This window comes from Trichosurus vulpecula, chromosome 2 (assembly GCF_011100635.1).
Source record: "Trichosurus vulpecula isolate mTriVul1 chromosome 2, mTriVul1.pri, whole genome shotgun sequence".
NCBI classification, from domain to species: domain Eukaryota; kingdom Metazoa; phylum Chordata; class Mammalia; order Diprotodontia; family Phalangeridae; genus Trichosurus; species Trichosurus vulpecula.
Genome location: NC_050574.1, coordinates 69,200,181 through 69,272,269, shown reverse-complemented (window position 1 = coordinate 69,272,269; position 72,089 = coordinate 69,200,181). Strand labels below are relative to the sequence as shown.

The following is a 72,089-nucleotide window of genomic DNA, read 5'->3' as shown; positions in this document are numbered from 1 at the left end:
GTTTCTGTTAATATAATCTAAGGTCAAATTGGCTTTTTCAGTTGCCATGGCACATAATTGACTAATACTGAGTTTAGAGTCCACTAAACCCTCCCAGAACTTTTCATATTTACTTTTATCTAGTCATACTTTCCCATTTTGTAATTGTGTAATTGACTATTTGAACCCAGGTATGGAACTTTACATTTATCCCTATTCAAGTTTATCTTATTAGTTGCCACCCATCATTCCAGCACTTTGTTCTTTTTGAATCATGACCCTGTCATTGAATGTATTAACTATCCTTCCCAGTTATATGTATTATGTAAATCTGATAAGTCAATAGCTTCATTGAGTCATTGATAAAAATGCCCCCACACCCTAAAATCAAAGGTCCATTCCTTCTTCTTATCTTTAAGGTCCTTACTGCCGCCTATTTGTTTCAGCTGTGTCTTACTCCTTATGGCTCCTTTTTTTCAGGGGGGTTTTCTTGGCAGAGATACTGGGGTGGTTTACCATTTCCTTCTCTACCTCATTTTGAAGATGTAGAAACTAAGGCAAACAGGAAGAAAAGATTGCCCAGGGTCACACAGATGGTAAGTATCTGAGACCAGATTTGAACTCGATCCTCTTGACTCCAGGCCTGGCACTCTATCCAATGTACCACCTAGAACCTAGATGCTTCCCATTAAGGTCTCCTACAGTTTTGAAGTTTTATGCACTAGCATCCCTTGTTCTAAGGTCCTTTTCAGCTCTGAATTCTATGTACTTCCAACATTTTATGTTTGATCCAGTTCTGACATTTTATATTCTGTGTTCTAGAGTCTAGACTTTCCTGATCTTGACTTTTGTTATGTCACAATTTTGTGACTTTGGGGAGCAGTGGGGATCCATGAAGGGTTTGAGATCAGGGAAGAGACAAAGTTAGAACTGGATTTTTAAGGAGGGTAAATACAACAACAACAATATTTATGTAAGTGCTTGAAATAGGAGAAAACCCCCCCTGAAGATACTAGGTTTTGATTAGGGCCACGTGAGTGGTACAGGCAGTAAATGTATAGATGTCACGAAAGGAGCGTATCCCTCTGGCTTACAGTAGTTAGGAAAGAGTAGAGGAGGACAGACTTGAGCAGGGCTTGAAGAAAGGTAGTATTTGGACAAGTTTAAGGAGAAGGAACTGCTGTAGGGGCAAAGGTATGGAGGCTGGAATAGAGCTGCTGGGAAAAGAAGACTGAGTAGACGGGGCAAGTTGGATCATTTTGTAAAGGGCTTCGAATGCTAAACACTTGTATTAAGCAATCAATCAGCAAATATTTATTAAATTACAACCATGTGAAAGACACCATGTGAGGCACTTGGCCACAAGTACGAAGAATCAAATGATCCCTCCTTGTGATGTGCTTACCTTGTAGTGGATTGACAGCTGACTTTGGATTCAAGAAGAGCTGGGTTCAGGTCCTGCCTCTGATACATTTCAGATGAGTGATTTAAATGTTAAAGAATTAAAAATAAAACAAAACAAAAAAGTGGGCTGGTTCTTAGACAAGAAGTACAGTCCAATATTGGACCTCAACTTGAAGCTTTTCCAGCTAGAAACTGACAGGGATTATGCTCTGTTGGCAAAATTATGGAAAAGCCAGTCACATCTATGACAGGCTGGTTAGTATAGAAAATGACTTTAATGGAAAATATTCATTGCACTTATTAAAAATCAGCATGTTCTTCATTTCACTTAGTTTTTACTTAGAAGGAATAAACATGGCTTGTACAATAAATATGGCTTATACTTTGCAGTTGAAAAAAAAAGAATGTAAGTTTATAGTGAAGACTCTCTGGGCTCACTCTCCCAGAACTGGGCAGGCCATACCTGGCCCCTGGGGCTCTAGGGGAACCCTGAGGGATTTGGAGTATTTCATCTCTTCTCCCATTGACTCAAGCCCCATCTGGTTGTGTTCCCCCTACTGTTATGCATAAGTAGTTAGCACCCCCATTTTGTTTAACCACTTAATGTCAATTAACTTTTATAAAGTGATATTTACTGTAATGATAGACCTAATTACAAAAGTACAAATGTTTTCCCCAATACCTCAAAGATACATTCTCTCTTATCCTATCTCAGTCTCGGGGGAGAGTGGGCTCACTCTTAGTATGATTTCTACATAACACTGGTCCCACCATGTTCACCTCTGAATGCAGCATGACTTCTGGATTAGTCTTTGTTGTAGCTGTTGCTAGGCTGGGTCCCAAGGGACTCCTTGCTCTATAAAGGTATCGATGCATGGCTGCAAAACCTGGGTACTGGTATACCAGGATACTAGGACACCTGGAGGCTTGTTTTTCTGATCTTTCCAAACTTACAAGATTGTAGTCTGTAATCCCTTCACTTAAGATAGAAAAGAAAAAATTCAGAGACAAAGAACTAAAGAGGCCACTTTCACGAGGCCACATGTTGGCCTTGGTGGGAAGAACCTAAGGCCTCTCCTTTTAGATTATTGTCTCTCATCAGATACTGATCTCAGAGTCAAACCAAGCGTCAATAGCCAAGATTGATTAAGGCCTCCAATTCTGCCTATGCTGCCAATCTGGGCTTTTCGTAACTACATGGTTGGCAGAGTGAAACCAGTGACATAAGATCAAGGTGTGCTGAAGTTTCCCCAAGGCCCTTTCATTACTGACTTTACTGGTAGCAGGCTGCTCAGATTCTTCTATATGGCAAGGAACATCAGAGATACTCTGTTCATGTGCCAGACTCTGTTGTATTAGTTACATATAAGTTGCTGATCTACATTTTTGGAAGACATTTCCATACTGGAAGCTCCCCCTAGACTGAAATCAAAGGTCCATCTCTCCCCTCAAAATATAACCTCTTTAAGGCCTCTTACTATTCTGAGTTTTCATGTTCTAACATTCCTTGTTCTAAGGTCACTTCTACCTCTGAATTCTATGCACTTTCAACATTTCTGACATTTTATGTTCTGTGTTCTACCAGGGGCAGGAAATCTGCAGCCTCTAGGCCACATGTGGCCCTCTAGGTCCTCAAATGTGGCTCTTTGACTGAATTCAAACTTCACAGAACAAACCCCCTTAATAAAAGGATTTGTTCTGTAAAGCTTTCCCCACTTTCCAGGTCTAGATTTGTATTATGCCATAACTTTGTGACTTCTATGGGCAGTAGGGATCCATGAAAGGTATGAGGTCAGGGAAGAGACAAAATCAGAACTACATTTTTAAGGAAGGTAAACATAATAATAATAATAATAATATTTATATAGCACTTGCTATGTGCCAGGCACTATGTTGAGCACCTTACAATTATTATCTCATTTGGTCCCCATGACAACCCTGAAAGCCAGTTGCTATTATCATCCCAATTTTACAAATGAGGAAATTGAGGCAAACAGATTTAATTGAACTTGCCTAGGGTCACACTGTTATTAACTGTCTGGGGCTGGATCTGAGCTCTGATTTCCCAGGCTCTATGCTCTATCCACAGCACAGCCTGGCTGCCTAATGCTATCATTGGACCTAAGATGTCACAGGGTGGCAGGCTCATGGCATATGAGAATTAGCTGAAGGAGACGGGAATATTTAGGCTAGAGGAAACTCAGGAGCAAATGAGACTGCCTGTCTCCAAGCATTTGAGGTGCTGTCCTGGGGAAAGGGAATTAGATTTACTCTGCTTAGCCCCAGAGGAAAGACCTAGGACCAGTGGGTAGAAATAACAGTGAAACTGATCAGAAGCAGAACAACTTAGACTAGGCTGGCACTTCCTTCTGTGCCAGTCGCTGTTCGAAGTGCTTTACAGTTACTTTCTTATTGGATCCCTTGGGCGACCATGGGAAGCAGGTGCTTTTGTTACCTCCATTTTACAGATGAGGAAACTGAGGCAGAGTCATTAAGTGGATTTTCCATGGTAATCACACACAGAAGTCTCTGAGGCTGAATTTGATCACAGGTCTTCCTGACTCCAGACCTAGCACTCTGTGCACTGAGCCATCTAACTGCCTGTAACAGCGATGAACAACGATTCCAGAGGGCCGGTGATGAAGAATACTCTCTACCTTCTAGAAGAGAGGAGATGGACCCAGGATACCAATGGCAGCATTGGGTTTTTGGATGTGACTAAAACAGGGACTTGTTTTGATTTTGAGTCGTTTCAGTCATGTCTGACTCTTACCGAGCTCATTTTGAGGTTTTCTTGGCAAAGATACCAGAGTGGGTTGCCATTTCCTTCCCCAGCTCATTTTACAGATGAGGAAACAGAGGCAAACAGGGTTAAGTGACTTGCCCAGGGTCACGCAGCTAGTAAAGTGTCGGAAGCTGGATTTGATCTCAGGAAGGTGAATCTGCTGGATTCCAAGCCTGGTGCTCTATCCACTGTGCCACTCAGCAGCAACCCTGTTTTGATTAACTATGCATATTTGTTACAAGGGCCTTCTCTTTTCTTGCCCCCCTCTTTTTTCATAGGGAGGAGTTATAGGTAAGAGAAATATCTTATTACTAATTAAAAATATATTACATTTTTTTAAAATTAAGAAATTCCTATAGGCAAATTTGGGCTTGATATGAGGAAGAGCTGAGTGTCTGGAGCCTATTCAGGGCTCATTTGGAGGTGACACTTTCCCTGTCACTGGAGTTCTTAGGGTGAAGGTTATTCCTGCTCTGTCCTGGGCTGGACCAGGTGGCTGCTCTGCCATTCTATACCAAAGATAATAGACCTCTGATAATCAATCATGAATTTGCCAGTGTACAGGGTGGCCTGGCAATAGAGGAGAGACCGGCCTCTCCCAGGCACAGCGGTTGGCTCTCCATCAGCCTTGCTACCTCCTTTCCCTTCCCCCCTCCTTCCCTCCTCTTCCCACTCTTTCCCTGAAGCCACAGACCCCCCCTGCAGAACTTGCCGCCCACCTCCTACTCCTGCTCCAGGCTTGGGGAAGGGGAGGGAGGGCTCAGAGACATCTCAGCTCCCCGATGGGCTGGGACATGTCAACCAGGTATTTGTTTCTTCAGGCCTTTGTTTTCTATTTACCAATTGATTTCTCTCTTGGCTCCAGCTGGGGGTGGGGGGTGGATGGGTTGGGGGAGTGTACGGAGAGATTGCGCAAGTCCAGCCGGGCCCAGCCCTGATCACTGCCTACAGGGCTCTACCAGGTGGGAGGCACAGGGCTCCCTGCCCCCCAACTTAACTGCTCCGCGCCCACTCCCACCCAGATGCCCCATGATAACAAAAAATATCATCATAGCAACTCTCATTTCTTGGCGACAAAATGCTTTCCCCACAACCTTGGGACGCGGACAGTACAGCATTATCATCCTCATTTTACAGATTAGAAAGCTGAATCTCAGAGAGGGCAAGTGAATTCCTTAGGATCACCTTGCTAGCAAGTGGAGCTCTAAGACTGTGAGTCCCTTGGTCAGAGGGAGGCTTGACGTGGGCTCAGCTCCTGGGAGATCATAATGGCCCAATAAGACCTGTCCCAAAGAGGGATAAGTGAATAATAGTAACAGTCATACAGCATTTCAAGGTTTGCAAAGAGCTTTACAAATTTTTATTTTACCTTCACAACAACTCAGGGATGTAGATGCCGTGATTATCCCTGTTTTACAGAAGAGGAAACAGTTAGATGACTGGCCCAGGGTCAAACAGCTAGTAAGATCTGAGGCTGGATTTGAACTCAGATCTCCCCATCTCCAGGCCCAGGTCTCTATCCATTGCCCCACCCAGCTACCTCAAGGTTACCTGCAGAAGTAGTGAGCTTACCCTCGAAGGAGGTATTCAAGTAAAAATTGGATGACCACATCTTGGGGCTTCTTGATGACTTTGGAGGTGCCACCCAGCTCTGAGTGTCTGTGACCCCCTGGGAGCTGGGGCTGACTTCTTCCTCCACTGTTTGGGAATGTTAATGATAACCTCACTCCCTTATATAACCATAATATAGCTTTTATATTTCCTTTTTGCTTTCAAGGACATTCTTTCATGGTTTCTCATAAAAACCCTAGGAGTGAGTCACAGCAGAGTTTATCATCCCCACTTTACAGATGAGGAAAGTGAGGTTTGCAGTGGACGGTCACTGGACTATAGCAGAAACAATGCTGGCTTTTGTGTCAGGAAAGACTCAGGTTCAATCCAGTCTCCTGCATCTGCCACCTAGGTGACCATGTGGCAAGTCCCTTTATCTCTCCAGTCCTCAGTTTTTCAGATCTATAAAATGGGGAAGGGAGGAAGATGGACTAAGTCGGTCATTAATCATTTCCTTCCTTTCTTGCTGGAAAATTCTATGATTTAACATAATGTATATAAAATGTATTGAAAACATTTTGTAAACCTTAAAGTGCTACATATAGATATCACATGAACTAATGCATGTCAAGAGACCTGCCCAAGGTCCAACCGCTAGGAATCCCTCATCTTTAAGGGCTTGAGAAACACTTTACCTAGATTATCTCATTTGAGAAACACAGTAATCCTATGAGCAAGGTACTGTTATAATAGTTGGAGAGATGAAAGCTGAGGCAGTGCCTTGTTTAGGGTCACATGATTACTAAGTGATGGAGGTGGGATGTGAACCCAAATTTTCTTGACTCTGTGTCCAATTTTCTATCCACCACACTTCAGAACCCTATGATTCAGATTCCTTTAGGCAGAGGAATAGCCTATACTCGGCCTGTGGGGAAGGTAGTGACTTGTTACCTGGGAGCCTAAAGCTATGGGTGATTTCTTGGCTTCTGTGTGCCTGTGTGCACTTGCCAAAGAGACAGCTAGACAGAGACAGAGAAATGGGACGACAGAGACAAAGACAGAGCGCTGACCTAGGATTCGCTTCATTAAACATGGTCTCAACTAAATAATTTAAAAATTTGAAAATAAATTTATTTGGGGGTGGGCAGGAGAGACAACTTCCCCCCTCCCCTGGGAACACAGTAAGACTGCTCTGCCAAGGGTGCCAGGGAAGGAATCCAGAGCCTGGCTGCTGGGCTGAGAACATGTCAGCCATTGGCTTCCCATTCTAACTTATCTTGCCAACTAGGTGCTAAGCTTATTTGTTTCTATCCTGATGAAGGGAAGGAAGTACTGCTGGTATCCTCTAAATTTCAGCACCCTGGGCCTGGGACCCAGTCACACCAGCCTAGTTATAGTGCTCCCTGCATTCGGTCATATTGGCTGTGGCATCTCACCTCTCACAGTGCTGCAGCAAGTGTTTGATCCTCCACTTAAGGTACTTCTAAAAGTCATTTTCTCATCTGATTCTCTGGGAGGGAGCAGGACAAGGCTTACTGATCAATAAATCTATTAAAAAACATTGATTAAGTATTTACTCTGGGGCAGACATTATGATAAGCACAGGAATACAAAGAAAGGGAAAAAACATGGTCCCTGCCCTCATAGAGCTCACATTCTAAGTGGGAAGACAATATACAAAAGACCAGGTACATGTTCTCTCTCTCTCTCTGTCTCTGTCTCTTTCTGTTTCTCCATTTCTGTCTTTCTGTCCCTCTATTTCTGTCTCTCTGGCTCTTTCTGTTCCTATCTTTCTATTTCTCTCTGTCTCTGTCTCTGCCTCTGTCTATCTCTATCTCTGTCTCTGTGTGTCTCTATCTCTCTATTTCTGTCTGTTTCTGTCTCTGTCTCTCTATTTCTGTCTCTCTGACTCTTTCTGCCCCTATCTTTCTATTTCTCTCTGTTTCTATCTCTGTCTCTCTGTGTGTCTCTATCTCTCTATTTCTGTCTCTCTGTATCTCTCTCTCTCTCTGCTTCTCTATTTTGTCTCTGTCCCTCTGTCTCTGTCTCTGTGTCTGTCTGTCTTTCTCTGTATACTGTGTCAGTCTATCTATCTATCTATCTATCTATCTATCTATCTATCTATCTATCTATCTATCTATCTGTGATAGAAGTTAATCTCAGAGGGGTGGAGGCCCAGAAAGGCAGGACTAGAAATATCCTCCTAGAGAAGGTGGATTGAAGGGAGCTGGAACCAAGAGACAGAAGTCAAAAGGGAGAGCAATCCAGGCATTGGGAGAGCCAGGGCAAAGGCACAGAGGCTGGAGATGGAGATGTTTTGTGTGAAGAACAGCAAAGAGGCTGGTGTAGCTGGATCATGGGGACCATGGAGAGGAGCAAGGTCTAAGAAGACTGGAAAGGTAGAGAGGAGCCAAGTTATAAAGAGTGTAAAATGTCTGACAAAGGCCTTTATATTCAGTTCTGGAGTTAATTGGGCATCTATGTGGCACCATAGTGCACAGAGCCCCAGGCCTGGAGTCAGGAAGACCTGAGTTCAAATATGGCCTCAGACACTTACCGGCTGTGTGTCCCTGGGCAAGCCACTTCAACATATTTGCCTCAGTTTCCTCATCTATACAAAATGAGCTGGAGAAGGAAATAGCAAAACACTCAAGTATCTCTGCCAAGAAAATCCGAAATGGGGTCACAAAGAGTCGGGCATGACTGAAATGACTGTGCAAGGGAATGACTTGGTTAGACCCAAACTTTAGGAAAATCATTTTGGCAGATGAATGAAGGGTTGATTAGACAGGGGAGAGGCTTGAGGCTGGGGGACCAATTAGAAGGTTATTGAAGTAGTCTAGCAGTGGTGGGGAATCAGCAGCCTTGAGACCATGTGTGACCCTCTAGGTCCTCAAGTGTGGCCTTTTGACTGAATCCAAACTTCACAGAACAAATCCCCTTAATAAAAGGATTTGTTCTATGAAACTTGGACTCAGTCAAAAGGCCGCACCCAAGGATCTAGAAAGCCACATGTGGCCTCGAGGCCACAAGTTCCCCACCTCTGGTAGACAAGAGGGAATGAGGGCCTGATTCAGGCTGGTGGCTTTGAGTGGAGAGAAGGGGACTTAGAAACACCAGGGTTTGACAACACATTGTATATGTGGGGCAAGTTCAAGTGAGGAGTCCAGAATGACACCAAGGTTTTGAGCTGAGGTGCCTGGAACAGTGGTGCCTTTGATTATTAATACAGAAGTTGGGAAGGGGGCGAAGGTTTGGGACAGTGGTGTCAAGCCCACATAGTAACCAGGACCACTAAATCATACATAAGGATCCCTGTGGGGTGCATGTTGAAATGTTCACATCTTTTTTTTTTAAATTAACACACCAATACATTATAATCAGATAGGAACTATATCTGCTTGGAACCACATTTGGGATGTGGGCCACATATGGCTCAGGGCCAAGTGTGTAACACCTTTGCTTTTGGGGAAGAGATAATGACATCCGTTTTGGACATGCTGAGTTTAGGATGCTTATGAGATGTCCAACAAGATGCTTAAGAAGCAGTTGGTGATGTGGGACTGGAGGTGAGAATAAAGAAAAGGGCTTGATATAGATCTTAGGGTCACATTCATAGAAATGATCATTGAACCCACGGGAGCTAATGAGATCACTAGGTGAGCTGATATAAAGGGAAAAAAGAAGAGAGCTTAGGATAGAGGCTCGGGGGACACACACAGTTATCAGGCTTAACTGAATGAAGAGCCAATAAAAGAGACTGAGGAGCTGGGTGGCAGGAGGAACCAAAGTCTAGTTGTCTTTTCTTTGTTCTGTTGGCAACCAGGTAGAGTGGAATCCTCCTGAGGGCAGGAAATTGACTTTGCCTAGCAAAAGTGCTCCTTCATTCTCCAAGAGGACCAAAATGACATCAGTATGCTAGAGTCAAGTTTCAATGTGTCCGACTGTGGCTGATCAGGCCAATATGAGCTTGGAATGCGCTACCACAGGTGGGGCACAAATAATCCATGTGAACATTTGGGGTGGATTCTCTAAATTTGTGCATCTTGCATTTCTTTTGAGATGTTTCAATTCTGCTTTGCTCATAGAGCACAGCACCTTCTCTGATGTGGGCTTGCCATGCTGATCAGTCCTGTGCCAATGTCTCCCATGTCACACAATCAATTCCAAAGTTCTTCAGAGAGACCTCGAGAGTGTCCTTGTGTTGCTTTTCCTGACCACCAGATGAGCACTTGCCTTGTGTGAGTTCTCCAGAGGGGTGATAATCTCTCCCTATCTTCACTCCTTGGTGAATCAATTCAATTCTACCTCATCCTCTTCTCTTGAATCCTTTGACCTCTTCTCTTTTCAATAATCATGCTTCACTAGCACTTTAAGGCTACAAAGTATTTCTCATATGTTATCTAGATAGTGTCTGAGTCAGAATTCAAACTCAAATCTTTCTGACTCCAAGTTCAACCTTCTGTTCATTGCAATGCCTAGATGCCTAGTAGAATGTTTACCTTGCTGCAGTGAGAGCCCAGTAGAGATTAGACAACATAAATTTGTTGTGGATCAAGTCAGCACAGTTTTGTAATTTCTTGCAGTTCCTGTAAATAATATTGAGGGAAGCAGATGGTAAAAGTAGTCTGGGGTTAGGGTTTAGTGAGGCATGATTATTGATTCACCAAGGGGTGAATATAGGGAGGGATTTTCACCCCTATTTCACAGAGCAAGATATGATGCCAGATCAAACTTGTAAAAGGTCCAGTCCTGCCTTTTTATTATGAGTCATCATGTTGGGTATTAGATTCTCTTTGGAGCTGATCCCTGGGACCTTCATCCTCACATTTGGAGCTTCCATCTTTTACTCCTTTTTAAACCTTTCCTCATCTCTGCTCCCCTTCCCAATCTAATAAGAGCACCCGTCCACACACAGACACAGACACAGACCACAGACACAAAGACACACATAGATAAACAGACATAGACACAGACAGACACATAGACATGGACACAGACACAGACACATTCAGACACAGACACATGTGCGCACGCGCACACACACACACACACATGCACACACACCCCTTCCCAACCCTTTAACCTCCTTAGTTCCTGAGTTCAGAACTTGACCATATTTGACCCTAAATTTTCTGTTCCCCTTCTTTTCTCCTAGACACTGTTTCCAATTCCTATTTTAATCATTCCCTCTTACCTCCACATTTTCTGGACCACAAGAGTCTTTTTCTAAAGTATCTTTGTAAGGGTGAGGTATTATGGCATAACTCTTAGAGAAATGGTCTAACCATGTCTCCCTCCCCCTTCCCCATACAATAACCTTTAGGACTTCCTATTACCCCAGGATCAAATATAAAATCCTCTTGGCTCTTAATGACCTTCATGACCTGGCCCCCTCCTCTCTTTCCAGGCTTCTTACAGCTTCCTCCCTGCTGCATACTTTATGATCTAGCTAACATGTGTCTCCTTGCTCTTCCTCAAATAAGATGCTCCAGGCATTTTCCCCGACTGTCCCCCATGTCTGGAATTTTCCCCCTTTTCCTCACTGCCTCCTGGCTTCACATCTCAGCTCTAACCCCATTTTCTACAAAAGTACTACATGCTAATGCCTTTACTCTGTTCATCCTCTCCATTTTACCTTGTATGAAGCTCGTTTGTCCATAGAGGTTTGCACAGGGGTCTCCCCGTGCGAACAATGGGGTCTCCCCCATTAGACTGTGAGCTCCATGTGAGGTCAGGGGCTGCTTTTTCCTTTCTTTGTATCACTAGCACTTAGCACAGGGCCTGGCACATAATAAACGCTTGTTGATTTGATGTGACTGTAGTGTGAGGAAGACCTGGCTTCGAGCCCCTCCTCTGTTCATAGGTGAGAATAACATTGTATTAGGGTGTGCACCCAGGAAATGTTTTGCACAAAGCAAACATTTAGCAAATACTTGGTCATAAACAATGTTATTTTTAGTGACCTAAATAAATAAACTGAAACCTAAAAAATTTAACAACTATACTTTGAAAATACACATTTTGTATAAAGGGTATGGTATTTCTTGCCTTCTCAGTGGGTTGGAGAGGGGCTAGAGGAAGGGAGAGAATTTGAAATTCAAAATAAAAATTAAAAAATATAAATTTTGCAAAGAGCTCCTTTTAATTAAACCCTCCTTCTTCCTCTAAAATGCAACACAACCTTTTGAGTCTTGCTTTCTTGGCTATGACAGCATCTTGCCAACTGGACCTTGCTTCTCTCACCCCAATGGTGGGGCTGGTAGGGAATGGACAGGCAAATGGTTGAATTTAAAGACTGGAGACTACAGCACATTCTTAGACTATTTAAAAATTTGATTTTATTTTCCTTTCATGCCTGAACCAACCAGAACCCAGGGCTATATACCATGATCCAAGCCAAAGAAAACAAAATGGCAGGAGGAACCAAAGTCTAGTTGACTTTTCTTTGTTCTGTTGGCAACCAGGTAGAGTAGAATCCTCCTGAGGGCAGGAAATTGACTTTGCCTAGCAAAAGTGCCCCTGGAGAGCTGAGGCAGTATCACAGAGATAGTCTGGAATAAGGTTATAGAGGGTCCTCAGTCACAAGATAGTCCCCCTTCCTCCTTGCAAATCAGAGCCTCCTGGAACGGAAAAGAAGCAAGAGGGAAAAAAAGCATGGAAGCAAGAGTGATGGGGGAGGCTGCGATAGGGGCTTCAGCAACAGAAACTGGGAAAGCAGACAGGAGTGGTGGCACACTGCAGTGTGCCTGGGCACACCTGGCACACTGCATAGGCATGCGTAGTCCTTTGCCAAATCCTGGCAGTGTGATTCTGGGCAAATCCCAAGAGCTTAAGACCTCTGTGCCCCCCCAGCAGTTTTCTAAAACCGCAGTTGACAGGACAATGGTAGAGTTTTCTTACTAGGGTTCTCTAGACTATACCAATCAAATCACAAGTCTTGAACAATTTAAAAGAATTTCAGACAAAGTTAAGGCTAGAACAGATTTCATTAAAAGAGAAAAATAGGGAAACTAAGTATAGTTTATATATAGTTTATATATAGTATATATATGTCAGCTTTATTAATCAATATTGTTTTAGACTATTTAAAATAAATGGAATCAGTCAAAGGGCCACACTTGAGGGCCTAGAGGGCTACATGCAGCCTCGAGGCTGCAGGTTCCCCACCCCTGAACTGTAAGGTTGGTGTATTGCTGTGGTGTAGGAAATGATAGGTTGGTGGACTTAGAAAAATATGGAAAAAAAAAATTTGGACCTATGAAGGAAGATGTTATCCATCTTCAGAGAAACAGAGAACAAACAAGTATAGTAGGGTCTTCCATAGATGCATATGAATATATATGTCTATATAAGAGTATGATTATAGATATCTAAGCACACGTATGTATACGTAAATATATTCATGTATGTACATATGTTCGCATATCTGTGTACGTACATATATGTGTGTGTATCTGTCTATCTATCTATCTACAGGTTGTCTCTAAACATAGGCAAATTGACGGCAATGTGGAGTTATTACATCAAGGTCATGTGAATCTTGCAAAGCGCATCAACCTTTGCATCACAAATGATGGAAATCGTATTGAAGATGTTATTTATTAATGTTCCAATTAAACAAAATGTGGTTGAAAATTTCATTCATTTCATTTCTCGAAAATATGCATTTTTGCCTATGTGTCCAGACTTGAGGAACACTTTGTAATCCGTACTTAATTGTATACTTCTTGAGGGAGAAGGAGGGAGAAGGGGGGAAAAGAACAAAGCAAAAAGTGCATAGCATAGAACAAAAGAAAACTTACAAGGAAGCAAAGAAAAGATGGACAACTCTGAACACAATGCATACTATTTATCATATAGACTTTCTTGAAAAGGAAATTTATTACTGTATATTTTGAATCCTCTCTTATGTTCTGGTGTGCACATGGCAATGCTTTTTTTCTTTTTTCTTATTTTGTATTTAAGATTAAAATAAATTAATAAAAAAGAATTACCAGGTCAAAAAGAATATACACATTCCAATATGCAAATTAATCCAGCAAATAGATATTAAATATTGACTGGGTGCAAAACAGTGGGCTAGGTCCTAGCAGAGCGGTAGGAGAGGTACCTGCTTTATAGCCTGGGCTGGTTTTCCTTTAAGGAAATGGGTCATTCTTGAAACTCTCATTTGGCTTTCTCTCTGCCTGAGTCATGAAAGGTCCAGCCTGTGGAGAACTGACATCTGAGGTTTTAGTGGAATTCCCATGGCCTTGCTAAAATGCCTTTCTTACTTAGGTGGAAGGGAACAGTCATTTCATCTGAATTTGCTATCTTTTTAACCTTAGAGATCACAGCCTTTTTATCTTTTCTTATTTGTAAAGTTATTTTTATTGCACTTTATTGTCCAGAAACGCCTCATATTCTGACCCTTGAATCACTGAATTGGCCTGAGTTAGGCCTGGAGCAGAATAAGCAAATACAAAGTTTAAATAAGTTGTGGATGACCCCTTCCGGAATGGAAGACATAGTCTGATAGGTAATAATGTAACTCATTTATAGAGGATGAAAGCTGCCTTCTAACTAATGCCTCCCCTTGCTGTGACTCTTTGAGGGGAGCCTAGCACTAGCATTAGCAGGGAAAATCTGTTGCATCTGGATGAGAGAGGAACACAGCCCAGCACAGGCCAGGCCAGGCCAGACCAGCCCTAGCCCCAGCCCCAGCCCCAGCAAACCAGGCGCAGACCTTGGGAGCCACTGAATTAGCAGCGGCAGTAGTTGCTCCCGGTGCAACAGATCAGTCATTAGTCATCTCAAGACCAGCCTCATTTAACAGAGAGGCTCATTACCGGCTTTAACTCTCAAAGGGCATCTCTGGAGGCATAAAAGTGTGGCAATCTAGGTCAGGGTCGGTAGAGAGGGCACCCACAGTTGCTTGACATATTATAGAGTAGTTTACAAAACCCATTGCATATTTTTTTTTATTTTAGTCCTCATAATAATTCCATGAGTTAGGCCCCGCAGGTATTTTTCCAGAGACAGAATGAGACCCAGAGAGTCAAGTGACTTGTCCAAGGTGGCACAACAAGGAAACAGCAGAGAGGGAGAAATGTCTCCACCCTGGTGCTCTTTGCCCTACCCTATCAAGCCTCTAATTGAAAAATAATAAAAGGGAAGGTCATTAGAAATGTGCATAAAATAAAATTTCCAGTCTCAGCCTGGGAAGTCCTTAACTTCCAAACTATTGTACCTCCTTATGGGCAGCTGAGTAACACAGTGGATAGAGTGCTTGGTCTGGAGTCAAGAAGACTCATCTTCCTGAGTTCTAATCTGGTCTCAGACACCTACTAGCTGTGTGATCTGGATAAGTCACTTAATTCTGTGTGCCTCAGTTTCCTCATCTGTAAAATGAGAAGGAAATGGCACTCTAGTACCTTTGCCAAGGCATATTTTGTATTTATACTTACAAATATAAATTTATGTTTATCATTCCTTTATACTTATCTTTATATGTATATGAATTTTATATTTATAAATATATATTTTATGTTTATATTTATCATTACACATTTTACATTTATATTTATCTTTATATTTATCATTCCCCACAGAGATGATGGAAAGTCAGGACTAGAACCTGGAACCAAATGCATGGCCCTATGCTGCAGGGGACACAGAGGTGAGTAAGCTAGGTGGCAGGTGCAGTGGCTAGGGTGCTGGAGTTGGACCTTACCAGGGTAACTCTGGGCAAGCCATTTCACCTCTCTTGGCCTCAGCTTCCTCATGTGTAAAACAAGAGCAGGGTTAGACTCCATGGCTTCTAGGGGCCTTCCAGTTTGGAATCTATGATTGCAAGCTGGCCCTTGCCCTTAAGGAATTCATTGTCTGAGGGGGGAGATAAGACACATCAACAAACCTTCACTATTCCAGGTGATAAAGAGCCATTAGAGTTGGGCTGGCCTCTTGACTGTTGACCTTGTGCTAGTTCCCCGTTCTGCCCTGCCTGCATTCAGTCTCAGAGTCAGAGCTCTCCACTTTTGTGCCTAGGACAAGAGGCATGAAACATCTTCAATTAAGTTGGGGCAGGGGGGAGGGGCAGTGGTGTTGGGGTGGGAACAGACTGGGAGGGGAGCTCACCTGGGGTGCAGGGTTGATCGGGGCCAGTCTAGACTGCCAACTGGGAGCTTCCTTTTACAAGTCATTCTTGCTAAGTGCTAAACTCAGCTGTATCATTGTTGCAGAACCTTTCAAGTTTACGAAGTTTCCATAGAACTTGGACTCTACATTTCAACACCCATTTATTTTTTTTCTCGAAAATTTTTATATTGCATTTTCCAATTGCATGTAAAAATAATTTTTAACATTTATTCTTTAAAAATTTGGAGCTCCAAATTCTCTCCCTTCCTCCTCTCCCCTCCTTGAGAAGGCAAGCAATTTGCTTATAGATTATACAAATCAGCACATACTTAATTTTTAATATATTTTATTTTTCCTAATTACATGTTAAAACAATTTTTAAACTATTTTTAAGTTTTGAGTCCCAAATTCTATCCCTCTCTCTTCTCTCCCCTACCTGAGACAGTAAGCAATCAGATCCAGGTTAAACATGTGCAATCATGTAAAACATTTCTGTATTAGTCATTTTGTACAAGAAGACTCAAATAAAAGAAAAAGAATGAGAGAAAGAAAGTGAAAAATTGCACATTTCAGTTTGTATTCCAACAATATCACGTTCTTTTTCTGGAGGCAGATAGTATACTTCATCATTAGTCCCTTGGGATTTTCTTGGAATATTGTATTGCTGCAAATAGCTAAGCCATTCACATTTCTTCATCAGAAAATATTGCTGTTACCTCGTACAATGTTCTCCTGGTTCTGCTCACTTCACTCTGCATCAGTTCATGTAAATCTTTCCAGGTTTTTCTGAAATCTTCCTGATTGTAATTTCTTAATAGTACAATAATATACCATCAAGATCATATACCACAACTTGTTCAGTCATTCTCCAATTGATGGGCATCCCTTCAATATCCAATTCTTAGCCACTACAAAAAGAGCTGCTGTAAATATTTTTGTACAAATAGGGTCCTCCCTCCCTTTTATGTCTTTTGGATATAAACCTAGCAGTGGTATTACTGGATCAAAGGGTATGCACAGTTTTACAACTTTTTGGGTATAGTTCCAAATTGCTTTCCAGAATGACTGGATCAGTTCACAACTCCACCAATAGTGCATTAGTGTCCCAGTTTTCCCACATCACCTCGAATATCCATCATTTTCCTTTTTTGTCATATTAGCCAATCTGATAGGTATGAGGTGGTACCTCAGAATTGCTTTAATTTGTGTTTCTCTAATCAATAATGATTTAGAGCACTTTTTTCATATAACTATAGATACCTTTGATTTCTTTGTCTGAAAACTACCTGTTCATATCTTTTGACCATTTATCAATTGGGGAATGACTTTATATTTAAGACTATATATTTAAGACTATGTATTTATAATGACTATATATTTAAGAAAAGTGGCCTTTATCAGAGATACTTATTGAAAAAGTTGTTTTTTCCAGTTTTCTACTTTCCTTATAGTTTTGGTTGCATTGGCTTCATTTGTCAGCATATATTTATTAAGGGCTTACCTGTGCAAAACACTGGGGACCCAGACCTAAACAATGAAACATCACCCTCAAATTGTGGCTCACCTTCTCCTGGGGACCTAGATACAGTGGATAAGCAGGAACTGTCAATCCAAAGGGAGACAAAGTAATTTCCAAAGGGAGATAGTGCCTCAGACACTTACCAGTTGTGTAACCATGAGCCAGCCATTTAACCTCTCTTGGCCTCAGTTTCCTCATGTGTAAAAAGAGAGGAGTTAGACTGGCTTCTAAGGTCTCTTCCAGTTTTAAGCTTCTGTTCTGTAGGACATGGCAGCTGAGCTGGGCTTTGAAGGAAGTGAGAAAGTAGGGATTCTATGAGGTAGAAGTGCATACTAGGCAGTCCGTTTCAGAAATGTGTGTGCGTATTGAGGGCGGGGTAGATGCAGAAAAGGGAGAGACATATGTGAAAAGGCCTGGAATGGTGAGCTATATATAGGGGAAAGCAAACGGGACTTTGGATTAGGACTCAGAGTGTGTGAAATGTGAAAAGGCATCAAGATGAAGTAAGCCAAGGGAGGTAAGTGGGAGCCAGAAAAATATACCAGCTGTGCTTTTAGGCTCCTCTAGAGAGAGGCAGAATGACTTTGGGAGCTGGTGAATCTGGTCTTTCATTCATTCTTTCCCATTTTTTCAAGACCATTATAAATGCTGTCTCTTATAGGAAGCCTTGTCTGATCCTCTCCAGTCTAACCTAGCACTTGGTCTGCACCTTCATAATGTAATTACTAAATCAAGATAAGACACCCCACAAGTCTTAGTCTTTAAGCTTTAACAGCTTAAAATCTGAAACACTTGAGGCTTAACAGCTTAAAGCTTCACAATGCACTAAGACTTATGGGACAGTTTGCATCTCCAGCCCTAGGCTTTTTTTCCAGAGCTCCAATTCCAAATTACCAACTGCCTACCAGACATTTCCAACTGCATGTTATATAGGCAGATTCAATATCTCCAAAATAGAACTCATTAGCTTTTTGCCCAAACCCATCCTTCTTCCTAGCCTAACCATTTCTCTTGAGGCCCCCACCATGCTCAGTCATCCAGATTCAGAACCCCTGTTTCGTCCTTGACTCTTCCCCCTCTCATTCCCCTTATCCAATCAATTGCCAAATCTGGTTGATCCTATCTGCACAACATCTACTACCTCAAGTCAAGCCTTTATCAGTTCTCACTTGAACTACCCCAGTCATCTCTAAAAAGGTCTCTGTATCTCAAGTCTCTCTCCTGTCCAATGTATTCTTCCCATAGCTGCCAAAATGATTTTCCTAAACTGTGAGTATAATTGTGTCACTCTCCTGGTCAAAGAGCTCCATGGCTCCCTATTACCTCTGGGATGAAACACCATCTCTTCTCTTTGGCATTTACAACATTTCTATTTTCTGGGCTTAGAATGCATTACTCTCTTGACAAACTCTGTGTTCTAGCCAAACTGGCTTAATTGCTGTTCCTCTTAAATACCATGTTATCTCCCATCTTTGTGCTTTTTAAACAGGCGGTCACTATTTAGAGAAACGAGTCTCTTACTCATGGAATTCCCACTTTCCTTCAAAGCTCACCTCAAGAGCCACCTCCTACATGAGGCCTTACCTTATTCCCTCTCCACTCCCAGCTGTAATGCCTTCTCCCCTCCTGAAATTTTACCTTTCATAAAAAATTTAAAGACTGGGTCTTACCATTTAACCCAGACTGGAAGTGAAGGGGCTACTTATGGGACCCTCCTCACTACTTAAAAGCACAGAAAGTCTTACCTGCTTCATTTCTGCTTTGGTCTCATTCATCCCTCCTCAGGGGATGGGACTGTGACTAATCTCAACTTTGAATCTCCCCCAGCATAGGTTGTGAATGTAGTCATTGATCAATCAATCAGTGAACTGACATTGATTAAGCACCTACTATGTGACAGGTACTATGCTAAGCCCTGAGGATACAAAGAAAGGCAAAAGTCAGGCTCTGCCCAATGGGAGAGAGAACATGCAAACAACCATGTACAAGCAAGACACATACAGTAAAGGGGACCATCTTCAGTCAACCTGATCTGTATCTGGCCACTGGACCCACATGGCTCTGGAGGAGAAAGTGAGGCTGGTGACTTTGCATAGCCCTCCCTAACTTAAATCCAATTCACTTGTAAGTCATGGCATCATCTTCCTGAGGTCATGGTCCTCTTCAGGAATGAAGGATGAACACCACAATCGTCATCAGCAGCAGTAGCAACAACAATGTACGGAATAAATTGGGAGAAGTCTCAGAAGGAAGGCACTAAGATTAAGAAGGGTCAAAAAAGTCTTCTTGTAGAAAGTCGGTTGTTATTTGAAACTTGAAAGGAATGAGGGAAGCCAGGAGACAGAGATGAGGAGGGAGAACAATTCAGGCATGGGGTCAGTCAAAGCTTGGAGTGGGAATATGAAGAGTCATGTGGGAGAAAACCAGTGCCACTGGACCGCAGAGTATGAGAGATGGGCATAAGGTGTAACAAGACTGGAAAGATTGGCGGGGGGAGCAGGGAGGAAAGTTATGAAGGGCTTTAAAAATCAAAGGGTCTTCTGTTTGATCCTGGAAGTAATAGGGAGCCACAGCAATTTATTGAATAGGAGAGTGATATGATCAGTCTTGAATTTTCAGATCAATTTGACAGCTGAGTGGAGGCTGCACTGGAGTGGGGAGAGATGAGGCAGGGAGACCAACCAGTATGTATGTAATAAATGTTGATTAAATGAATATTAGGTGTCCATTCATTCAAGAAATACTTGGCTGATGCTTACTATGTACATGGTCCTGTGCTATAGGGCTTATAGAGGTGAGCTAAAACCATCTCTGCCATTTGGAAGTGCATGAAGCTGAAGGGATACAAACACAAATGACCACAATACAGCATCATAAGGTCCATAGAAGGAGGCTGTAGACAATCAGAAGAGGGACAGAACAGGGGCAGGGGTTGTGCATAGGGGAAGGCTTTGAGGAAATGGCTTTGGAGATGAGCCTTGAAGGATGGGGAGAATTTTAACAGGAGTGCCTTTTCTTTGTAGGAAGGGCACTTCAGGTATAAGAAAAAGTATGATTGACAGAAAGAGAAGTGCTATTTACAGTAACAATAAAATGGATCAATTATTTGTTATTGACTTACCAACATACCAATAACCTAAATAACTACAAAACAGCTTTTGTGGAAATAAAGAAGTAAATCATTGGAAAGGTGTTCAAGTGTCATGATTAGGTAGAGTCAATATTGTAAAAGATGACATTTATTTCAGTACTTTAAGAATTTGTGTTTTCACTTGAGGATATCCCTTCTATCAACATAGATCAACACAGATCTGCTAGTATGTGGCTCTGATCCTCTCTGGTTCTTAGATTCCTCATCTGTAAAATGAGCTGAATGAACTAGACAACCTCAAGACATCTTGCAGCTCTGCATTTTATAATTCTAGGGCAATCTCTCTACGACTTGCTAAAGTCTTGAGAGTTGCCATAGCCAAAATAATCATCTTTCTGGGACTCACTTGGTGATCAGTGTCTTCAAATCCAGCCAAGCTGGTCCTCACTCAAATGATTGATACATAGTTTGTCTCCTGTCACTCATTCAAAACCTTTTTAGCTTGGCAGGACTTTTCAGGGCTTGAGTTTTTCAGGCATTGCCTTCAATACTTCAGGGTCACTTCCACGCCACAACAAGGAAGATTTTGATGAAGATGGAAGTATTTTGCCCAAATGAGTCCAATATCCATCGAAATTGGACTTTATTGAATTATATAAAATTAGGAATTTTATTTGAATAAAAAATAGTAAAAGACTACTTCTTACCCTCTCTAAGCCTCATGTTATTCATCTATAACATGAAAACAATAATAGCACATATCCAACAGAGTCATTTTGAGGATCGAATTAGATGTTAGTGTAAGGGTAGGTGGCAATTAAGTCAATTACCCTGCCCCACTTAATGCAAGTGACATGATGCTACACCATAATATCCTCCTTCTGCCTCAAAGGTAAAAATGAGGATAATAGTAGCACCTGCCTCCCTGGGCTGCTGTCAGGATGAAACATTTGAGATAATATTTATGAAGTACTTAGCGTATTGCCTGGCACATAGTAGGTGCTTAATAAATGTTTATTCTCCTTCTTTTGTCAGGTAAGAGCAATTGATGAGAGATGTGAACGAGCTCTAGGCATCAATCAGGCTTTAGACGGTGTGGAAAATCTTTGATCAATTTCGAAGTGTTTGAAAGCCATTGGATGAAGTAAAATGACACCACGCAGGGTGTGTTTGGATTGATTGAGGGACTTGGTCATGTCCTGTGAACTTGTCTAAAATCAATAAACTAATTTGGAGTCTGTATCCAAGTCTGATAGCTTAGGGTAGAAACTTCCAGCCAAGCCCCTGAAAAGGAGTGGGGATGGGGGGCTGTGAGGAGGAAAAGCTCCCAGTCCTTGGCTCTAGCCTTAGCCTCAGTTTTGATCTGACTCCTCCTTCACCCCTTCTGTGGTCAGAGCTTTGTGATCTTCAAAGAATCCAGACGATTTTTGAACTTCCTATTTGGTATCTTAGAAGTGCCTGCCTTGGGAGCTGAGAACAGATGAGATTCAACGAGGAAAGGCAGATTAAAGATTCTGCAAAAAGCAAAGCGAACAAGCTATACCATGCCTAAGGGAAGCATCTTGAGGACTCCAGCAAAAGGACTTTAGAAGCTGTGCGTTACTCCCTTGACCACGTGTGGGCTCTCTGAAGTGGAGTACACTTTCCCCTGAAGTCTATGTATTTGTGGGAAAATGTGTCATAGACCTTTGGGAGAAATGTTTAGTATCAACCGTTCTCAATATACTAACTTAGGTGGTTGTTGTTCAGTCACTTTTCAGTTGTGTCTGACACTTTGTGACACCATTTGGACTTTTCTTGGGAAAAATACTGGAGTGGTTCATCATTCCTTCTCCAACTCATTTTACAGATGGGGAAACTGAGGCAAACAGCATTAAGTAAGTTGCCCAGGGTCGCACAGCTAGTAAATGTCTAAGGTTGGATTTGAACTCAGGAAGATGAGTCTTCCTGACTCCAAGTTTGGTGCTCTAACCACTCACTGTGCCACCTAGCTGTCTCCAACTTAGTAAATACAATTTACTAAAAGCTTATTAATTCTGGCTGACTAATTCATGTCAATTGATAAGCAATGGGGGAAACACACCAGAGGAGGCTTGTGAGCTAATTCCCAGCCACTCAGGGCTATACCTAGAACCCACATGGGTAGATGTAATGGCCTCCCTCAGGGGACCTAGCCAGAAAGTTGGAGCGAGGTTTGGGAGAGTAGCTCCAGAACAAATACTCTTTATGTAAAGTGTTTTACAAACCTTAAAATGCAAACTTTTTTTGTTTTTTGCTTTTGTTGTCTCTAGTTCAAAGTGGTTCACTAGGTTTGGGCTTAGTTTGGGACTAGGAATTCCTTTTCCCTTGGACTGGGCTCAGGGCTTACTGGTGAATACCTTTCATCTCTCAGTCTGACTCAGGACTTCAGTGGGTCCCTATCACTATCACTCAGGTGGGCCAAGATCTCAGCATAGCAATCACACCCCTGTGACCTGGGGGCAGAGATACTGTCCCCTAGAATAGCCCAGCCTGGTGGGGCAGACAGCCGGGCACAGTGAAGAGGGTGATGGTCTTGGAACCAGCGCATCTTGCTTCAAATTTCACCTCAAAACTTACTACCTCAAGTCACTCAAGCTCTCTGAGTCTCAGTTTACTCATTTGTAAAGTGAATCTAAAAGTTCCTACATTTCTTGCCTCCAAGAATTATGGTAAGAAAAGTAAGAGCTCTGTAAACCTTAAAACATTATACTGATGGGAATCATTACTGAGAGGCTGTGGCTGAAGGGGAAAACATCTGAGTTTGAGGTAGCAAGGTGGTGCAGTGGATAGAGCACTAGCTCTGGGGTCAGGAGGATCTAAGTTCAAATGCAGCCTCAGACACTTACTAGCTGTGTGACCCTGGGCAAGTCACTTAATCCCAATTGCCTCCAAAAAAAAAAAAAGAATCCGAATTTGAGTCCTGAATTTGTCATTTACCAAATGTGTGACCCTGGACAAGTCATTTTACCTGCTATATATCATCATAGACTTAGGGCTAAAAGAGACCTAAGAAGTCATCTAGTCTAACGCCTTCATCTTGTAGATGAGGAAACGCAGGCCCAGCAACAATTAGTGATTTGTCTAGGATGTCACAGTTAGTAGGTAGAAGAGGTAACAGTTGAACTCGTGACCTCTGGTTCCAGATTCCCTGCTCTTCCTTCCATCTCTACCACACTGCCTCTTAGCTTCTTCCTTTGTAAAACAGAGTTCTAATTGCTGCGTTCCCAACCCACGTAGTGGGTCATATAGAAAATGTTTTGTAAAGCTTAAAGTGAATTAGAGATGGGGACTGTCATCAGAATCATAAGAGGTTTTAGAGATTGCTTAGTCCTTTGACAGATGGGATAGACCCGGGGAGGAAAAGGGATGTCTTCAAAGTCCCAGAGGGAGTTAGTGGCACAGCAGGGATCTGGCAAGATCTCCTGACTGTCAGCCCAAGGTCCTTGCTGCCACCTGGGGTGCTTTCTTTCTCACCAGTACCAGATGTCCCAGGTAACTCCTGCCCCTTGACTGCTTTCTGCTAATCCACTCTCTAGCAGCCAGTGGTTATTATTTGTCCTTCGTTCTTGAAGAGGACCATGACGTCAGGGAGGTGATGCCAAGATGGGCAGGTGAATCAGATTTAAGTGAGGCAGAGCTGGGCAAAGTCGCAGCCTCACTTTCTTCTCTGGAGCCATGTGAGTCCGGTGGCCAGATATAGATCAGGACAACTGGAGATGGCCCACCAGGACATGTATTAATGACTCTACAACATTATGCATTCATCTGTTCATTCTGTCCACAGATATTTCTTGAGCATTTATTATGGGCAATGCATTGTACCAGATATTGTAGGAGGATGTAAAGATGATGACGATATGGTCCTGTGGCAGGTAAGTGGCCCAGTGGAAAGAACTCTGTCTATGGATTCAGGAAAACCTGAGATCAAATGTGGCCTCAGAAATTTACTTGCTATGTTATCATAGGGACATCATCTAACCATTTTCTGCCTCAGTATCCTCAACAGTGATATGGGGATAATAATGGCACCTACCTCTCAGAGTTTTGACCATCCAATGAGATATTTTTTAAAGTCCTTAATGCAGTGCCTGGCACATGGCTGTTGTTGCTTGTCCTTGCCAGCCTGCCACATCTTCTGACATGTGTCTACAGCAGTGTGGTTGGGCTGGTCTGAGCCATCCCCACTTCCCTCATACACACCCTGTCATAAAATCATCAACTCACAGATCTAGGGTTGGGAGAGATCCTAGAAGTCATTGAACTAGTGGTATTGAACTCAAATAGGATCCATACCTGTGGCATATTGACTTAGAAAACCACAAACAAACATTATCTATGTTTTATTGTATTTTTATTCTTTTAAACATTTCCTCATTGTATTTTGATCTGGTTTGGCTCCACACTGCATGGGGCCCAAGGGCCACAAGGTTATTACCTTTGGTTTAATCTAAGCTTTCCATTCCTGTCACTTCTGATCCCCTTTGGGACTACTGAGACAGCCACACTGGATCACTGAGCTCTCTGCACCCCCTCCTTGTCCCATACATTATATCTATGAATGAGGGTAGTGCTAGGTGGTGGGGTGGGGAAGCTTTCTGCTTCCACAACTCTGTTAATGGCCACATCCTAAGCTCCAGGTTAATTTGTAAACTCTGGTCCATCCCTGGGGACATTTCTCTCTGGCGTTCCTCATTCCTTTGAACTTATCTCAAGCTAGTACTGTTTGAGGGTGGCTCATGGCACTGGTTCCTTCCAAAGATTTCTGGATCTTTTCCTTGCCTGGATGATGCAACCTAGCCCAGTCCAGGCCAGCCCATCTGCCCATTCTCTTGGCTCTGGACACTAACAGACTTTGGGACCAGGACAGCAGAATTTCCTCCTCCTTCCTCCCCTTCCAAATAATAGACATAGTGTGGCATAGTAGAAAGATCACTGGTTTTCAAGTCAGAGGACCCAATGCTTTCATCACTATTGTCACTTTACCTTTCTGGGCCTCAGTTTCTTCATCTGTAAAATCAAAGTATTTAACTAAATTGCCTCTATGGTCCCTTCCAGCTCCAAATATATGATCTTATGCAGGGCATCCCAAAAGTCTCAGTGCCATTTTAAGCTTGAATAACTTATTCTAACTGTGCTGGTTAGTGAGCCCTGTCACATGCCACCATCCTAGTGCCCTACTCTGCAGTGGGGCAGAGTGCTGTAGTGCAGATAGAGTGTATGGGTAGAAGTTTATGCAGTGTGAGCTGAAGGACATTGGGAAGTCTCCTCTCCCCTCCAACAAAAATATCTCTTCCAGCATGGGAAATATCACAATTAATGATTCATTATTAGACTAAGAGGGCTGGGAAGACTCTTATCCCACACTCACATTTTATAGAGGAGCAAACTGAAGTCTTGAGAGTGGGGCATAACTTGCCTAAGGTGAGAGAGCCTTTTAGAGGCAGACCCAGTTCTTCCCACTCCAGGACTCTGTCCACCAGCCTGACCTGCCTAATTATTATTCTGTGGATCATGGATTTAGTGCTGGAAGGAACCTGGGAAGGTAGCTAGCTGAAGCCCTGTATTTTATAGATGAAGAAAGGGAGGCCAGAGAAGTTAAGTGACTAGCTCCAGGTTTCAGAAGCACACCCAAGTTGGGACTCGAACCCACTCCAATTCTAGTGCCCTTTCTACTATACCACACTGAGATTCAATCTTGATGGCATTTTAAAGTTTAGAAAACCTTTTCCTTACAACAACCCTCCAGTTCTGGAACCATGAATTGTGATCAAATCAGCTCTGCTATTATTCCTTATGTTAACCTATTGCCCTATGACCCCCCTTTCCCTTTTTGTAACTTTCCAGACTAAAGTGACACTCCTTGGCCACCACTACATTTGTATGTAATCTACCCCATTAGAAAGTAAGTTTCCTGAGAGCAGGGGCTTCCTTAACTTTTGTATTTGTGTCTCCATCACTTTACACAGAACTTGGCACCTGGAGAGAGAAAAGAGGAGCACTAAGAGAGGAATCTGGAGGGGAATAGTGCTTATACTTGTCCCAGGACTGAAGGAAATGAAACCCAGATGGGGCCAGTTCTGTCCTCCTAGAGGGTGCTCAGGGCAAGGAGACAGGCCAGCAAACATTTTATCCTCCAATAGAGGAGGCTGAGGCAACCTGGCAGCCAACCTTGGAGGTATACCCACCATTGAAAAGGGAGGATTCAGAAAGTGAGTGATGAGAGAATACAACAAAGGGGGCCAAAACCCCAAAGATTCCAATAGAGAGCCTTTAATAAAATCCCAGAGCAGAAACAGCTAAATTAACAAAGAAGATCCTAAACTCAGAAAGAAGAATGAGTAGTAAATCTCAAAGACGACATAAACTGTCTGAATAAATATTAAAAAACAAAGGAAAATAAGGCAATCCTTAATGAAATACAGAATACTATGGACTCTCAAGGAGCATGGAACATTCCAGAATGGTTCAAAAGAGAAATGAAATCCACAAACGAAGAATTTAGAAATCTAGGTCAAATTTAGAGCTTTCAATGAAGAATTTGAAAACTCAATTAGCAGATTAGAAAAAAATGAATCTATAATGGAGAATTTCTTTAAAGAAGTGAGAGATAAATATGTTTGGAATGTAACAATACTGAAGTGGAGGGAAATTTTGTAGAAGAGTATCAAAAGGCAAAAGGTTAAAGGTAAAAAGTTTAAAGAAGATATGAGCTTTATACAGGGCAAAATGGTTGACTTTGAAAACAGGATGTACAGAGATAACTAAAGGATCAAAGGTATCCCAGAAGAAAGCAAATTAAAAGAATTTGAGCCTAATAATGCAGGAAATAACGCAAGAAGACTATCCAGAACTTCTGCATACAGAAAACAAAGCACCATTTGAGAGACTCCACTGACTATCTACAGAAAAAAATTAAATACCAAGATATAATGGTTAAATTAAATGATTTCAGTGACTAATAACAATCCTGCAAGCAACTAGGACAAGTTTCAAAGATAAAAGCAGGAACTTTGAATAACAGAATATAATTCCGCAGTCATGAGAAAAGGCTGTAGGAGATGAAATAGTATGCTCTAAAAAGTGATGGAAATTTAGATGCAGCCCACAATGACATACTGGAAACCTGAAGTCAATTAACGATGAAAAAAGATGGACATTCAAGAAGAGAAAGCTATTTGAAGCATTCCTGCATAAATAAAATGCTGTAAGCAGAATATTGACTCATAAACACTTCAAATAACAGAACAACAAGAACACAAAGAGAGCAAAAAAGTATGACTGCTAAGGGAAGGTAACATGTCTAAATGTTATTTTAAAAAGAAAGAAGATCGATGTAGAGATGATGGTTGGACTTATTGGGAAGAAGAACAATCAGGGGCAGGGCAGGGGGGATAGAATTGAACCAACTGAATCATGGAATTTGGGATATGGTAATTTCTATCATACAGCACTATTTTAATACTTCTAAGAGTGAGACACAGCAGGAAAAAGGGATGATGGAGAACTACCTATTAAAGTAAGAACCTGGGCATTTTCTTTTAGCAGAAGCTTAATTCCAGTTTTTCAGAATTTTTAATCCCATGAAGAAAATAGAAAGATTAAAGAAGAAATGAATAAGAGAAGTAAGATTTCAGAATAGACTGGAAAGAAAGAGAGCTGATAAAGAGAACAAAGCAAAGAAAAACTTCTTTGAAAAAGGATGCAATAAAGAACTAAAAGTTGGAGATAAGTAAAGTGGAGATTTTGAAATAACCACTTAATAGAGAGAATAAAGAGAAATGAAGGGACAAAAGAAGAGAAGAAATAGATAGCTAAATATTTTTAAAAAGAAATCAATAACTTAAATAAGACCCTGAAAATAATGAAGGGGAAGACAAATGAGATGAAGATGGGGGAGAAAAGAACCAATGGGAATAGAGTTGCATAAAAGTTGTTTAGGCAAAAATAATAAAAGGAAAATTATTGACTTAAATGAAGAAAGGAATTTTTAAAAATCTCTTAAAAATACTAAAGAAAATTGGAGGAAAACCCAAACCTAACTCTCATAACTTGTAAAGGTGAATGGATTAAACAATTTAACAAAATAAAAGCATGGTAGAGAGGATAAGAAAACAAAACCCCACAATTTGTCACTTAGAAGAAATACATTTAAAAAGCAGCAACACATAGATTCAAAATGAAAGAATGTAGTGAAATGTATCATGTATCAGCGGAATAAAAAAAAGCTGTTGTAAAAAAATTTACATCAATAGAGATAAAGAAATTAAAGTATGCGTAAAGGAGTTATAGACAGCAAACTGATAATTTTTTTTTTTTACTTTTCCTCATACACAGAACTCAATTTTTTATTTGTCCCCAATTACATGTTAAAACAATTTTTAAACTTTTTTTAGTTTTTAGTTCTAAATTCTATCTTTTCCTTCCTCCCTTGCTCCCTTCCTTCCCTCCCTCAGATGGTAAGCAATCAGATCTAGGTTACATGCATGCAATCATGTAAAACATTTCATATTAGTCATTTTGTACAGGGAGACTCAAATAAAAGAAAAAGAAAGCAAGTGAAAAATAGCATGCTTCAGTCTGTATTCAAACAGTATTTGTTCTTCCTCTGGAGGCAGATAGTATGCTTTATCATTAGTCCTTTGGGATTATCTTGGATCATTGTATTGCTGAGAATAGCTAAGTCATTCAGAGTTCATAGAATAATATTGCTGTTACTGGATACAATGTTGTCCTGGTTCTATTCACTTCACTTTGCAAAACTGATATCGACATTAAAAATATATTCACCAAATAACATCTGAATCAAAAAATGAAAAGTTGAATTGAGAAAAGACATATAGCAACACTTAGTAGGAAGTGCCAACATTTTTCTCTCTGGATTGGACCAGTCTAACAGAAATATAAAAGGAAAAATATGAAACTAAACAAACTATTGGAAAATTTAGACCAAGAAGATTTTTGGCATTTTGTGAATAGAAACCTTAAGGACTATGTGCATTTCTTTTTAGCATCACGTAACATATTTACAAAAAACCCAGAATATATGGCACAGAGAAATTGGTATTTCTGCTTTTTACATTTATTTAAAAATACATCCTTTACAGACCATAGGATAGGAAATGGATCTGTGATTTCATTGGCAATAGCAAATTCTATGATGACTAAGCTCCTTCTATCAACACAGGTTGATACTATCTCTGCAATTGATACTGTTAGAAAGTTGTCTAGGGCACTGAGAGCTTAAGTAACTTGTTTAGGTTCACATAGCTACTATGTATTAAAGGCAGAACTTGAACCCAAGTCTTCCCAACTCTAAAACCAGCTTTCTATCCACTATGCTGTGTGCCTTTCATATTTCCTTACTGATCATAATTCAAGAAAAATTATATTCAATACAGAGAACAAAAGCAAATGCCACAGACATGAATGAAGTCTTAATAGTGACATCCTAAGCAACTAATGGGTCAAAGAACAAATCATAGGGACAATAATTATATGAAAGACAATGATCATGATGTGATGGTATATCAAAATTTATGATATGCAGCCCAAAGCAGTCTTCAAAGAAAATTATATCATTAAAAATGCATGAACAAAAATAGAAGAAATAGAATTAATGAACCCTGTGAGCAGTTTTAAAGTTAGAAAACCAAGAAACAGAAAACCACAAAATAACCACAAAAGAATCTTGAAAATTAAAGGAGCAATAGGTAAATTGGAAACCAAAAAATTTGTAGACCCAATTGACAAAACTAGTATTATCTTTGAAAATACTAATGAAGTCATAAACTTTTAGTCAAAAGAGGGAAGAAAATTAAGTTGGCACAACAAAAAATTCACAAGGACATAAAATATAAAGTACTTGGCAAACTTTAGAGAGCTATGGAAATATGCTATGAAAATGCCAGTTGTTACTGTTATTCAACTTTCCTTCCCCACATAGGAATGATGATCCATAATCACAGAATCTCAGATTTATAAAAGGTCCAACCTATACCTGAAAAGGTCTCTCTTCTACACTATCCCTGGTGTATAATCATTTCAGAATCAATTGGATTTAAAGTCTGAGAATGTGGATTTGAATCCTGCTGTACTGCTTATTAACTGCAAGATAGGGTAAATTATTTAACTTTTCTGGGCCTCAGTTTCCTCATCTATAAAATGAAGAAATTGGACTAAGATTCCTTCCAATTCTAAAACTGGCAAACCAGTAAGCTTGCTGTTGATTTCTGGAAAATTCTAGAGAGCATTATTTAACGGTGGTTTTTAGGCACTTAGAAATTAAAGCAGTAGCCCAAACAGGTTCACTAAGAAGCCATATTGAGCTCATCTCTTTCTGTTGCTAACAGGATTACTAGCTTGATGAAGCATAGAAATGTCATTGGCATAGCACAGTGCCTTACATGAAGCCTGCCCTTAAATGCTTGATATAATTCAATTTAACAAACATTTATTTTTAAATTACTGTTTTCTCCCAATTACTTCTATTTTCTTTCCCTTCCACCTCCTCCCCACCCTGAAATTGAGGAAAAAAAAACAAAATCCTTATAATAAATATGTCTAATCAAGCAAAACAAATTCCCACATTGGCCCTGTGCAAAAATGTACCTCTTGTTCTGTATCTTGAGTCCATCAACTCTCCATCAGCAGATGGGGACCATGCTTTGACATTGGTCCTCTGGAATTATGTTTTGTCATTGTCCATTTTTTTTCTCCTGGTTCTGCTCTCTTCACACTGCATCAGTTCATACAAGTCTCCCTAGGTTTCTCTGAAACCACCATTTTCATAATTTCTTGTGGCACACTCATATTCCATCACATTTCTACACCATCATTTGTTTATTCACTCCCCAGTTGATGGGCACCCCTTGGTTCCCAGTTCTTTGCCACCACATAAAGAATTGCTATAAATGTTTGTACGTGTGGGTCTTCTTCCTCTTTCTTTTATCTCTTTGGGTCAACAGATATTTGTCAAGTGCCCACTATGTGCCAGGTACCATGCTAGGCATTGGATGATGTGGAGACAAAACCAGAATGGTCTCTGGACTGGAAGATCTTGTCTTCTACTGACAAACTCAACCAATGTTCTATTGCCAAATTGCTAACGTTCTATTTAGCCAAATGTCCTATGATGTCCCTAGGGACAAGGTAGGAAAACACTGCTTTACCCTGCCTTCCTCACAAGGATATTGTGAGGATCTGGTGAAGACCAGGTTGGATGGCAAAGCACTATGGAAAGGTTTCTGTCCCCTGCAAACACTAGGAGAAATGCCAGGTGGTATTATTCTCTTCTGTTCCTTTAAGACTGAAAGGCTCTGTGCTGAGTGTTACTGCCTCTCCTGGTCAAAGGGTAGTGCTAAGGGGAGCACCTTATCTGCTCCTCTAGGAAGCTGTCTCCCTATGACCCTCGATGGACTGGGGAGAAGGACAGGGGGGAGGGGAACAGGAATGGAATGAGGGCACTAAATCAGCCCTCTCCTTCACTTTCTTCCCAGGGACGACTGTGGGTGAAAGGAGAAAAGTCTGTTTGAATTTCAGGTTGGGCTTAGACTGGAGAGTGGATGGAGCACCTGACGTTGGGATCCCTGGTGCTAAATTTGCTGACCAGTCATAACTGCCTGGACTCAGTAAAGAGGAGGAAGAGGAAACAGGAGCCAATGTAGTACTATGAACAAGTCTTGGAGACCTGGGTTCTAATCCCAGCTGTCACATAGGTCAGGTTTCCTCATCTGTAAAATGAGATGGGGATTTCTAGCCACATGGCTCGGGGGTCTGCTTCTGGAAGAGGGCCTTTGCACTCAAGTGCTAGATCCTTTGGAGCAGAACAGCAGGGCTGATGTGGCCAGCTCTTCCAGGGCCCTAGTCCAGCTCCTTCTTATTGCTAAGTCTAGTGTACATGGCTGAGTCAGAAAATCATGATTCTATACCCAGTCCTGCTACTAATTCGTAGTGTGACATGAGACAAGTGCCTGCCTCAGACTGGGCCTCAGTTTACCTCTTTATACAATGAACGGGGTATTCTCTAAACTCTGACATTCTGTGGTTCTAGGATTCTATTTGTTTGTATCTATCAAATATACTATATATTCCTCAAGGGTAGGGACCATGGTCAGATGTCATCAGGAGAACTTTGTTCAGTTCTGGGCACCTCATTTTTGGAAGAGAAAAGGTCATGTACAGAAAAGGGCACAAGGATGGGGACAAGGCCATGAATTATGTCAAGTGGGGCTCAGTTTAAGGAAGTGGGGATGTTTGGCCAGAAGAAAAGAAGACTTAAGAGGGTTGGAATAGCTGCCTCCAAGAACTGAAAGGGTCTTCCATCATGTGGAAGAGGGGTTAGCCCTGTTTGCTTGGTCCCAGAGGGTAGAACTGGGTGCAGGGAGTGGATGGTGCAGAGAAGAAGATGTGATCTTGACTGAAGGAAGATGTTCCTAACAACTGCAATAATTCCAGAGTGGAATGTGCTGCTTCATGAAGTAGTGAGTTCTTAGTCTTTGGGAGTATTCCAGATTCAGGGTGAACATACAATAGGAATGTTGTAGTTGCAATTTCTGGTGAACTATGGAAATGACCTCTGAGGTCCCTTCCCTATCTGAGATTCCTAAGATTTTTGTTGAGCTTTGGCATGGAATGGGTGTAGAAGCAAGGGAGGTGGGGGAGCTAATAGCGATGTTGTAGGGTTTGGGGAAAAGCCTGTGCATACAGCAGCAAGCTTGGCATCTGGCTAAAAGAGGGAAGCAAAGCAAGGGTCGCTAACTAACCATCCTAGCTGGTCAGGATGGTTAAAATTCCACTATTAGAGTTTTATTCCCTTAAGTGATGTATGGTTCTTGTTCCCCCCGCCCCCAGGTTCTCCTCTACAAGGCCATTGCCCCAGGCAGGAGCCCTGATCTCCATGAATTCATCTGACCCTGCCATGAAGGGCTTGCGTCAGGCTCAGACCTGCAGATTGGGGGGTCTGGGGGAGTGTGGTCCTGATTTCACCTCTCTGCCTGGGGAGGAGGGAAACCCTCCTCCTTAGTGGTCAGTCCCCAGTTAATGAGTGGCCAGCCTGAAACTGGGCCTGGTGAAAGTGAGGGAGGCCAGAAGTTGGGAGGGCAGGGCAAGTAGGAGGCCTTCTGCAGAAGTGATTCAGGGGGTAAGAGGCAAGTCTGGTTGTTAATTGACTTTGAGATAGGCAGACAGATAAGGACTTTTATCCCCACGATGACTCCCCAGCACTGCAGGAGCATTCACAGAAGGGCACACACCCAGGTCTACACCTGGACCTGGGCGTTGTGCGTACACAGCGCAAACAACAGGGTTCTCCAGGCAGGCACAGGCAGACACTCCATGTCAGGGATTGTTCGTATGTGGCAGGAGGGAGGCTGGGGGTGAGGGGTCCTGCTTGCTAGTTTTGATGGACAGTGGGACAAATAGCAACTGAAGTGGAAGGCAGGACCCTAGGGAGGGGAGAAGAAGGAACACGGAAGAAGTTGGTGTTCAGGGTGAAGGTCTAAGTCTGCTTTATTTATTTCCTTAGGCAAGAATAATAGAAAGCTGGATCCAGGGGTATTCAGTACAACTCAAACATTTGTTAAGCACCCAATTAGTGCAAGAGGGTAGTGGAGAGACAGCCAGCACCCAGGAGCCCTGAAGATCTGGGTTCAAGTTCTGCCTCTAATACAACCTCTGGGTGTCCCCAGGCAAATATCTGGGTGGCATAGTTGACAGAGTGGCAAACTTGGGGTCAGAAAGACTTGAGTTCAGATTCTACCTCAGACATTTACTGGATAACCCTTGGCAAATCACTTAATTTCCTTCTGTCTCAGTTTCCTCTTCTATAAAGTGGGTCTAACAATAACACATACCTCACAGGGTTGTTGAGAGGGTCAAATGAGACCACACAAGAAGCATACAAGTGTAAACTATTGTTATTTTGATGAGTTGGCGATCTGAAGGGGTGGAGGGAGTTTTGATGCCTGGAATTCTCCACACTGTGAAGTCACAAAAAGTGGACTCAAAAATGTTGGCAAAGCATGTTTAGATATGAAGCGGTCCCTGCCCTGAAGGAGGTGACAGCCTCATAAGGAGATGAGACACGGGCATTAAAGAACCATAACAGAAAGCAAATCATGATGACAGCTGCTGCCTTTCTTCACAACCATGCTGGAAGGTGGAGTTCAGATGTTATCTTCTCCATTTAACAGCCAAGGAAACTGAGGCACACAGAGATGGGAAGTGATGGAGTGGCAGAGTTTATGGGATTTGAGTGTAGATGCCAGAAGTTAGACAAGAAAGGATAAGGGTCCAAAGAAAATCAGAGGGCTATAGATCAAGAGCTACAAGGCATCTCTGAGTTCATTTTTCCTCATTTTATGGCTGAAGAAACTGAGATCTGGCCCTGGGGATATGAAGTGACTTGCCTAAGACATGCAGATAAGTAATCATTACTGGTGGGATTCGATCTCGGGTCCTCCTCACCCCAGTGCTAGTGGTCTTTGCTCATTTTCAGCTGGAAGGATCCAAGACGTCTTTATAGGGAGAGCAGCCTCTGAGCTGGGACTTGGAGAATGGGCAGAATCTCAGTAGGTAGATAAGGATGGGGGTGCATCACAAGTATAGAAGGCATTATTTATGAATGCAGGAAGCCGGAATGGGTAGGACCAGATTTTTGCTGTTTTTCAGTCATGTCTGACTCTTCGTGACCCCCTTTGGGGTTTTCTTGGCAGAGATACTAGAGTGGTTTGCCATTTCCTTCTATAACCCATTTTACAGCTGAGGAAACTAAGGCAAACAGGGTTAAGGGAGTTGGCCAGGGTCACATGGCTAATAAGTATCTAAGGCCAGATTTGAACTCAGGAAGATGAATCTTTCTGACTCCAGGCCTGGTGCTCTATGCACTGCAACACAGTGGCCCTAGGACCAGTTTAAGAAAGGGTTAATCATGATCCATGAGCAATTTGGAACTATGCCCAAAAGGCTATAAAACTGTGCATACCCTTTGACCCAGCAATAGCACCTCTGGGCCTGTATCCCAAAGAAATCATAAAAAGAGAAAAGGACCCAGATGTAAAAACATATTTATAGCAGCTCTTTTTGTGGTGGCCAAGAATTAGAAATTGAGGGGATGTCCAGTTGGGGAATGACTGAACAAGTTGTGGTATATGAATGTAATGGAATACTGTTGTGCTATAAGAAATAATGAGCAAGTGGCTTTCAGGAAAACCTGGAAAGACTTACATGAACTGATGCTGAGTGAAGTGAGCAGAACCAGGAAAACATTGTACGCAGTAACAGGAGAATTGCGCAATGATCAGCTATGATAGATTTAGCTCTTCTCAGCAATGCAATGATCCAAGACAATTCCAAAAGACTCATGATAGAAAATGCTATCCACATCCAGAGAAAGAACTTTGGAGTCTGAATGCAGATCGAAGCAGACTATTTTCACTTTTTTGTGGATTTTTCCCTTTTGTTCTGATTCTGCTTTCCCAACATGACTAATGTGGAAATGTGTTTAACATGATTGTGCATGTATAACCTATATCAGATTGCTTGCTGTCTCAGGGAGGGGTGAGGGAGGGAGAAAAATTTGGAACGCAAAATCTTACAAAAATGAATGTTCAAGATTGTCTTTACCTGTAATTGGGAAAAAATAAAATACTATTAAGTACAAAAAAGAAAAGAAAGGGTTAATCATACAGAGTGACCAGAGAGTAGTATGAAGGCTTTTGAGTAGGGACATAAGGTTGTCCTAGGAAGATTGTTTTGGTAACTGTGGAGGATGGACTGGAGAAGGCGAGAAACTTAGGAAGTTATTGTAATAGCCCAGGGAAGAAAGGATGGCAGGGGTGGGGCGGGGAGCAAATGCAAAGAGATCTTATGAAGGTAGGATGCATGGTCAGGACTTACCAACAATAACAATTACCCTCCCCCATCCCTTTCCTCGCAACAACACTTCAAGATACAAGGTGTAAGTATTATTGTTATTAATTTTAAACCGAAAGTTGGTCTGTTCTGCCAAGGGGGGGTGGGAGAGCTGGAATTAGTGTCTTTACTTCCCTCACAAATGTTAGAGTAGTTTTTTCTTGTCTTGCCAGGCTTGAGGGGCTATGAACCCCCTTTTGTTTTTCATCTCAAATCTTTGGCAGGATAACGCTGCCCCCAGGCTTTGCAACAGCCCCGACAGATTTAGGGGGCAGTCATTTTTCATACAAGTCAAAGTCTTATTACCCCAAACCTGTGGGTTGAGAGAATTTGGGAGTAAGAAGAGCAAGGGATCAAGCGGTCAGTTTCAGGTCACCCCCACAACTTCCAGGAAAAGAGAGACAGAGAAAGATGGTGATAAAGGCAGAAGAACAGTAAAGAGAAGGGAAAGAGAAAGAGAACATAGTGGATTAAGCACTTATTACAGCTCATTTGGTTCTCATAACAACTCTGGGAGGTAAATACTATTATTATCCCTGTTATTGTTTGCTTTTTTACAGTTGGGGAAACTGAGGCAGACAGCGGTTAAATGACTTCTCCAAGGTCACACAGCTAGTAAGTGTCTGAGATGAGATTTGAACTCAGGTCTTCTTGACTCTAGGCCTAGTGCTCTAACCACTGCTCCATCTTGATTCCCCAGGATCACCCAGAACTATGTCAGAGCCAGGATTTGAACCCAGATCTGTTTTGACTCCAGATCCAGTGCTCTTTCCATTCTAACACTTTGCTGGGGGTTGGGGACGGCGTGAGTTTTAGGAAAACTTTCTGTTAAAAATCAATGATGATTCTTTGCAAGGCCTTTCACAAATTGGCTCTCCCAGGCTCTTTGCCCTAGCTGGAATGCCCTCCCTGTTTCCTCACACACAGCTGATCGATTGCCCCTAGCTCCCCAGCTGGTCAGGACCCAGGCCCTAGCTCATCTATGAAGCCTTCCTTCCCTGACTCTTCCAGCCTGAACTGTCTTCTTCCCTTCCTGACCTCTCATAATATTCTCAGCCAGACCTGCACAAGTCAACACTTGATTCTCTCCCGACTGGGATTGTTCTCTCATTAACAAATCATGGAACTTTCTAGCCTTGAGGGGCTCTAGAGATCATCAGGTCCACCTCCACCACCCCCTTCCATTTTACAGATGGGGAAACTAAGGCCCAAAGAGCTAAGATAACTTCCCCAAGGCCACAGAGGAGGTTAGGAGGAGAGCTGGGATTAGAAGGGAGGTCCTCTGATTCTTTACCCAATTCCATGGGCATGAGTCACATGAAGTCTCACCAGGCTGTGAGGTCTCTGAGGATGGAGATCTGCCTACTGCCTTCTGAGTCCTCCTGGGTGCCCTACACAGCGTTGGGGAGAATATCGATGAATACTGGTTAATTGACTAGGAATGGGACTCCTTGGTTGACTGGCCTGAGGCCTGGACAGACCTCAGCAGTATGGGCCTGCAAAGTACCTGGTGAGGGCCTGGCCCATTGCACAAGCCCGGTACCCTGAGGCTGCCTGAATGCTGTCTGGCAGGTCCCAATCGCTCAGCACTTCCCAGTCAGGGTGGGAGGGATACAGCCAGGGGGGGATTAATTAGGCCTCGTGCCTGTCTCCCCGCCTGGCTGCCTGTTCCTGGGGTGGCTGGGGGAGACCTTCTGGGCCTCATTATGGAGGCAGATTCCCCCTCCTGGCTCTGCTCCCTGGAAGGAGAGATGATCAGCCTTTGATTGTAGCCTCCAGCCTGCTGGGCTGGGCTCCCTGGTTTGTGGAGTTTTACAGCCAGCCAGAGAAATGTAACTCTTCCAGCATGCAGGAACGCCTGTGGAGTGCAGAAGGCACTGAGCTGGGACCCAGAAGGGGCACCCGCTGGAATCGGGGCAGAGACACTGGAGAGTGTGTGATGTGGGGCAGACCTCTCTGAGCTTCAGCTTCCTGTACAGTTGGAGCCAATCTTCGAGCCTCCTCTGTTTCAAGACTGCTGTGAGGAAAACACTTGGTCAACCAACCAATTAACACACATTTATTAAGCACCTACAATGAGCCAGGCATTGGGCTAAGCTCTGGGACCCAAAGAAAGGCAAAAACACGGTCCCTGACCTCAAGGAGCTTACTATCCAATTGGGGAGATAGCTTGCCAATGACTAGGTCTGTGTAACATAAAAGGAAAATGGAAGGTACAACCTTACCCTTTTCGCGAAACAGGAATTATTCCATTTGTTTATTCATATACCTAGGAATTCTATTAAGAAGAGGAAGAGAAAATGGGCAAGATCATCTTCAGCTGATGGAGGGTGAGGAGGGCAGGCGTCTGTCTAAGCAGGAGGAGAGGGGGTGGCTGTCTGCTTTGCCTGCCTGCATGTTGCAGCAGGAGGGGGGCACATGGTACAGTTCTCTCATCTGGTCAAGAGCCCCTACTCTCACAGGGTGGGTCCCATGGGGCTCCCAATGCCGTCACGGAGAGGAGAAATCTTCATGGAGCAGTTTGTTGTTCAATCATTTTAGTTGTAACTTACTCTGTGATCCCATTTGAGGTCTTCTTGGGGCCAAGAAAATCCTACATGGGGTCACGAAGAATTGGACATGACTGAAAAATGACTAACAGACAGTGGGCAAAGATAATGGAGCAGTTTGCCATTTCCTTCTCCAGCTCGTTTTACAGATGAAGAAACTGAGGCAAACAGAGTGAAGTGACTTGCCCAGGGTCACACAGCTAATAAGTATCTGAGGCCAGATTTGAACTCAGGTCTTGCTGACTCCAGGCTGGGAGCGCTATCCACTGGGCAGTTAAAGGACAGAAACAGTCGGAATAAACAAGAGGGCCAGCTCCGATGGGATTCACTACCAGGGCTGAAGGAGTTTTCCCAGATGAGGCTGGGGCAATCACAGAAGGCTTCCTTGGGGAGTCAGGAGTTTAAAACACTTGTTACTTTTCCTGACAGCAGCTTAGTCTTACAGACAGTCTGTTAGTTCTAGTAATATAGGACCTGGGTTCCAATCCTATTCCTGATGCTCAGTGTGACCTTGAGCAAGTTAGTTAACCTCTCTGGGCCTCAGTTTTGTCATCTGTAAAATGAGAGAGTTGAACTAGATGGCCTCTGAAGACCCTTCTTGCTCTGATTCTGTGATCCTGGGTCCAGGATCCTCAACTCACAGACCCAGCCTCACAGCATGCCCCAGGCTGGGGGATCCCACTCTTGGGAGCAACAAGTACTCCTAGGAGCCCAGAGATCTGGCTTCTAGTCTTTGCTCTGCCACTAAGTTGCTGTGTGACCTTGGGTAAAACCTCTCGCCTCTCTGGGCCTCAGTTTCCCCATCTGTAAAACGAACAGGTCAAACTCAGTGGTCTCTCAGATCACTTCTAGCTTTCACAGCCTCGGCTCCTCTGGATGTTTCTCTTAGCTCTCTTTCCACTGTCCCCAAGGACTCCTATCAGTATTCAGAGGGAGAAAGAGGATCCCCTCCTCTTCTTCCCCTCCCTTCTGTATGAAAATCATAGCATAGAAAATCTTCCTTGGGGACAGGTTGGAGACTTGCCAGGGACTGTTTGCCAAGTTTTGCTTCTCACTCCCTTGGGGGGAGGTGGGGAGAGGGAGGAGGCTCTTCCTTGGCTGTGGAGGAGGGGTGCAAGAGAGTGGTGAATGCCTTGGGCTACCCTCACCCCTACCCCGATCCCCCTCAAGAACTCATGCAGTGCAGCGCAGACTGGCAGAGCCCCTGGGCCGACAGACCTGGCTGGAGATGGGGGTGGGGGTGCCAGCTCAGCCCCTGGCTCCCAGAGTGGAGCAGAGCAGGAGGGGAGGTTCGGTTCACCTACCTCCCCACTTCAAACGTGAAGATACCCTTAGGAAGGAGGGGACCTACCTTAGGCACTAGTGAAACTCACAAATTTGGGGCCAACCGGGTGAGGGGGAGCTGGGAGGCCCAAGACTTTAGCTCGAGTGTTGGCGCCCTTCCCCATCTCTAATTAGCTAAGAGACCTTGGGCAAGTTGCCTCCTGGAATCATAGGATCTGGAGCTGGCCTTAGTCCTACATTCTTCTTTTACGGTGGAGGAAACTGAGAGAGAATGCTACTTGTCCAAGATCACACAGCTTGTGATCAGCTAACTCAGGATTCAAATCCAGGTCCTCCAAGCATGTAGCGAGCTGGTCCTGTCCTTCAGGTTTTAAAATGCCCCAGCTGAGCTAAAGGATCTTTAAACTCCTCTCTGATTCTGACCAGCTATGGTTCTAATACAAATCTAGGAAGAATCTTGAACTTGGAGTGAGAAGACTTGGGTTCATTTTGAGTCTGCTCGAGTAGCGTTGAGACCTTGGAAAAGTCACTTGATCTTTCTGAGACTCAGTTCCTTCCTCATAAAATCAGAGCCTCTAATATTTTATATTCCAAGACCCCTCTCAACTTGGACATTCCATGTTCTAATGTTCCATCCAGTTCTGACATCTTGTGTTCTAAGGGCCCTCTGCAGCTCTGATGTCCTGTGTTCCCCCCTAACTCTGACATTCCTGTTCTAAGGCCCCTCCCAGCTTTGACATTCCAGATTCTAAGGCCCCTTCCACCTCAGCTCTCCCATTCTATGACTTCAACTGAGGACAGACACAAAGATGTGGAAATAGAGAGCAAAAGGAGGAAGCAGGAAGAAGAGGGTGTAACAGAGAGCTGGCTGAGAAGTGACTGATAGTCCAGGAGGAAGGAGCAGGGCTCTGAAGGGGAGCTAGGAGGGAGAGAGGCACACCAAACTTTTTCCTCCACTTCACACTTGGCCTGGGCCAACCCAGGGCCATGTATAGTTCCCCCCCCTGGGCTGGCCAGTCTTCAGCCCTTTGGATGCTCAGCCTAGAGTACAGAGAGAAGCTTTTTAGGCTCCTGTTTTCCAGGCCTCCTTCTGCCTAGTTGGGAAATTGTCTCTTTCTGGACTTTTTCAGCTGGGGGGAGGTAGGGCAGAGCTGGATGGGGCAAGGGCCATCTGGGTCCTGGGAGCCTTTAAATCCTCCCCAGTCCCAATCTTTACTGCTGGAACATAAGCTACATTTGCATTGAGGGGTAGGGGAGACATGATCACTGTCATCCAATGTCTGGAGTGTTGCCAAGTGGAAGAAGGATTTATTCTACTTGGTCTCAGAGGGCAGTACCAGGAACAGTGTCAGTGGGGAGGAGATGGAGATGAGGGGAAAGTACAAAGGGACAGATTCCAGCTCAATCTTAAGCGAAGCAAAGGGAAGATTTCTTAAGGATCGGAGCTATCTGACTAAAGAGTGAGCTGTCTGGTATGATAATGAGTTCTCTGTCTTGGGGAGAGTTCTTCAGTCAGAGGCTGTGTGGCCACTCTTCAGAGGATTTCTCCAGAAGGTAAAGGTTGGTGTAGATGGTATCTGAGGACCCTTTCAGCTCTGGATTGGGGGAGTCTATGGACCCCATCAGTGAGTTGTGCTTTCCCTCCCTTAATGATTGAGGGAATCTTCAGGCCTTCCATTAGTGGCCCTAGCTCTGGTTTATGCCTGGCAGCACCCCACTATCCTGCCCGACTCAGATTCTAGCCAATAGGTCTCTTTGTGATCTGCATTCAACTCTGGGGAGAAGTCTGATCCTCCTTCTTAACCAAAATGGAGGAAGCACAAACATGCCTGGAGAAGTCATCTGGTCCAACCTTTAAGAAGGGCCACCTGCAAGCATGGACACCCTGTTCTTTTCTTAAATCCCACCTAGAGGATTTAGAGTTAGAAGCAATCTTAGGGACCATCGCGTACAATCTCTACATCTTATAGATTCAATTAAGAAAAGTTTTGATTCAGAATGGGGAAACTGAGGACCACAGACAGGAAGCAACTTGGCTGAGATCACAACTCTTTAAGCTGAAGAGCTCTCCATTTACATTGTATATCTTGGATGCACGGACATGGAAGACAATCCATTTACATTGTGTATCTTGTGTGCACCGACATGGAAGACAGTCAGTTTACATTGCATATCTTGTGTGCACGAACACGGAAGACAATGCGTTTACATTGCATATCTTGTGTGCACGAACACGGAAGACAATCCATTTACATTGCATATCTTGTGTGCATGGACATGGAAGACAATCCACTTACATTGTGTATCTTGTGTGCACAGACATGGAAGACAAGACATTACATTGTATATCTTACATGCATGGACATAGAAGATAACCTGCATATGTCTCCCCCATTGGTATGTAACTTCATTGAGGGCAGGGATCATGGTTTTTTTTTTTTACTTTCTTTGTCTCCCAGGTGCTGAGCACAGTGCCTGCCACAGGCCATTCCAAAGGCCTCATGATGAAAAATGCTGCCCACTTCAGGAGAAAGAACTGACCAACTCTGAGTGTAGATGGAAGCATATTGTTTTCACTTTCTTAATTTTTCTTGCTTTTCTTTACAGCAGGCTATGTGGAAATGTGTTTTGTATGACTTCATATGTATAATTGTGTATATGTATATATATATATACATATGTATGTATGTATATATACATATGTATGTATATATATACATATGTGTGTATGTGTGTGTATGTATATATATATATATATATATATATATATATATATATATATATATATATATATATATATATATAAAAACATGGATCATAGTATGGAACTAAAATTAAAAAAACCCTTTTTTAAAATCAATGTTTGTTGACTGACCACAGCACATTGGTTTTCCCTAGGAAGGGAGATCCCAGGAAGTCCTTGAGGGGCCCATTCTGATGTGCCTGCCCAGCAAAGGCTTTTCAGTACCATCTTCAATTGAAACCCACTTCCCCTTCTCTCTGGCTTCCCATGGGGAGCAACAGCTCGGCCTCCTCCTTAAGGAAACCCTGAGTTGGTGGGCTCTTCCCTCAGGGCCTGGAACACCTGGGGGGCCCCTCACCAAGGTGAGCTTGAGGACTGACTAGCTTCCAAATGAAGGGAGTAGCTGAGAGGCTGGAAGTCAGTGAGTCAGACTCCCTCCTCCACCACCTCTTCTCCAGGCAAAACAACCTGAGGGTTCTCTTATACTTTCCTCCCAAGCCCCATTTTCAGTCCCTTTAATCATCCCTGTTCATCCTCTCTGGAGCCGCCCCAGCTCCTCAGAGTCCTTTCCAGAGCTCAGCGAGTGACCAAAAGACTATTAAGAGCTGACTCATAGAGGACATTAGGGATTGCACCTCTTACTTCATCCCAGAATCATGTTGGCTTTCCCCCCGAAGGGAACCACATCGCTGACTCATAGACCACATGTGATCAACTAGGACCCCAAGTCTTGTTCTTTAGGAGTGATAACTGGCATTTATATGGCCCTTTGGAGTTGGCAAAGTGCCTTTTATTATCTCATTTGTGTTTCACAACAACCCTGGGAGGTAGGTGCAGTATCATTATTCCCATTTTGCAGATGGGGAAACTGAGCCAGAGAGGGATTCAACGATTTGTATATGGTCAAAGAGGCAGGATTTGAATCCTGACACCAGGCCTAGCACTCCTGCTATGCTGTAGTGCCACCTGCTGTGCCTGGTCAGCCTTCTATCATCTTGCTTTTGCACCCTTGGGTCCTTGGTCCCCTAAGTATGACCCCTAGTACTCGTCACCATTGAATTTCAGCCTGCTTTATAGAGCCATTTTCCCAGATCAATCAGAGATCCATCTGTACACACACACACACACACACACACCACACAGGATTTGGAATCAGAAGACCTGGCTTCAAGGCCTAGCTCAGCTATTAGATTACTTCCCTTCCCTCTGCCTCAATTTCCTTCTTTTCTCAATGGACTAAGCTGGAGAGCCAAATAGAGCTAAATAGTGCTGGGCTTGTAGTCAGCAAGGCCTGAATTCAAAACTGACCTCTGACAATGTACTAGCTATGTGACCTTAGACAAGTCACTTAACTTCAGTTTCCTCACCTATAAAGTGGAGATAATAATAGCCCCTACCTCCCAGGAATGTTGTGAGGATCAAATGAGATAATAATTGCAAAGCACTTGGCACAGTGCCTGGCACATAGTAGGTGCTCTATAAATGTTATAGTGATGATGATGAAGATGACGATGATGATGATGATGACTTCTAAGGTGCTTTCTTGCTCTAATATTATTCTGAATCGTTGAATGTCACTGTTGTCTTCTAGGATTTGGGTGCGGGTCAGAAGAGCACACCTTGGCTTGAGTCTTTAATACAGAAACAGGAAGGATGGCATTCAAGGCCCTCCTAGTCTTGCCCTAACCAATCTCCCAAGCCTTGTCTCCCATTCTTCCCCTCTCTGACTAGGAGTCCTCTTGCACCCCAGAACACAAGCTGTCTCAAGCAGCTCTTTGACTTGGAAGTCCCTCCCACATCCCACATCTTCTACTTTGATTCCTTGCCACTTCCATCCCACATCCTCTTAAGTCCCAGATCAAGTATTATCTCCCCTAAGATTCCCTGATCCTCCAGCCCTCAGGGACCTCTCCCTCCTGGGAACACCCAGAGCCCTTGCTGTCTATACCCTGCATCAGCAATTGAGCCCACGCCCCCACACGGTGTTTGAGCAATCTTTTTATACATATCTCTAACATTCAAGACTTTCTACGCTCTGACTCCCACCCACCTTCGTGGTCTCATTTAATAGTGCTCCCCACTCATACTCTCCAATGCTGTCAAATTACTCTACTCGCTTTTCTTTAAACATGGCATTCTACCTTCCTCCTCCATACTCTTATATAAGTGTTTTCCTGGCCCTGCAATGCACTCCCTCCTCCCCTCCGGATCCCAGAATCCTTAGCTTCCTTCCAAACACAGCCCTAGGTGCTACCTAAGACTTGGCGTGTAATAAACATTTCAATGCTTTTTATCTCATTCATTCATTTGTTCACTCATTCACTTCTGACTCCATGAGGACTTTTCCTGCCCCTACCTATTATTAGTTCTTTCTCTTAAAATTACTTCATATGACTTAGTATTTACTTACTGGAATACATGTTTTCCCACTGGGTAGAATGTATAGTCCTTAAGGGTAGGGACTATTTTTCATCTTGCCTTTGTAGCTCCAGCACCGACTGGGCTGCCTCGAAATTTGCTGAATTAATATTAATTTAATCTCCTTTCCTGCAACCATGGTGTGTTGAGCTGAAAGGACTCTCTAAGATCAACCTCAGGGAACTTCAGAGAGCACAGTGCCTGCCTGGAATACACTAGGTGTTTAATAAGTGCTTATTGACTGATGAATTGGTCATCTAATTGAACCCTCCCCCCCCCCCCAACGTTTTACGGAGGAGAAAACTGAGATTCTGAAATAAGAAAAGTTTTGTCCAAAATAACATAGGGCTTAGTCACAAAGCTGGTACTCAGACTTAGGACTCTTTTTGGGAATCTGCCATTTGGTGGTCACATGGCTTTGGTGGTCCAGTGCAAAGGGGCCAGGATTTAGAGTTAGGGGTCCTAGGTTTGAATCAGAGCCCGACATTTGCTAACTATTTGAACTGGAACAAATCCCTTCAACTCTCTGATCCTCATTTTCCCCCACCTAAAAATAATATTATGCCATCTCTATATAGCTATATTTGAGAGCATAAGTGTAAATCCAGAGCAGTTCTAAGCCTAGGGAGCTCGGTGCCAGCAAGGATCTGGGGCAAAGGATGAAGGTTTAAAGCTGTATCTCCCTCTACTTGTTTTGGTTTGGGTTTGTTTTTTTGTTTTTTGCCTCCCTCCTTCTCTTTCATTTGCGTGGGAGACCCAAAGGATCCTAAAAAGTTGAAAAATAAAAACAACTAAGGGGATTCAGATCCAGCCAGTCTTTGGCTGGTGTGTCAAAAGCCAGTCCCTAAAAATTATCTCAAAAGGGTATAGATTGGCAAAAATTGGGAGTTAAAGACTTTCTAAACTTAGATCAGCTAAAGGCTTAGAACACAGAGACACTGCTCCTGGTGACCAAGAAATCAGTTCAGAGTTAGACTAAATGATTGGCTAGTTGGTCCTTCTGTAGTACAAAAAATTGGAGTCTTAGAGGTGAAGACTTCTTCTGGAGAGAAAAACGTTGCAGAGCAAAGCCCCTGGGGACCAACAGGTTTTTTGTCTTTTTGGAAGAAATGCAGCGGAAGCGTTTTCCCTAGTCTGTTGGCACGGTGTGTGAAGGGCCTGTCTCCTTCACCAAAAGAGCTGAAGTTTAAGTCTCTGGGCTTTAGGTTAAATTGGAGTTGGAAGAACCTGTTTGGAGAAGAGGTAGCCCTTCTCCTGAGGATTCTCATTGAAGCCCAGAAGCTGGTAGCAGAAAGAAATTCCACAATCCTATACCCATGCATGACAGGGCCAGGAGAGTACTGCCTGGCAGAGCCTACACACCATTTGCTGGCTGTGTGACCCTGGGCAAGTCATTTAACCTGTTTGCCTCAGTTTTCTCAATTGTAAAATAAGAATAACAGCCCAACAACATAGGGTTGTTGTGGGGATTAAATGAGATAATATTTGTAAAGCTCAATACCTGGTACATTATAGATGTTGTATAAATGCTTGTTCCCTTGCCTTTCCCCTCCACCCCCCTCTCAGAGGAAGCAGGTCCAGTAGGACCTTACCAGACATTAATAAAAGACACTTGTAATATTAGAGGTGTGAGTAGTCCCTCCACAGATGTATCCTGGTCAAGTGTTTCCTATTGGTATAGCCTAACCATGTAAGTTCATTACGGGAATGATCTTCTGTATGTACTCCCTATATATGTTGACTTTTCCCTTGGATACTATGTATACTTGTGTGACAATATGTGTCTCAGGTTTATGGGAGAAAACGTTCTATTGCTACTTTTCTAACCATGCTATTTCATTAAAAGTCTTTAACTTTGAACTAATTGTGTCCTCTGGCTGACTAGTAAAAGCAAACACTTGGTGGGGGCTCCTGAGCAATTATTGTTTTTGAGTGGATGCAGACCCACAGAGTACCTTGCACCTGGATTTAGCTTTTTGGAGGGCCCCATGGTGGGGCGAGGGGAGTGTACCCTCAGGTAGAAATAAAGCATGTTGTGACATTGTGACTCTGATCCCTGAGTTACTCAATATTGCATGCCAGCAGAGCAGGGAGAGGTAAGGAGGGCGCTTAGTTTACATGTGATGAAAACTGAGGCTCCAGAAGCGATTTGCTTAAGGTCGCACAGCAAATTGGTGATAATGCTGGGCCTGAAGCCCAAATCTTTTGGTTTCCAGGTTAGAGGGCTTGCACGGATACTTTGTAAACTTGAAAACACTATATAAATACGTGTGTCTACTGCCCTGGGCTGCCAATCTGCCAGGACTCCTCCCCTTTGCAAAACACGCTTTTGTTTGTACCTCTCCTAGACTGTAAGAGCTGAAAGAAGGAACTTCAGAGATCCTCTCATGCAAACCCCCTATTTTACAGATGAGGAAACTGAGGCTTAGAGAGGGGAAGGAACTTGCCTGAGGTTATTTTGAAGCTAGAGTGGCAGAGCCTGGATGGAAAGAATTTTGATTTGCAGTCCCAGGGCCTGGGTTCAACCTTTGGCTCTGCAGTAGTTAACCTACTACTTCGGGAGCTTGGCTCAGTTCCTAAACTTCCCTTGCAAGGCCATCTCCAGTTGTCCTTATCCATATCTGGCCGCTGGACCCAGATGGTTCTAGAGGAGAAAGTGAGGCTGGTGACTCCACACAGCCCTCCCTCACTTAAATCCAATTCACTTGCAAGTGAACACAACAAGCTTCTCTTCGCCACATCTCCAGAAGGAGGGGACCAGACTAGAGGAATCCTGAAGTTACTTAGTTATAGCTCCAAATAGATAAAGATCACCCTGGGTTTTCCTGACTCCCAGACCAGTGGAGTTTCCATCGCATCCCAGTCTCACATACTTCCCCTTCACACACCATCTCATCTTGCTGTGAGGCATGTCCTGGTCTCATCCTTCATCAGAACTGTAACTAGGAAGGTGACACCAGGGCTTTGTCCTAGGGCACTAAGTTGAGGAGACCCACATTTTCTTCCCTGTGGAGTTCCCAAGACCCCAGTTGCCAGCTCAGAGTCCTCTACCAGCCTGTGCCTTACAGTGTGACCCAGCTCCCTCACCTAGCCCTATCCCATAGTTCATAGCCGTGCCTAGCTCCTGTGGACTTACCTTCTCTCACCCCCATGGGGATAATGATAGGCCTCTTGGCAAAAATCCACCCTCTCCTGGCACAGCTACAGATACAATTGTACTGTGCTCCTACTGTAGTGGCTGCCCCCTGGACATTGAACCATACCCTGCCCCTCTACCAATAGCTTTTACCTGAGAGAGAGGAGGGGTTCCTAGTTATTCTTTCTCCTCATCCCTGATTTTGAGCTCCCAGGGACAGGCTTGTACAGATGCTCCCTCCTCCCCCACCCTCAGCCCAAGCATGGGCAGAACCCTGCCCACTGAAGGCCCCTGGTAAATGTTTGCTGAGTGTAACCCAGGTGAGGTCCTTCTTTCACCACCTCCCTCCACCCTCCCACTCTCTTCACCTCAAGAAAGGCCACGAAGTTATTTTTATATTTATTACAAACAGAGTTTTCATGTAAACAATCCAGTCATTTACAAAAAATAAATATTTGGAATGATTGTAGTGCTGTAACAAATAATTTATATACAGGGAGAAGGAGATAAGGCACTTTTTACTTCATGCCAGTCTTTGGTTTAGTTTAAGGGAAAGGTAACAGTGTCTTGAAGGGCAAAACAGGGACAGAGTTGTGCAAAGGTGCTGGATAGAGAAATGGATGCATGACAGATGGAAAAGCAAGGCCTCCTGGCCCTGGGGGTGACTTTGGTACCCAGCATTCCCCATTACCAGCCTCCTCTGAAGTTTTAAATGAACACACAGATGGGGTGGATGGAATGTGGGCTGTATTCCTTTAAAGGGAGTCTCAGAGGGCAGCCCTGGGCTTCCTCCTCAGTCTGTGCTGAAATCAGCTACCCCTAGTGAAGAGGAAAGGGGGCCTAGGATGGACAGCTGTCAGTGCTGCTCCTGAATGTCAGGCACATCCTGGGCTGAGGCTGAAGTTACTTCCCTGATTCAGTGGCTTCACTCAGCATCCATGATGTTATGCGATGTGATGTGATGTGATGTGATGTTCTTTCTCTCTCTCTCAATAGAGAGGTATAGCTGGGACTGGATACATCAAGATGGAAGCAAGATCTGGTTAGACCAGAGAGGGCAGTATACTCCTGGTGGTCAGAGTCTCATACCTAGATCTGTGTCTCCCACTGCACAAAGGGAGTTAGACACAGTAGGGCCTCAGTAGGATAGAAGATCTAAGGCTGAAAGGGGCCTTAGAGATTATCTGGTCCACCCCCACCCCACCCCCTTGATGTTTCAGAAGGAGAAGCTAGAGTCCAAGGAGGGAATGGGATTTGCCCCAAAATTATACAGTTAGTAAGTACTAGAGTCAGGATTTGAATTCAGGGTCCTCTGATTCCACATGAGTTCTTCTTCCACTATATCAAATAGTCCTCTGAAGGAATGAAATAAGGAACACAGGGCAGAAAAGCATCTTGGTTGATGAGAAACGTTGGAAGAAGAGCAAGGAGGAGAAATAACACTCCAGGGTAGGTTTTCCTGCTGCAGGCTGGGCTGACTTTGGGGTTCCAGCCAAACTGTCTAAGTGTACCCCATGAGTTTGCACAATCCACCATGGACCCCTCTAAGAGTCGCCCAGGACGAGTGAGATGTTCTAGGGTCCCCATGAGACTCTGCCAGTCCCAGCAGCAGCATCATGTTGGAGGTGGGGAGCCAGGGTGTCCAGTGTCCAGCACTGTCTTCACCCTCTACGCCTGACTCCATTCTCCCACATGCCCACAAGCTGCTCCTCCAACTTCCATCCTTTGTGCATCTAACTGGGCCAGGAGCTTGGAAGTCCTTGAGAGCCTGGGGTTCTTCAGGCCAATGCTGCTCTCTTCTTTTTTTATCGCTTCCTCCTCTGAGACAGCAGATTGGGTCTGGAGCCTCCAGGAGACTTGCGCTGCCACTGAGCTAAGTGGACTCGGGATTTGGCAATGTCCCTGTGAATAGAAAGAAATTTGCCTTAGAAGTTTGTACACCCAGGCCTTGGAAACAGTACAACCAGAACATCATAAACTCAACTCTGGGAAAGGCCCTACCTATAAAGGCAGTGAGGTCTGAAGCCAGTCTTCCCAAGAGGATGTTAGACCCAAGCTCACATGGCTAAGTGTCACAACTGGAGCATAGGCTTGAGTTGGGACGTTTCCTAACTATGTGAACATGAGGTGGGATTTGAGGTGGGCCTTCTCTCCATCAATATCACTATGAAGATACAAGAAGAGGAGCAAGGGGAGATAACATGGGAGAGACTGTTTAAGGCCAAATTATGGAAGGCCTTGAATGCCAAATTTAGGAATTTGGATTAAAGAATAGAAGTTCCTTGAGGGCAGAGACTATTTCTTTCTTTTTTTTTTCTTTTCTTTTCTTTCTTTCTTTCTTTTAACCCCTTGTGCCTAGATTTTTTTTCTTTTTGGGCTGGATGCATCATTTCATTGGTGTAGGGATCCCTGAGATGAGGAAACCCTCTCTATCAATACAGATCGGTAATCACTCTGAAATTCAGAGTCTGGGGCCACTGAGAGGTTAAGTGAGCTGTCCAGAGCCACAGAGCCAGAATTTATCAGAAATGGGACCAAATCACACTCTTTTTAACTCCAAGGCTAGTGCTGTATCCACACCACAGCTGTCTCTATACCTAGCTCATAATAGGTAATTCAGTTCAATGAACATCTATTAAGCTCCTACTATATTCCAGGCACTGTGCTGAGAAATGGGGATACCAAAAGAGGCAAAAGACCTGCCCTCAATGAGCTTAATAAATGTTTGCCAAATTCAATTAAATTGACATGTTCCCATGGATGATGGGAACTCTGGACCAGGATAGCCAAGGAAAATTAACAAGTCATTGAAGAGAACCACAGAATCTCAGAGGCCAACTAGTCTGATGTGAAGACAGATCTCCTCTACAACGTTCTCAACAAGTGGTCATCCAAACCTAGTTTGAATAGCTCCAGAAATGGAGAGCTCACCATCTCCTGAGCCACCCCAGTCTTAGAATGGCTCAAATTGTTAGGACTGAGTTTTTTTAGGAATTAAAAAAAATTATTGTATAGACCTAGTTCCTGCCTGTCTGCCATTTCAATTTAATTGGAAAAGCATTTGTTGTTCCTACTACAATGTGCTAAGAACTGTGAAGGTACTTGGGATACGAAGACAAAACTGGGCAGTGACTTCCCTCAGGGAGCTTATATATCATCTGGGCGATCCTATAACCTGTACACGAAAATGTGAATACTATATATGGTTATTTATCTATCTACACTTGTACATATGTGTATTTACAAAGCATGTCTGTAGATATACATATATGTATATATACATACATACACTAGATATACATACATGTGTTATATATATAATGAAATAATTTTGTGGCATGTGGGGGAAATAGCTAAAAATTACGGTTGACTGAAAAGCCATCTCTAAAAGGGAGACTTCCCCTCATTGCTCCCAGTTTTTTTCTCTGGGGCCAAGCAGAACAAATCTCATCTACTTTCCATGGTAGCTAGGTGGCTTAGTGGATAAAGCCCTAGACCTGGAGTCAAGATAGACCTGAGTTCAAACCCAGCCTCAGAAACTTACATAACTAGGTGGCTTTTGGCAAATCACCTAACTGCTCTGAGCCTCAGTTGTGTCATCTGTGAACTGGGGATAATAATAGTCCTTCCTTCCCAGGATTGTTGTAAGGAAAAAATAAGAGAATATTTGTAAAGCACTTTGTAAACTTTAAAGTGCTAAATAAATGCTAGTATTATTCATTTTCCACATGAGAGCCCATCTAATACTAGAAGACAATTTTCACAGCCTCCCTAAATCTCCTCTTCCTCAGGCTCAACACCTCTTGGTTCCCTCATCCAGTCCCCTTATGAGCTAATCTCTGACTCTGCCCTCTCTGGACCCAGTGACCTTCCCAAAACTTGGCAGTCAGACTGCTCATGGAGCTGGAGATGTGCCAACCAGAACTGGGCCAAGCAGGACCATCAGAACTCACCTTAGTGCCCTGAGGAGCCTGCTGCTTGTATCTGCCCTTGTGTCTTGAAGCAGAGGCGTTGCTGAGGGCTGGCTGTGGGAGGGCATCTTTGGCTTAGCCAGAAGGTACCTGAGGGAGAGAGGGTCCGTGTGACTGGTTCGTGCTAGGGACACCTAGCATCAGGCCTAGTTCACCAGGGGAACTACCAGGGGCAGCCCTAGCGCTGGGCAGGTCAGGCAGTTTGGGAGCTCCAGCCCTTGGCTACCCAGAACACTTGAATGCTTCCCTGCACCTGAGAACCGTCCCAGGTGTGTGTGTATTCACTGGGAAGTGGAGGGGAGCAGAGGGAGAAGGAGGAAACCCTGAGTTACCAGGAATCAAGAATCTGTTTTCTGTTTCTAAAAAAGGAAGGTCATTCCTTATCCTTCCCATAATCTGTCAACAAAGGCAGCATCCGGCATGGGCTGCCTCCCCTAGGCCAATTGATCTGCGTGTTCTCTCCAGGAGAGAAAGAGTAGTGGATTTGAAGTCAGCAGAAGTGAGTTCAAATCCCTTTCCTACCACTTACTACCTTCAGCAATTCACTTAACCTCTCTGGACCTTGATTCCCTCATCTGTAAAACGGGTGGTTGGACTAGCTGGCCTCTGAGATCCCTTTCTGCTCTAAATCTCCAATCTTGTAATGCGGTAACAGAGATGGTCAGAAACAGCTCTGTGACCTTTCAGGTGCCCGAAACAGTGCCCAGGGAGGATCTACTCCTCCATCAGCCCCTAACATGCGACCCGCTACATGGTAGGTGTTTTTTAAATGCTCGTTGGTTTAAATTGACTTGACTTTTTCTTGTTTTACAATGAGGAAACTGAGTCACAGAACATCAGTGGGGTGCATGAAGCCTCAGAAGAGCTTGTAACAGAGCTAGGGGTCAGAGTGACTCCTGACTCCTGGCCCAGGACTCTTCATGAGAGTGCACTGTATGTCCTAAGCAACCTGTTCCTCAAACTCTCCACCCCTCTACCACAGGCTCCTGAGGACTTCCTGGAGGAGGCAGAAAAAGCTAACAGTTCTAAGATCCCCAGGACCTCGATGACCATTCATTTGTGTAATAGAGGGCGTTTCTAGCCTTCGCACACAGTGGAGATCATGCTACACTTAGAATCAAGAAGAGCTGAGTTCCAATCCTGCCTCAGACATACTATGGGATCTTTGGCAAGTCACCCTCTGAGCCTCAATTTCTTCATCTATAGAATGGGGGTAGTGATAGCACCTACCTCCCAGGGCTACTGTGCTCTGCAAACCTTCAAGCACTATATAAATGCTATAATGATAATAATAACTAGCATTTATATGGCCCTTGCTGTATGTCAGGCACTGTGCTAAACACTTTACAATTAGTGTCTCATGTGATCCGCCTAACAACGCTGGAAGGTAGATGCTATTATCCCCACTTTACAGATGAGGAAACTGAGGCACACAGAGGTTAAGCGACTTTCTCAGGGGTCGCAGAGCTAGTGAATGTCTGAGGCTGGATTTGAACCCAGCTCTTTCTGACTCCAGACCCAGCCCTCTCTCCATTGGATCACCTAGCTGCTGTTACTTATTGTCGTTGTGGTTCTTATTATTATCATCGGCAACCTCCTCCCTGCAGCATCTTTGTGAGACAGATGGGGCATTATTAGCTTCATCCACTCAGAGGTGTCAGGTGACTTGTTCAAGGTCACACCGCTAAGTGGAGGACTTGGGATGAGAAGCCTGCCCGGATCCCTCCCCTTGCCATTGAGCCTCAGGCTGCTCATCAGATCTGGTAGGAGATCTTGACATGCTCCCCACATTCTCTCCCCAACTCCATCCCCCAGTTTCTACCTATAAAAGCCCAGGAAGTCATTGCTGAGGAAGCTGGGTCCCAACCCCTCCCCCCCACCCGGATGTGGCCTGACCTTTGCTAAGGCTAATATTCAACCTAGGCTCCCTACTTCCAGAATAGGGTATTAACAAGAACCCTGCAGCCTTTAAGGGGCCAGCCTGTGGAGGATAGGACAGCTCCTGGCTGCCAGATAGAGAAGATTCTGCCGTTGAGTACAGAAGGGTGCCTCAGCTCTGTGAGGTGAGTCCCCTCCCCTGGCCTCCAGAGTCCAGCCCCGCTCTCAGCTTTGAGGCCCAGAGCACCCCGGTATTGGTCCCTGCCTGCAGCAGGCCCTCACCTTGGCTGAGAAAGGTGACAGAAGGTGGCACAGGTGTGGTCTCTGGAGCTGGCACATTCACACCTGCTCAGGGCTCGGCGGCGGCGTCGCCTTGGCGGGTTTCCCAGGCCATAAGGAGTGGTCTGTCTGTTAGCACGGGGAGAAGGGGAGAGGAAGAGAAGATGAGAGGGAGAGAGAGACAGGGTGACAATCCAGTAAGCCAGGGTTCTGTGAGTAAAGGGATTTGACAAAGCACCCTGAGGTGGCTGCCAGCAGGGGAGCCAAGAGAATGGAGGAAGCCTCTAGTCGGAAACAGGTAGGTAAAGAGGGCATAGATACCTCCCAAGCTCAGGAAAGTACTCTCTAACCCATGCTCCACCCAGCTCAGGCTTCCTTTTCCCTGGGCCCCTGCTGGCACACAGGAAGTGGAGAGGGCTTGAGGGTATTGGGGCAAAGACCTGAGAGGAAGGTTCAAATCCTACATTGGAGCTTATTCCCTGCATTATCTGAGGGTCATAGGGTCATGGAAGGAGATCAGATCCTATCTAGCCAAACCTCATTTTACAGATGAGCAAACCAAGGCCCAAGGAGTTTAAATGACTTGCCCAAAGTCAGTCACACAGGTAACAGGTAATTCGTGGTGGTGGGATTTGAACTCATTTTATGTCCCCTGGACTCAATTTCCTCCTCTGAAAAATGAAAGGATTAGACTAGATGGGCTTTGAGCCTTTCCAGCTCTACATTCCAGGGGGATAGATCAGTGGCCTCAGAATCTTGGGCAATCGACTACTAGCTCTGACCCTGACTAGTTGTGTGACCACGGATGAGCCACATGACTCTCTGGGGCCTCAGTATTCTCATCAGTGCAGTGGGGAGAGGCAGGCTAGATCCTGGGTTTAGAGAGGGAAAAGACCTTAGAGGTTCATCTCATCCAATCCCCTTGTTTTACAAATGGGGAAACTGAGGTTAAGTTGCTCAAGGCATCAGGTAGGAAGTATCTGAGATGGATTTGAACCCAGATCTATTTCTAAGAGTACTGACAGCTCTGAGCCTCAAGCATTCTATGAACAGCAGAGGGAGCCCAGGCTTGGCCCCAGCCATTGCCCCAGGCTATATTTGAGAGCATTCTCCAACTCGTGGGTGGCCACCTTCCCCAGCAGGCTCAGGTCAGGGGTCAGGGGCTGCTTGCCTACATTGGCTTGCCAGTCTGTGCCTTCTAGTGATTCAGGGCTCCTAGCGTAACCTTATCATCTGCTGGGGGTGGGGGAGGGAGGTGCAGTAATTACGCAAAGGGTCACCGATCAATCAAGCATTGATTAATTATGATAACAGTGATTTAGCAGCCCCAGGCCAACCCTCTCCCCGGTGCACAGAAGGGAGAATCAGCAATTCAGCACCTCTCCCAAACCCACCTCCGGTGGTGGGCATGCTGGCTCACAGACAGGGCTCTGCCTTCTCATTACTGCCGGAAAGAAAGCAGCCAAGTTCCCTGCCGAGTTTCTCTCTCAGCTCTCACCCTGGCAAAGAGGGAACTCCTGGCAACCCAGGTGAGCCCACACCCAGGGTGCTGGGCCTCTGTTTGGTCTGCCAGGGCAGAGACAACAACAGAGTCACGTGGGGCAGCAAGGTCGCCCAGGCTGGGCTGGCAGTGAGCTGGCTGTGGGTGGAGAATGGGCAGTGAACAGGGCTGGCTTTCTCACAGTAAGGGCTGGGCCAATCTGGGCTGGGAGACAGTCACTACATTTTGCAAGATGGTGTGTGTGTGTATGTATGTTCTGCATATGTGTACATGTGTGTCTATGTGTGTATGTGTGTCTCTGTGTGTTTGTGTGTGCATGTGTTGTGCTTGTGTGTGTCTGCGTGTGCATGTGTGCATGCATGCGCGTGTATGTGTGTGTTTGTGTGTGTATGAATTCCATGGCCCGTGGTGGGACAAAGAAAGGACAGAGTAGTGTTAAGTCTGGTTCAGAGTAGTGGGGTAGAAGCCATGCTCTCATAGCTCACAGACCCACAGAAACTGGCCTGGCACTTTCTAGCCACAAAGTTGGCATTCAATGTAGCCAGAGTCACTTAGATAGCAAGCAGGGACTGGCAAGGACACTGTCCAGCAGTAAAAGGATTTGGGCTGGGATTAAACATCCATCTATATGGAAGCTAAGAGCTCCTTCTTGGTCAGGTGGTAAAGACTGCCTTTTGTAAATATGAAGAAAGCCACTTAGAATCCTAGACTGTCCCAGCAGGTATGGGTCTCAGAGTTCATCTTGTTTATTTAGAGAGCACTATAGACAGAGCACTGACCTGGATTCAGGAAGACCTGAGTTCAAATCCAGTCTCAGACTTGCTAGCTATGTGGCCCTGTCCAAGTCACTTAAACTGTCTGCCTCAGTTTCCTCAACTGTACAAATGGGGATAATAAGAGCACCTACATTGCAGGATTGTTGTGAGGACCAAATGAGATAATATATGTTCAGTTTTTTGCAAACTTCAAAGTGATATATATATATACGCTAGCTATTATTATTAATATGATTAATTGTATTAATTATTATTAGCTAGGATTATTATTTACAGATCAGAAAACTGTGGCCCTGGAAAAGGAATGGACTTGCCCAAGGTCAAAACTTCAAGCATGTAGTCGATCCACACCCCAGGTCTCTGGACTCTTGGCATTATTACCTCAGTGGGGTAAAATAGAAAAAAGCCCTGAGCTTGGAGTCCGGAGACCCGAGTTTGAACCCCAGCCCTGACATTTAAGATCAGAGGGTCAAAGATTTAGAACTAGAAGGAACCTCAGAGCTCGTTTAGTTCAACCTTTTCATTTTACGGATGGGGAAACTGAGGCTCAGCATAGTTAAGTGGTCTGCCCAAAGTCACACAGAGAGTAAGTAGCAAAGGCAGCATTAGAACCCAGGTCCTTTGACTGAATAGCCATGATTTGAGTCTCGGTTTTCCCATAGAGTAGGGGATAATCACCCACACAGTATCTACCTCAAAGGAGCATTGTGAGAAAAATGCCACAGAAGTAAGAGTTGGCATTAGTAGCAGTAGTATTAGTAGTATTTTCTGGGGCTTTGAATTTTGGGACTCTTTCTGGCTTTTTTCTTCTTTAATAAAAATCTGCCAGGCAAGCAAGGCTGATCTAAAGGCCAGATCCCAATGGGAGCCATGGCTCTCTCTAGCCTCTCCATCCCAGACCCTCACACAGGTTAAGAAAGCATCATCCAAATTCACCAGCTTGCCACGGGTGCCCACTTACCCTGGCGTGTTCACCCAGATGATGTCCAAGTGGCAAAAGTAGACACATTCCTTGTCCAGCCAGCTGTTGCAGGAACATCGCTTGATGCGCAAGTGGCTGCTTCGGGCTCCTGCGGCAGGTGCGGATCCCAGAGGCAGATGGCCCTTCCCTACACAAGCAAACCAAGGATTGGAGAAGAACAACAACTCACATGTCTATGGTGCGCAAAGTTTCCAAAGTGCTTCCCTCATAGTCACCCCCGGACTGGGGAGCAGGAGTACTACTTCTCTCATTTTACAAAGGAGGAGGCAGTTTAGGTAGGGTCCATGCCTTGTCCACCATTATTTGCCAAGCTAACGACCTGCCTCCAAACAGGACTGTTTCTACTGTACCCAGGCTGTCTCTCCAGGAGAAATGGGTCAGGTGTGGTGGCTCCTCCCTTAGCCACCCCTGGAATGTAAACGGGGCTGGAGCCTCCCTGCAGAGGATTAGGGCCATCCCGGCCTGCCTGGCAGGTCTTATTGTAGCAGCCAGCAATGTGCCGGCTCTGTCAGGGCTATAAAGGCCCTCCCTTGCATAATCTAGGAAGTTAGAAAGTTCATGCCACAGCCCCAAACATTAAGTGGAAGGGGGTAAACACCCATGCAATACCTACGACCAGGAAGCAGGCAGCAAGAGACCCCAGGGAAGGAGGCATTGCTGATGCCTGTTGCATGAGCATCCAGGAAGGAGGGGGGTGGCTGGCCACTCACTTGCCGGCACACATCTTTACATGCATTCATGCATACACACAGCACTCAGAAGAACCTTTGGCCAGGATCAGGGAACAGCCCATTCTATGCAAATGGACACTCCAGTGCGGCATCACTGCTGGCCCCAGCTTCTTCCCAGGGCTGCATTCTCCCCCTCCCCAACCCCCAGTTTGTGCACTGGCCACAAGGGTGCAAGAGGAAGCAGAGTCCTGGGACCTTGTGCTAGACTAGGTGGTCCCTATTCTCCCAGCCACTCAAGTGGTAGGCTGCTAAAGTCCCAAGGGAGTCCCTGTAAGTAGAAGGCTGGATTACAGCCTCATGAGATTAATTTATGAAGGGAGATCAAAGCAAGGGTGCAAAAGCAAGGGGCAGCTATGGCTGGTGGAGGTGGGATAGAAAATGCAATCAAGACAGTAGGAGAGAGCCAGACACTGAGACAATCGGAGCACGAACAGCCGGGGAGGGACAACAGATGCACAGACATAAAGGGAGAGAGAGACCAGCGAATACAGGCAGATGCACAGACAGCCAGAGACAGGTAGACACAGAGAAAGAAGCATATGGACAGATGCAGAGACACAGAGAGACAGGCACAGAGACACACACGGACAGATGCGCAGACAGGAAGAGAGGGTGAAACACAGGGACAGACAGATGCAGACACCCAGAGAGACAGGCAAGGAGACACACAGACAGATGCGCAGGCAGGGAGAGAGAGTGAGACATAGAGACAGACAGATGCAGAGACAGGCACAGAGACACACAGAGACAGATGTGCAGACACACAGAGAGAGCGAGGCACACAGAGACAGAGACAGATGCAGAGACAGAGAGAGACAGGCACAGAGACACACACGGACAGATGCGCAGACACGCTAGGAGAACGGGGCACACAGAGACAGAGACAGATGCAGGGACAAACACGGACTAAGACAGATGCATAGACAGTGACAGGCGCAGATGCACCGACGGGCAGCAGCTCCACATGCAACAGAGAGCTTCAGAAAGACACGCAGAGAGAAACTCAGGCAGAGAGAGACACAGCGGGTGCGGAGTCAGGGAGAATCTCTGATCAGCCAGGGATGGCGAGAACCAGGCGCATGCAGAGAGGGCGCAGGGCCCAGGGGTGAGGGGGGGCAGGGGCGCTGCGGGGATCACAGGGCTAGGTTCCCAGGCTCGGTGCCTCTCCTGGGAGTGCTGAGCTGGGAACCGGATCTCACCTTCGTGCAGGACGAACAGTAGGGTGAGCGCCACGGAGCACCAGCGGACAGACGGGGTGACCATGGCGAAGCCAGGAGCAGCACTGGGAACGAGATATCTGGAGGGAGAGAGCGCGGCTGGCAGGCTGGACTGACGGCAGCCACCTGTCACTCTCAGAGCCAGGAGCCCTCTCTGAGCGCCCAGGCTGCACCTCTCGATCTCTTATAGCCGCGCGTGCGGGGAGAGCGCCCCGCCCCTGCCGTGGGCTGGGGCTCGCCCTGCAAACCTGGCTCTCGAGCCAGTCCGGGCAGCCCCCCCTCCTTCCCCTCCCACCGGGCTCATTCCAGCACCACAGCTCACCCAGCCCGCGCCGCCTCCCCTTCCCTCCCCTCCTTCCCCTCTCCTACCCTAGGCTCCCTGGCTCGCCCTGGGCCCCAGGAGCTCAGCACCTCCCCGTGCACCCTGGCTCACCAACCGATCTGTCCACATGCTGGTTGGAGGCCCCGGGGTGGGGGTGCAGGGGCAGCGAACTTGTCCTGAAAAGCCCATGGGACTTCCAAAAAGATCTGTTGAGACACTGGGACCCTGGGAACTCTGAGCCTCAGTTTCTTCACTGGTCAAGTGCTGGAGTTGAGTGGGATGATCTCTAAGAACCGTTCCAGATTTGACTTTCTATGTTACATGTTCTAAGGTCTCTCCCAGGCTTGGCCTGCTAAATGCTAAATGTAAGGTTCCTTCTAATGTTCCACTTTTTAGATTCCAAGGTCCCTTCTATAGCTAACATTGTAGATTCTGAGACTCTTTCCAGATCTGACACTCTGTGTTCTGAGACAAGGGGTTCCAGATCCAGGAATAGATTTCAGGAGGTTTATGAACTTGGAAGGGGAAAAAATCCTTATTTTCCCTAACCTTTGGCTCTGTAATTCTCTGTATTTTTCTTAGAAGGGATCCATACACTTCACCAGGCTGCCAAAGGGAACCTTGACACATAGAAAAATGAAGAATCCTTGATTTAGTGGTCTCTTTCAGCTCTGACTTTCTTTGTTCTGTATCCTAAGAACCTTCCCAGTTCAGACACACTCCCTAATCCTGTGATTGGGAGATGGAGAGGGTGAGGAAAGTAGATGGGGGAAAACCTCCTCTCAGATGATGAAGGGGCAGGGCTTCAGGAAGGACCCTGGGGATCTGTAAAGCAAAGGCTTCTTTCAGAGCGTCCCTCAGGAAGTTAAAACATTCCCTCACTAGTGGAAAGAACACTGATCTGAGAGTAAGGAGGCTTGGCTCCCTTCCCACTGACAAGAGGCCAGCTCTAATGCCCATGTGCCTTTATACAAACCACTGCTTCTCTCTGGGCCTCAGTTTCTCAATTTGTAAAGTGTCCTAGCCACCCTATTAGATTGTAAGTTTCTTGAAAGCAAGGAATGTATTGTTTTTCATCTTCCTTTCTCCTAGGGCTGAGAACAGCATCTGGCACATGCCAGGAAATCACTGTTTGTTGAATTAAATTGAGAGGATTGGAAAATCTTTGAGGTCCTTTCTAGTTCAAACTTTCTCAATTTGCCTCAGCTATGGCGGGGGCCAGGGGAGGGGTGGGGGAAGGAGGGCTTGTTGGAGAGAGAAGAGAATTGTCAGGAAAGGCTGGGGAAGGGGTGTAAAAGAAGAGAGAGAACTTAAGAAGGGCAGGAGATGAAGGAGAGAAGGGGAATCTAGAGGAAAGAGGTGAGTTGGGGGGTGGGGGGAGCTTCAGGGGAGAAGAGGAAGGATGTTCTGTTCTGTCTACAGGACAGAGGAGGAGCTATAAGAGAAGGCTAAAAAGTGAAACCCCAAGGGGCTGCAGGAAAGGGAGAGGGATGCCTAGGGCTAGGTTGGGGGAAGTCAGATTTTCAAGGTTATCCTCAGAAAATTTTGCCCTATTAATTTTTCTGCAGCCGGCCAAGAGCCCTACATGGAGGGCTTCCAGCAAAGCAACATCAGATCTAGGTCTCCTAAGAGAAGAGATTGGCATCTACAGTTCAGAAGGAAAGGTTGAAGTCTGCTTTTGCATGAAGCCTAGAAGAAAGAATTTTATTTCTATAATTCTTTAAGGCTTAAAGCTCTTTCCTTGCAGCAGTCCTGGGAGGGAGGGACTAAAGCATTATTATTCCCATTTTAGAGATGACAACACTGAGGCCAGCAGAGGTTAGGTAACCACTGGTAAGTGCCAGAGCCAAGAATCAGATCCAGGTTTCCAGATTCCCCCTACTCACCAAATGATGCCGCGGGCTGTCTTTATAATGGTCTTTGGGAAGACTTGAGCTAAGGAGAAAAAGATATACTGTCTGAATGACTTTCTCTGAAAAGGAAGGATCTGAAGGACAAAGATCATTCCTCACTCCCAGACTCAGTCCCCTAGATTTGCATGGACATGAAAGATAGTGTCGCAGTCCTGGGGGATAGGGCTAGGGGAAGTAGGGGACAGGGAAGGACTTCCCAGTAAATCCTGTGGGGAAAGGATCCTGCCCATTGAGGAAGCCCAAAGATAGAATAAAAGGGGGTTGTTGGGTCTGCATCTGTGGATGTGATGTCTCCTTAGAGACAGCTATTCCTGTTCCTTGGAGCTCTACTGTGGGGGAGAGAACCAGGCCCTGTGGGCTGAGTCGGGAGGGGAGCCAGGCCTACCCCGCTAGGCTGACCCTAGTGCATCAATAACTTTTATTTGCCTCTGTCATTTATGAGGGGAGTGTTTATGGCAACAAAAACACAGGAGATTACAATTCTTCTAGATAAAGAGGCAGCTAGGGAGCATAGTGAATGGAGCCCTAAGTTTGGAATTATTCAGGGCAAACCTGAGTTTGAATCTTACCTAAGATACTTGCTTACTAACTGGCCCTTAATGAGTGTTCTCTCTATTTCTCTTTATCTTTCTTTCTCTCCCTCCCTCCCCACTCTCTTTCTCCTTCTCTTCCTCTTCCCCCTCTCTCCTCCCCTCCCCTCCTTTCCTCTCTTCTCTCTTCCTCTCTCTTCTTCCTTTCTTCTCTCTTCCTCCTCCTCCTCTTCTCTCTCTCTGCATGTCACTTAACCTCCCTGTGCCTCAGTTCCCCCTCTGTAAAATAATGGGGTGGAACCAATGCTCCGTGGACTCTAAGATTCATTTTGGCTCTTAATCTATGATTCTCTGATCAACCGTGTGTGTGTGTGTGTGTGTGTGTGTGTGTGTGTGTGTGTGTGTGTGTCCCCATGTGGGCAGCATGAGCCTGGTTTGGCAAACGTGGGACACCACTAGACAGCAGTGTTCTGGCACAGAGCAGGAAGCATTTAAAAGGGAGAGTGTACCTGGCCTGAAGTGAGGAGAAGGTGGGCCTTCCTTGGGCGGGGGGGGGGGGGGGGGGGGGGGGGGTGGGCGTGTTGCAGTGTGCCTAATGGTGGGGTTGGGAAGCCTAATCCAGCCCAGGCAGCTTGGCAAAGGGAGGAGGCAGGGATAGGGCTCCAGGACAGACAGACCCAGGAGCACAACAAAAGCCGCTAACCTCTGACTGCTGTTTCAGCTAGACCGTGAGCTGCTAGAGGGACCCTGTGTCTTACCTATACTTTGTTATCCTCTGGTCTCAGTTCAGGACTCTGTATGCAGTGAGTGATTAATAAATGCCCATGAAATTGAATCCAGAAGTTGCCCATCTTACCCAGCTCGCCCTGCTCCCCCCATTTCTGTACATGTTTCTGTACACCTCCTCATGCTGGGCATATGTTCTCTCCTCATCTCCCCCTACTGAAACACCTTCCTGGTCCAGTTCAGGTGCTGTTGTCTCCTCATGAAGCCTTTGCTGATAATACTGGAGAGAGGAGATACTGGAAGCAGAGAGACCAATAAACTGGGCATGTTTACCCTGAAGAAGAGAAGACTGGGGTCAGAGAGGCATGAAGGCAGGAATGGAATGGACAGGGCTGGCCCCGAAGCCAGGAAGATCAGAGTTCAAGTCTCACCCCTGACACATCCTGGCTGCGTAATCTGAACCTCTCAGTTCCCTAGGCAACTCTCTAAGACCATCAGTTACCAAGAAGGTGCTGCCTTGCCTTGGTAGAGTGAGCTTCCTCTCCTGGGAGTTCCCGATGCCAGTGAAATAGCAGCAGGTTCAATTCTGGTTCCTCATGTAGAAGAGAGATTAGCCAAATTCTGCTTGGCTCCAGAGGGCAGAACTGGGAGCAGAGATAGAAGTTACAGTTTTCCTAACTTTAGGTTACTAACAAATGGAGCTGTCCAAAAGTGCTCCAGGAAGTAGTGAATTCTTGTCATTGGAGGTCTGTAAGAGTCAAGTGAATGACTCTTTGGCAGTTATATTGTGGTGAGGAATCTTGGCCAGGTTTAGTTTGGTCCTGAGTATCTCTGAAGTCCCTTTACACACTGGGATTCTGGAATCCCCCAGCAGTGAAAGTGATCTCTCTCTGCCTAAATTTTCCTAGAGTCCTTTATCTGGATCTTGCCTTTGTCCTTAATCCATACTACCTTATTCCATACTTATTTGTGTATATTTTATATCTTGTGTATATTTGTGTACATTTTATATCTCTTAGACTATAAGCACTTTGGGGGTAGGGAATATGTCATTTCTCATCTTTGCATGCTTGGGACCAAGCATAGAGCCAAGTCAGTGCATAATAGATGCTTAATAAAGCTAATAAGACACATTAGATCATAAGCTCTTGAGGGCAGGGACTGTCTTTTGCCTCTTTGTATCCCCAGCACTTAGCACAGTGCCTGGCACATAGTGGGTGCTTAATAAATGTTTATTGAATTGAGTGGATTAGACAGTGACTGATAGAGTCTGAGCTAGTTGCTCTGAGGTCTCTGCCCCAATTCCTGTTTTGCTTCCAATGTGCTGTGTGACTTTGAGCAGCTCCCTTCCCCTCTCTGGGACCCAGTAACGAGGCCTCTTGTAAAGAGAAGCTCAGTGTGAAGACAGAAATCCTTTCAGGACATGAGGAACCAATGGCAAAGCAGGGGGAGGGCCAGAGTGAAGGCTCCTTAGCGTCTAATCTTGGTACAAATGCTTCCAGCCTGGGGAGGACAATAGGAGAGCTGGAAGCCTAGAGTCTGGGAAACATAATATGTGACTTAATTGCTAGGAGAGGAGGGGAAGAAAGACTGGCCCGGCTTGGAGGGGGTGACGCCACCAGCACTGGCGATACCAGCTCACTGGCCCCCAGAGCCTTGTAGGGGATGGACCTGAGATCTGGGCCGGCCCGGCCCAGCTCCGATTTCTCCACTTCTGTCCTGCTCCAGGTGATTGGATGAAGAAAGCATATTCTTGAAATGGAGATGGCAAAGCTGAGCCGACTAGGCCTTATAAGACAGAAAAGTTACGGGAAAAGGACTCATGCTATTGGAGAGAGGAGACTTCCAGGTAGAGGGAATTAAATGGAGTTAAATATACACCCTCCAGTGCCTGGGTGCTTTCGAGGTCCATGTGGGAGCTAAACAAAGGGGCAGGAACATGGGGAGCTTATGTCTACCAGAACAAAGATAGGATTTCTTTGCACCCAAAATAGTTTGGCTCCTAAGTGCCAAAGGGGGTGGTGTCCTGAGAATAAACTTGGAGAGAAGGATGGTTTGACTGAAAAGGCCCTGGCTTTTGAGTCAGAAAACATGGGTTCTAATCCTGACTCTGCTTTTTATTTAGCTGTGTGACCTTTGGCAGTTCACTTTCCTGCCATGAGTCTCTGTAAAATGAAGGGATTCAGTTAAGCCATCTCTGAGGTCCCTTTTTCTAACCTGTATATATGTTTTGTACGTAATTGGTTGTTTTTGCCTTTCTTTGTATCTCTAGCTTAGCATAATGCCTGGCATACAGTAGGTGCTTAATAAATGCTTGTTGACTGAGTAAATTATTGGAAGAGGATGCTGTGTTCTTAGAGTAAGATCTGACCTGAACACATTCCATGGTCTGGGCTCAACCCTAAGGACCCCATGATTTCCTAAGAAGGCTACACTGAACCCTCTTCTGTGCCTGAGGGATGACTGGGAGAGGAAATGACTCCAGAGGTTCAAGAGACTGACTCCCTTCCCCAACTCCTCTCTATAGGTGGGATTCCTTAGTATCCATTAGGGTTTGGGGAGGCAGATGTCACAGGGCCAAAGGGCACATACGTTGACTAACCCATGGAGAAGGGGCTGGTAGGCTCCTACTGTCCCTTCACAAATATGAACAGTAGAGTCACTGGAAGAGGCCATAGAGAATATCAAGATTCTGGAGAAAGAAGGTCCTTAATGCCTTGCTAGGTAATCAGGACGGGAAGAAGTGGTGCTATCTGTTTGGGGACTACATTTCCCATTTCACTCAGCTAGGCTCTGCTTCCAAAAGAACCATGCTCCTCCAAATCTCACTATACTGCATTTTACAGCCAGGGACATGAGACCTAGGGAAGGAAAAGAATTTTCCAAATTTACATTGCTAGTAAATTATGAGGGTAGGGAGACCACATGAACTTACACTCACACACTTAGCAATCAGGGGGTTTCATCTTCAGTCTGGGGGTTTCAGTGCTGAGCCAATGAATCCCCCCAGGCAATGAAGACATTAGGGTCCAGAGGTGCTGTTATGAAGGGAGCAGGGAGTGAGGCTCCCTGCCTCAGTAGGGAAGATGGCCAGAGAGGACCATTTCTATAAGGTAAATAGCATGATAGCTAGGTAGATTGTGAAGCCAGCGGTTTGGTCTCCATGTGCCATTGGCATCTGGGAACAGAAAACAAACCAGGAAAATGTCCAGGTGCTCTCAGGGTGGCTTGTGGAGCAGGCACAAAGACCTAAACTTGAGAAGATGCACATGGTGGGCAGAGCCTCTGCCCAGGTGTTGAAACATCTGGGTTCTAGGCCCAGCTCTGTTCCTGGCTCAGGTAATGATAGCTAGCATTTCTATAGCACTTGAAGGCCTGCAAAACACTTTGTCTAGGTTAACTCAAGCAAGCCATTTTCTTTTCCAGTTAATTTCCTCTATTAAATGAAGGTGTTGCCAGGAGATAAGTGGTCAGAGGGTATGAGCAACCAGTTTTTAGGACATGAAACATCCTTATGAAAAAATGCTCTAAAGCCAAAACAATAAGATAAATGTAAATTAAAGTCATGATGAGAGGCAAAGGTGATAAATGACAGACAGTGTAGAGAGAAGGGTCCATGGGGACTCAGGCACACCAATATGCCATTGGTGGAATGGTGACTCAGTGTAACATTTCTGGAATACAATTTAACCACCTGACAGAAGTCACTAGAGTGAGTGCCATTTACTCTAGTGATCCCACTGCTGGGCATTTACCCTAAAGAGACCAAAGACAGAGGAGAAGGACCCACATATACCAAAAACTCACAGCAACACTTTCTATGTTAGCAAGAAACTGGAAACAACAAGACAGGCACCCACTGATTGGGCTGAAAAAAAGGTGGTATGTGGAGTAGCATTGGGCTGTAAGGTAAAGAGACGTCTAGATAAAGTATTTATTGAGTACTGACTATGTACTAGGCCCTGTACTAAGTGCTGGTAATACAAATACGAGTAAACAAGACAGTCCCTGCCTCCAAGGAGTTTACATTCTAATGAGGGAAGAGATAGCACAAAGAAGGGGACTGGAAAAGAGGAGAGAAGAGGACTGGAACAGTGGCATAATGAGGAGATGGCCAGAAATATAATGAAGAAGAAGAAGAAGAAGAAGAAGAAGAAGAAGAAGAAGAAGAAGAAGAAGAAGAAGAAGAAGAAGAAGAAGAAGAAGAAGAAGAAGAAGAAGAAGAAGAAGAAGAAGAAGAAGAAGAAGAAGAAGAAGAAGAAGAAGAAGAAGAAGAAGAAGAAGAAGAAGAAGAAGAAGAAGAAGAAAGAGGAGGAGGAGGAGGAAGAGGAGGATTCAGAGAAACTTGGGAAGAGTTGGATAAATAGATGCAAAGAGAAGTAAGCAGAAACAGGAAAATAACAAAGAATAACATACATCATGACCACAACAATAAAAAGGAGAACAACACTAAAGACATCAGAATTCAGAACAACACATTGCTCCTTCTTCAGTCAGGAGGGCTGGCAATGAAACATACCTCTCTTCCCCATAGAGAGGTGGTGGACTAGTGGTGTGGAATGAGGCATTTATAGATAGACAGGAGCAATGAATCAGTTTGTTTTGCTTACCTGTTTCTTTGTTACAAAAGAGATTACCATAATACATGACCATGAGAAGGGAAGGGGAGACTCATATATCAGGGTTTTGAGATGTGGGGTAGTTCTGAGGGCGGATGGTATTAGGACGTGGGGATATAAAAAAAACATCAGTAAAACACCTCAAAAATTAAATGAAAGGGTTCATTTATTCAACAGGCATTTCTTCAGTGCCTACTCTGTTCCAGGCACACTGCTAAGCATTGAGAATTCAAGCACAAAAAAGGCGACAGGTATTGCCCTCAAGTAGTTTGTATTCTATTGAGACACACAAGCACATGTATGCACACACAAGTTTGACACAGAGGAAAAGAGTGCTTTGTCTGGGGGTCAGAGGGTCTGGCTCTTCTATCTATTACTTATGTGATCCTGTCTAAGCCACTTTGGGCCTCAGTTTCCTCATTTGTAAAACAAGAGGATTGGACCAGATGGTCATTAAGGCCCCGCTCAGCTCCAACACTACGATGGTCATCAGGCACGCACTGGAGCCAGCTCGTATCTGGCTGGGGAGTGCTGATTGCGAAATTTTCTGCGTGAGCATTTACACCTCGGAAATCAGCAGACTATAAATTGGGTCTTGATTTATTGTTTTGTTGATTTCTAGACTTTGGAAAGTGATGGAGAAAATGTTAATGATGCAGATGAAACTTTAAAATGTGCTCTGTGTATTTTCTGGAGAGCCAGATGTTCAACATTTACTAGCCGATCCATGGCGATAATACACGCATGCACACACACAGATACATGCAGATATAGGGGTAGGGACTAGACCTGTGATTTCATGGCTATGAGGAATTCCCAGGTGAGTAATTCCCTCTCTCCAAGCAGGCCAGCACTTTCTCTGCAACTTATAGTCCCAGAGACATGCCTAGAACACAAAGAGCTTCACTGACTTGACACGATCACATAGTCAGTCTACGATGGAGGCTGGATTTGAACCCAAGTCTTCGTGACCCCTGATCCCGCTCTCTATCCATTAAGGCCTGCTGCCTCTGATAGGCACACATGAACACATGCAAACATATGTATATCAGAAGCACTTGCATACACACACAAGAACACATGATCACGTTGCGTTTTTCTTTTCTTTTTTTTTTCCACGATCAGACCTGCCCAGAGAGTAGAGAACACAGGTTTTCACTGGCCCATCCCGCTCCTCAGCAAGGCTGCCCTTCCCCTTCCCCTCTGGGAAAAGGTGAGTTATGGGCAGGTCAAAATAAAATATTTCGTTTTCAAATTAAATGCCAGCTAAAAATATTCCCAGTGCAGTAGAGTCATTAATGTAGATTCCTACCCAGAGGGCAAGGAAAAACCTCCTGGCCTGGCAGACCTATAACTCCATAAAGGCGTTCTGGGTGTCATTGGGTACACTCGACCTACCCCATGTAGCTGGTCTCAGGCACCCATCTAAAGCAGGAGCCAGACTGATGTAGGAGGGAGAGCCATAGGTGGAGAGCAGGGGTAACCTAGATTGGCCTCCTATCTGTGCCACTGCAGGCAGATGCCTCCCCAGGCTGAGACTTATTTTCCCCATCCGCCCATGAAGGATCCCTCCCACATCTCCTTGTTGATGAGTCTGAGGGAGTAGGGAGGTGCCATTACAGCAGGGTGTGAGGCAGTTCATTGCCAGCGCTGCTGTTGTCATGGATCTCAGGGGGTTTATGATGCTGAGCCCATGGGAGAGTGCAGCTAGGCAGCTTATTAGGTAGGTTGTATGGGGAGCAGCTTCCAGCTGGGACAAGCTCTAGGCTGCTCCCACTCTCCCAGAGGGGCTTGGGCAAGGAGGCTCCTGGGTTCACCTGCTACAGCTGCTGTCTTCAAAGCCCTCTGACTCACCCCGGAGACCATGAAGGCCTAGGAAGAAAGAGGGCCCTCCCTGGCTCTCCCAGCTGCCACCACTAGCTCCAGCTGTGATAACCTCAGGGGTGAGCCAGTAGGGCATTCCAGCCCTCCCACAGGATTCCAGTTTGCTTTGGCCCAGAGTCCTCCTCTCCCCCATTCCAAAGCAGCCAGGGGGAGAAAGGCTGGCCTTCTTGTCTTCTGAGGAGGGAATGGGCTACTTCTCAGATGTTCACTAAGGTCCCTTTTGGCTCTAAATACCATCATGCCACAAGCCTTAGGCTGCTGCCCAGTACCTGTTTCTTTTATGGGATCATTGATGGGGCAGGGTGCCAGTATCCTCTTGTCTTCTGTCCCTGGCTAGGTGAACTGTCAATCATTCCTTTACCAGCCGGCTGATGGCTGAGCTACGCAATGACACTGGCGGAGAAAGTGAAGGGAGCGGGCTGAGCAGAGGGATGGTCTCCTTATCCTTCAAATGAAAAGAACTTTGGATAATGTTGGTCGTCAGAAGATTTGGGTTTAGATCCTGGCTTTGCCAGGATTCTAGCTATGTGACCTTGAGTAAGTCATTTACTAGTAGAAAGAATGATGGCTCTGGAGCCAGAGGACCTGGGTTCAAATTTACCTCTGACTACTGCTGTTGATGTGACCTTAACCTCCATGGTTTCCTAGGTGGCCAGGCAGTGCAGTGGGTAGAGCACCTGTCCTTGAGTCAGGAAGACCTGAGTTACTTACTATGTGACCTTGGGCAAGTCACTTAACCTCTGTCTGACTCAGTTTCCTTAACTGTAAAATGGGGATCATAATAGCATCTACCTCCCAGGGTTGTTGTGAGGATCACATGAGATAATAATTGTAAAGCACTTAGCCCAGTGCCTGGCATACAGTAGGTGCTACATAAATGCTTCTTCTCTTTCTACTTGCTCCTCATCTGTAAAACCTCAGTTTCCTCACCTATAAAATGAGTGGGTTTGGCCTAGGTGGCTTCTGAGGTCCCTTGACTATAGAGGTCTAGTTCTATGAGCCTGGGAACTTCCCTTGGGCTTAATTTCCCCCTCTACAGGATGAGAGTCCTGGATTCGGGATCTCTAAGGTGTCTTGCCCCTGCCATTCTCTGAATCTGCAGCATGAGCCTCATCAAGAGGAGGCTGGTGAGTCACTGCTTAGAGATGTCTCAGAGGAGAGGCCCGCTCAAAGATGGGCTTGACAAAGTGGGCTGAGATCTGCAACTTTGAGATCATGTGACCATTTCCAGAGTCCAGCTTACTATGAAATCCTTACAGACAGTACTGACCTGCCCTTTATCTCCTGGGGCCACAACTTCCTCCTCTGGGGGAGATTTGAGTGGTAACAGGCACCCTGGGCAAAATGGTACCTTAGCCCAAGGGAAGTCATCTCTAATGGGTGGGGGAGATTTTAGACAGGGTGACAGGCTGATGGGAGACATAATTTGGAGGGCATGAGGACCTCTCTAGTATTCATATCAAATGTCCGCTGCATCTGAGAATAATCGATCTATCATAGGCATTTATTAAGCTTCTCCTATGTGCTAGGCACTGTGCTAAGGTCTACCTTGCCCGAGTGCCAGTGGCCTTAGATCTGCCCCTGCTCAGCCTAACCTGAAGACAAAGGGCTTCCTCAGTCTCTTCTCCATCCCCCTCTCTATTTACATGGCAAGAAACAGAGTTGGGTTTGAGCCACTGCAGATGATCCTTGGAGAAGGTCTCAATACTCATGGGAGACAGGCCCCAAGGAGCCGATGAACATCAGTCTCTCTGATCTTCTCCATCCATCCCTCCATTAGCAATTCAGTCAATACAAGTTTCCTGAGTACCCACAGGACAGAAGGCCCTGTGCTTCACTCCAGGGGAGGGAGACACAATGACAGTGATGAACAAGAGCCTTCTTGCCTCTGACGAGCAAGCTCAAAGTCTAGCAAGACGCAAATGGTGTAGAGCCAACAGTTCTGGAGTCAGAAGACTGGATTTGGAGCCCCAGATCCACTGGGCTAACTGTGGGGGAGTGACTTCCTTCTCTGAGTCTCAGTTTCTGCATCTCTAAAATGGAAGAGTAGGACTAGATATCTGAGAGTCCTGCCAGATTTCACAACCTGTTAGTGTGTGAAAAGATAAGTAGCCATGTGTGATCAGTGCTAGATATGGGTTACAGGAATTGAGGCAGGCTTCTTGCAGGAGGTGGGAGGCAAGATGGAGAGAAGGAAGAACCTTCCAACTGGAAAAGTCCTTAGTCCTATCCAATCCAATCCCTGTATTAGA

General features: G+C 44.9%; 1 protein-coding gene across 1 annotated transcript; it reads right to left on the bottom strand.

Annotated features, from left to right (window-relative positions):
* Positions 1-49,947: 49,947 nt before the first annotated feature.
* LOC118840015 (endothelin-2-like) lies at positions 49,948-59,889 on the bottom strand. The gene is made up of 5 exons (XM_036747523.1): positions 59,826-59,889; positions 57,875-58,022; positions 54,640-54,765; positions 52,462-52,569; positions 49,948-50,410 (listed from the first exon to the last, which is right to left on the bottom strand). Exons 1-5 carry the CDS (start codon positions 59,887-59,889, stop codon positions 50,314-50,316), a joined length of 543 nt encoding a protein of 180 aa, XP_036603418.1. The 3' UTR covers positions 49,948-50,313.
* Between the last annotated feature and the right edge of the window lie 12,200 nt (positions 59,890-72,089).

Excerpts from the sequence above, each read along its gene's own strand:
- LOC118840015 (XM_036747523.1), bottom strand. The coding sequence starts at position 59,889 with ATGGTCACCCCGTCTGTCCGCTGGTGCTCCGTGGCGCTCACCCTACTG. Across the intron at positions 58,023-59,825 it reads ACTGTTCGTCCTGCACGAAG|GGAAGGGCCATCTGCCTCTG; the intron begins GTGAGATCCGGT and ends TTGCTTGTGTAG. Across the intron at positions 50,411-52,461 it reads AGGCTCCTCAGGGCACTAAG|GGACATTGCCAAATCCCGAG; the intron begins GTGAGTTCTGAT and ends TTCTATTCACAG.